Raw genomic sequence first — 70,685 nt, 5'->3', positions numbered from 1 at the left:
AGAGTGATGTCATTTTCTTGGGAGTTAATGAAGAAACTTTATGTGGTTACATATTTTAGACTTATATTATCCATGATCTCTAAGGCTGGGAATTTCATCTTCTAGAAGAAAGGATACATTTCATTTCATTCTCTTCCTGTTTTTTTTTTTTTTTTTTTTTTTTTTCGGTCTTATATGCAGGATCTGCAGAGTTCTGACCCTGAGTTTCTTGCAATACTAAGGGCCACAATTAAATGCTTGACTCCTCCTGAGAAGTGTTTTGAGAAGATTCTTTGTCTGGCAGTTAACAAACGAGGAACAGATGAAGGAGCACTCATTAGGGTTGTCACTACAAGGGCCGAGGTTGACATGAAGTTCATAAGAAAAAGGGTTTGGATAAAACATCTCACTTCAATAGTAAGTGGCTCTACTATGTATAATAAAGTGCCACGAGGATATCCCTTATATAATTAATTGATTATTGCCTTTCTAGACATCCTATTTTTAATTAGTCAACAAATTATGCAGGAATAAATGTCATGATTAATTTACTTTTCATTAGAACTTTGTATTTTGATGCTTTAGTTATACTCAAGTAGTGGATATTGTGAAGGAGTGAAACAATATTTCGTGGTTGTTAAATTTTAGTTTTAAAAGTATAGCAACCTGTTGAAGCATAGAAGAAATAGTTAGTAAATTACATTTATTTTCTTTTGTTTCTTGATTTCTAATAATATACGGTTTTCCATGCACAGAGTTGATGATATGATGTACCTGATATGGTGTTTCATGGTCCATTGTGTAATCGGAGAAAAAACTGGCAATTACTGAAATAAGATTAAATATTGTGGGGAGGGCCAAATCTGGCAACTGAATGGTAAGAATCAACTTTTTGCATAGATATTCATTTGGCCAAATCCTAATGTTGATTAATTAGCTTAGTTTGAAATAAATACACAACTAGATATTTAATTTTAGAGTTTAGAGGTTAGATATGCACGATTTTAGGGATGCATTTCACTTTATGCTCCATTTTGACTGGATTTTTCATCATTAATTCAAATACTCATTTCAATTAAATGAAAATTGTGCCTAAATATTTATTCTAGCTTTTATATCAGTTATTACAGGGTAGGCTGCCTTGGTTTGAGACCATAAGTTGATGTTCAAGAGCTTCTTATGTTTGTCTTCGTAGAAGCTTTTATAGCAAAATCTATGATACATCTTCAGGTATAAGCAATTAGTTTTCACTTTAACAGATGATCCATTATAACATGAGAGATCCATTGACTATTATTACTAGCAATATATATATAGACAGCGTATTAGTGAAAGCCTTTCATTGGTGAAGCTATTCTTTCTATATATATATATATATTACCAACACCAAATGATGTCTTTGCTGCTCTATGTATTTTAAAAATATGAAAGTTCTGGTTTCTCTTCCCTCTGCCAAAAGTAGTGCAGGACTCTGACGATGAAGCATAGGAAAAACAGAGGGGGAGGCGAATAATATATGTCTTTTACAGGGAATTCAAAATAGTTGATGAGAATGAGTAGTTGTGATATGAAAGGAGTAGAAAAAAAAAATTTATATCAGTAAACTGGGTTATATTAAATTTATATCTGATTCCCCATTTGTAATGGATGTCAAAAAGTTGTTGCAATATTGCATTCTTTATGATAGCTTTTTGTGTTAGCTCTTAAAGACTGCAACCTAACTTCAAGGATATCTTTAATTTCAAGAACCTAGCTTGTTCTTGGCTATAATTCCTTGTGAAGCATAGGTTCACATTGAGATATTGCAAATCAATATGTTGTTAATTTATCTCATTATACTTGTTTTGCTTGCAAAACTAATTGTCAATAATTTTCATCTTTATGCTTTTCCAACTTTAACCATTTTAATCATAAAGAATTACTAGACATGTGAATTAATCATATCAGCAAGTTTGTGTAGTTCTTATTTTCTTTAGCTTTCCCCTTTTGTGAAGTCCAAACATGGAATAGAATAAGTTGGTGATAAAGGCCTTTAGTTGATGGATTAAGAAGATGAGTGGTTGATATAGCTTACCACAAAGCACAAGCAATTGGCAATTTAATGAATCAAATTAGACTGGTTAGCTGTTTTTGCAGAGAAATATGTGATTACTCAATTGAGATGGCTCTTTAGGACTAAGAATTTTAAAGGTGTCATTTGGTAAGTGCTTTAACTTTCATCTTTGAAGTGATCTTATTTTTTAAGGAAGCTTAGCACACCACAAAGTTGTAATCTAGCCATGGACACTTAGATAAATGACATCTATGAAAAATCATAAAAATCCCGAATTTTGTTGTCTGAAGCCTAGGCTTCTTGTTGAGGGTCCAGATCCTCTTGTTGACTAGTCGGTAAGCTCTGAAATTGGTTCTAAAATTACAATTCAAGCAATAGTAGCTTTCTGATGGGGGAGGGGAAGACCAAATAGTCATTTTACTAATTGTATCATCTGTCACTCATCCTGTAATACTACTCTTTCAGGCTGAAAACACTATAGGCGTTGTTTTGGATAACAATTTAACTACATAATTAAGCATGTAATTCATTAAATTAAACATATAATAGTTGGAGACTGAAAATGTGTTTGTCCTAACTGACACCAGGTAATTTACTTTCCAAATAAGATGACAAGAGTCAGCTGTATCATATGTTGGAACTGTGAAATGGCCACCTCAACAATTTCAAAGGGACTTCCATTTTTTGTCATAGTGGAAGATTAGGGAACGTAATTGGATGTTTATTAAAGAACTGTATTTTTGGTTTCTTTCTAGATTAATTACCACCTCCAAAAAACGTATAAATTTTTTCAAGACTACCATATATGTCCAAGCATGCAGCAATCATACATGGAATAAATATTTAGTTTACAACTATAGCCTGGTGATGCAAACAGGCGCTTGAAACTTCTATGAAGGAAACGAAGCACACCAAGATTCATCACAGTTGGTGGTGGAGCTGTTGGAAAGACTTGCATGCTCAGATCTTATATCAGCAATAACTTCCCCACGGTTTACTTTTTCACACAAATCCAGCTTTAAAATGTAAGAATAAGAATAAACTCAGAGTCTAACTATTCTAGTAATTACATTATGATATATGTTTTCTTTCTTCAAATCCTTGTAGGATTATGTGCCCAGTGCCCACTGTGTTCGACAACTTTAGTGCTAATGTCGTGGTTAGTTGATGGTAGCACAGTTAACCTTAGACTATGGGACACTGCTGGTAAGCAATTGCTTCATGGGTGAAATCAGCTTGTACTTAGAAATTTATATTTTAGACTCAAAAATTGGTAAAAATTAGGCATCAGCAACTTGAATTAGATATATATTTTTTTGTTGGTGTTTGTTTTTTCAACCGCACAGACACACCCTTTACATATTTAGTTTTCATAGAGAATAAAATTATGTAATTTCCTCTGTAGTATGTACCTAACGAAGTTGGTGAACACAGGACAGGAGGATTATAACAGGCTAAGGCCTTTAAGTTACAAAGGTGCAGATGTTTTCTTGTTGCCTTCTCTCTCATCAGCAAACCTTGCTAGGAAAATATCTCCAACAAGGTTTTTCATCAAAACTCAATAACAATTGTTCTTAATTTCTTTGGTTAACTTATGGGTAATTTTTCAGTATCAGCCTGACACATCTATTTCTTGGCTTCTAGTGAATCCCCTCAACTGTGCCAATAGTGAATCCCTCCAGATTGGCATCACTCCCCGAAGGAATGCGTAGGCGAACGTCTTTGCAGAAGCTAATAATTGTGGATTGTCCCATCCTATTGCAAAGACGCAAGAGACACACAGGTGAGGATTGGCCCAAGATCGCTCACATTCCAGAGTTAGGCTTACGGTGTTTGACTCACCAAGAAGAAAATTTAATCACCCATGCAGCTTCGACTGATTCAGGTATATTACTCATCATTTTATATGAATCCTTCATAGAAATTAAAAGTGCCCACCTTCTACACCTTCATTTTCTTCATTTTTCTCTCTATGTATTTCTTGGTCATTAAATTTCACTGGATATATCAGAGTTTAGATTTGCACGATTTTGGGGATGCATTTTTAGTTTATGCTCCAATTTCACTGGATATCTCTTACCATTAATTCAATAATTATGTGGAAATTGTTCCTAAACATTATACTCTCTCATTGCTTCTAGCTTCTATATGTTGATAGTCTTGGTTTAAAACAATAGCTTGACGTAGATGCTTATGGCATACAACAAATTCAAGGGCTTCCCATTTTCCAGGTGGTTTGTTTTTGGCTTTGTTAGAGCTCCACCACAATCTGTGTTCATCTACAGAGATATAGGTGGGTGATTTTCACTTTTGTAGATGTCTCATTTGGAGGGTTGCTTTTCAGTTTTGCTTTCTATTTATATTCTATTTGTCTATTCAGATTGAAGTGCTTGTGTTCTTAGAACAATTTTTATTTGCATTATCATTTTTGAGCTATTGGTTCTTTTATTCATTTAATTTCAAGAACCTAGCTAGTTCTTGGATATGATTCCTTGTGAAGCATAGGTCCACATTTAAATATTGTGAATCAATACTGTGTTAATTTTTCTCATTATGCTTGTAAAACAAATTCTCAATTATTTTCATCTTATGCTTTTCCTACTGCAATAATTTTAATAATGAAGAACTACTAGACATGTGAATTGATCATTTCAGCAAGTTTGTGAAGTTCTTATTTTCTTTAGCTTTCCCTTTTGTGTGAAATCCAAATTAACATGGAAGAGAATGAATTGGTGATAAAGGCCTTTAATTAGTTCATGTAATAAGAACATGAGTGGTTGATATTAGACTGATTAATTAGCTGTTTTTGCAGGAAAATATGTGATTACTCAATTGAGCTGGCTCTTAAGACTAAAACGTTTAAAGGTGGCTCTTAAGACTAAAAAATTATTTTTTAAACGAAAGTTTTAAATTTTTTAATAAAAAAAACGAATTTTTTTAAAACATGCAATTTTTTCTCTAAACAGAAAGAAATATTAAAAAAAAAAAAAAAAAAAAAAATTGTTTTAGAAACGAAAACTTGTATTTTCTTAAACGAAAATTGTTAGTTTTTTATTTAAAACAGAAATTTTTATTTTAAAAAGTTATAAAAAAATATTTTTTATAACAAAAAAAAAAAAAAAACAGAATTTTTAAAATTTTTTTCTTGTACAATGGATTTTTTTTAAAAAAAAAAAAATTTTAAATTTGCCACCCTTTGGATTTTTTTTTTTTTTTTTTAGTTATAGGTTTTTTCAGAAGTTTTAGTATTTTTTGCTTTTATTTTACTAAGCATAGTTTTGTCATTGAGGGGAACATTGACAATTTTTGGTAGTTTGGGGGAAAATTGTCACAATTAAAAGTTTGGAGGGACATTGTCAATTAGGAGGTAGTTTGAGGAGGGTATGTGGACTTTCCCCTTAAACATATAATAGTTGGAGTTAACACACTTGAACGATTTACTCTTGTGTTTGTCCTAACTGGCGCCTGGTAAATTCACTTTCCAAATAAGATGACAAGAGCCTGCAGTGTCATATGTTGGAACTCTGAATGGCCACCTCAACAATTTCAAAGGGACTTGCATTTTTGTCATAGTGGAAAATTAAGGTAATTGGATATTCATTAAAGAACTGTATTTTTGGTTTCTTTCTAGATTCCCATCTCTAAAAAAACATGTAAATTCTTTCAAGACTATCTTGTATGTCCCAAGCATGCAGCAATCATTTAGTTCATATGTTGTCATTTAGTTGATATATATGTTGGAGTAGATATGAAGTCGACAGCTATAACCTGGTGATGCAAACAGGTTCTTGGAACTTCTGTACTAATGGAGGTAGAGAACAAAGAGACGAAGCTTTGTTAGGAGGGTGAAGGAAACGAAATGGAGTTGAAAAAAGAGATTCATCAAGATTCATCAAGTACAATTCCCGTTCTCCTTAGATTATTCTCTTCCATGTCAGGTATATATTGTTAGCTTCTGAACTTTTTTGATTCTTGATGTGGAAGCTAGAAGGGAATCAAATGCTGAACATACACGAGTAAATCTTTCTTCAAAGAAAGCTGGTTCTACAATTATGCAGCAACTAGCAAACAATTGTGTAAGTATCTCATTCCTTATGTAATTAAATTTATATTAATAAATTGGGTTAAGCAGAATAGCTTCATTTGTCTTGGATGTCAAAAATCTGTTTGTGAAGTTCTTATTTTCTTTAGCTTTCCCTTTTTGTGAAGTCCAAACATGGAAGAGAATGAGTTGGTTATAAAGGCCTTTAGTTCATGTATTAAGAACATGAGTGGTTGATATTAGACTGATTAATTAGCTGTTTTTGCAGGGAAATATGTGATTACTCAATTGATTTCTTGTAGCATTTTTGTCATATAGTGGAGAACTAAGCTAATTGGATGTTTATAAAAAATCGTCTTTTTTGTTTCTTTTCTAGATTACCACCTCAACAATTATATTTTGATATGTTTTACTTCAAATTCTTATAGGATTGTGCGCCCACTGTGTTCAACAACTGTAGTGCTAATGTCACGGTTGATGGTAGCACAGTTAACCTTGGACTATGGGACACTGCTGGTAGGTAATTGCTTCATGGGTGTTATCAGGTTGCTGCAATAATTCTGCTATAATTCTGTTTGGGGTTTTTTATTGAAAAAAAAAAAAAAAAAAAAAAAAACTGTGAGCCCTACATATCCAATATCTGATTTTCAAACAAGGAGAATGGGAGAAGGATAGGAGTATACAAAATGGCATTTCTCTTCTGCATGAGAGATTTTAGCACACTTAGAAATTTAATTATAGACTGATAAATTGGTAAAAATTAGGCATTAGCAATCTGTATTTGATTTTTTTTTTTTTTTGTGTCTTTTTTTTTTCAACCACAATCCCTTTACATGTTTAGTTTTCATAGAGAAAGAAATTATGTAATTCCCTATGTACTTAACAAAGTTGGTGAATGCAGGATAGGATAACCAGATGTTTTCTTGTTGGCCTTCTCTCTCATCAGCAAAGCCAGCTATGGAAATATCTCCAACAAGGTTTTTCATCAAAATCCAATTACATTTGTTCTTAATCTGTTTGGTTGATTTATGGGTAATTCTCCAGTATCAGTCTGATACATCTATTTCTTGGCTTTCAGACTGGAAGTTCTAGTGAATCCCCCCAACTGTGCCAATAGTGCTAATAGGAACCAAACTTGGTATGGATTAATTTGACTACTTGAAATTTATAAATATTGATATTTAACCAATACAAGCCGATTTAAATTTAACCATGTAAGTTTGGATATGATCTGCTGCAGATGTACAAGAAGACAAGCGGTATTTGATTGGTCATCTTGGTGCTACATCAATGATCTTGCAGTTGGCTGCTGTATGGAAATGAGGACTCGCAGTAGTTACCTGTCCAGATTTTAGTCATTTCAAATTCATTGAGACCAGAATTTTCAGTTTGATTTTTTTTTTTTTTTTTTTTTTTTTTAATTTTCTAAGTTTTTGTGTATGTTGTATTCCTGAAAACATCGAAGATCTAAACTTTGACTCGTTCATAATTCATGTTTGCTTTGCACTTTTGCTATATCCATTATCACGAGTTGAGTTGAAGAGGAGTCTATACTTGATATACATTTTGTGTAATTCAAATTTCACAATGAGCAAATTTTCTTGAAAGATTTATTTTCATCTCTGTAAATTTTGTAGATCTTTGCAATTTGGAGTTTGTTGTTTGCTACGAGTGAAGACCTATAAATTCAAGTATTCTAACATTCTCTATAGATTGTAAACGCATGCCATGAACAGCAAAACAATTAGATTTGAATTTAATAAATTAATTAAAGTAAAAAACGAATTACATACTATTCACCTTAGAATTGCAACTTCTTGAGCAAACTCATCCTCTAAAACATCATTCAAATGCTTGGATCTAATAAATTTATCTATCTCTAAAAATGAGAGGAATTAGCTATTTCTCAGGGGATATACATGTTTTAGAGAAAAAAAAAAAAAAAATCCCCATTCTCTGCAACTCTCCTCTCTGCTTTTATATCCGCACCTTCGACCTCCGAAACTCGTACAGTAGAATCCTCTGCCTCCCGCGCCTTCTCGTTGATGGTTTTATATAATAGTTTGATTTATTTGTAGCATAGGACAAACCGTTAACTTTAATGGTGAAGTGATAGATAGACCTATTTTAAACTTGAACAAAACTTAAAGAACTGTATTATTGAAAAATGAAAACTCAATGACTAAATTCAAATTAAATGAAAACTTAGAAGTTAAATATGATTTTTTATTTTCAAAATGTTACAATGAATATACCTCAAAATTTATGTAGCAAAGATTTTTTTTGTTTTTTTTTCTAATTGAATATAAAAAGGGTTAGAGGGAATGGAGCAAAGATTATTAGTCTTAGACTGTTATTCATAAGAGAAAGAAAATACACCCCTTAGCTATCAATGTTGGCATCTTGTTTTATCAGTGTTGTTATTTCTTGTGAGTGATAATATGATTCATCTCATTTTGGGTCAAGTCTTTATCGGTGCTTGTTATAGTGTTGCCTAATATATTACATTTTTCATTTGAATTGCAATTTGCAAAGAAGAATTTTGAGGCGACTAGGAAAATGAGCTGGCAGCAAGAGAAATCGGAGTTGGCATTTAAAATGCTCGACATACTTCAAGCATTTGCTTTAAAGCAACGCTTGGGTATATGCAAAGTGTGTAGCAATGGGCTCAAGTAGTGCTTTTGTGGCACATTGATGGCGCATTTGGCACGAAGCATCAGAGCTCAAAGCCTCAAAGTGATTTGATCATATGACCATTCAATTTAGGACGATAATTATTTAATCTATCAATCTCAAAGTTATGTGACCGTTGGTCAACAAACATGAATGCCTGCTATGTTAACAGTACTATTAATAGACTATTGCATTCCAGTTACTAAATATAGAAAAAATTTCAATTCTTTTGTTTTATTTCAAACACCTTTGGTCCTTCAAATTTGAGTCTCTATCTCTTGCTAAAATAAAAAATCTGAGTGATCGGGTTTAGTTTTGTTTGTGCAAAACGCAACTAAACTACAAAAGATTTCTATGCTCTATTGTATCTTGAATAAATATTTATAGTAACCCTTTGCATATTAATTATGGTGGTGGCAAATAATTTCTTAAAGAAACCGATATTGTAACTCACTTTAGGAGCAATTTTTATTTCTTGCTTTCTATTATTATTATAACACCTTAGGTGGCTTTTAAAATCGCTATTGTATTAAATATTCATTTTAAATTCAATGATAATATTAAAAGCTATAAAATGTGAAAATGAATGTGAAAAAGTGAGAGTGTGTTATAGGAGCTGCAGAAGAGATGAGTACTTGGAGGAAAGGAAGCATCACAATTAATTATGTTAGGAAGCATTGTTGCATGTGTATAATGGAAGTTGTTATAGTTAGTTAATGGAAGTTATTACAGTTAGTTGTGGAGTTGTGTTGGTTACTTATTGTAACTGAATTGCCTTAATTGTTAAGCCCATATAAGGCTGGTTAAGTCCAAGGAGGAAGTATCTTTTGAGAAGTGCAAAAGCATTGTAGGAGACTAGCCATCTCGAATTGGCCAATTGATTCAATAAGAAGTAGTTCTCATTTCATTCCCAAAATCTCTCATTTTCTCTCTCTTTCATTTTCTATTCTACATTCTGTTCTTCAATAACTTTCATGTTACAAGTGGCATCAGAGTCATTTGTTTTCTTTTCATGAATACTAGATCTATGTGGCAAGATTCTGATTTGGCGCAATTCTGGAAGGAGTTTAAATAGTTGCAAACCGATTTGTCAGCTCGTGAGCAACATTAAAAAATAATTCATGATGAGATGAATGCAAGACTTAATCGTAGTGAGTGGAAGTAGGATGAACAATTTGCTCAAGTAATGAAATGTTTCTAGGAGTTGAAGAAGGCACCAGAACAGAAAGATAAAATACCCAAAAATATTGATTATACAAAATACCCAAAATATTGTCGAACAAGGCATTGATACAAATCTACCTGACTGTCTGAACTCTAGACAAAACTGTGCTAGGTTGAAATCTATGAACATCTCAAGAATGAACCTCTAAGCATGATCGCAGAATTACCTTGATCGACCAATCCTGCAAGGACTACAAAGACTATGTGATCATGGAATTACCACAACCACAAAATGCAAACAAGTGAGTCAATTGATTCAATAATATAAATGAGGATTGCTGGTTTATTATAATAAGCACAAAGGGTAATGATATGAGTCGTATGCAGATCCAAAGTAGTAATTGTTTAGTTTGAGTAAAGTCTAATTTATTTTCTTTTCACTCCACTCGTTTAGAGCCAAAACTCGATTAGCAGATTATGGAGCCGACACTGCCAACATATAATGTTTAATGGTTTTATACTGGTATCCTGGTACCCCAACTGCTCTCAGCTTGTTATTTATTAGGGTCTTTGGACCTGATAGCAACAACTTGTCAGTCCGCTGGCTCGCCATAACTACTCCCCCACTTCAATCACCAGCTTTGTTGATGGATATCCTCTCAGCCATATTAATTTATTTAGACACAATATGCAATATTCTATAAATAGTTGTATCAAGTAGATAATTAATAAAGCAACAAAAATTATATTATCGAAAATCAAAATCATATCGTAGTAAATATTGTCATACTTAAAGTAGATTGCAGGTATTTTCACACTTTCTCATTCTTATATCCCAATAGGTTAAACCTTATTTATTACTCTTAATCCTAATTTACACGTTTCATTAATTGATAATCTAAGACAATTGCTCCAATAATTATAAATTACGATAGGTTAAACTCTAATTTACATTTTGTCATAATTAGGACCTTAATTTTGTATTTTATAAAGAAAACTTAATTATACTGTTACTATTTGGGGCCTTATTTAATTCGGGGTCTTAAGCAATTGCCTAATTTGCTTACACTACAAAAAAACCATTTTTTCCTGACATGAGTTTCCTGACGTGTTCCAGTGTCCGACACGTCAGGAAATTTTTCTGACGGGTCGTTTCTGACGCGTGTCGAGTGTCAGAAACGTAGGTGTCAGGAAAAAAAATTTCCTGACGTGTGACTAGGCAACACGTCAGAAAATTCTGACGTGTTACCCACTCACACGTCAGAAAATTTTTCTGACGTTGCATTTTTGCCACGTCAGAATTTTTCTGACGTGTCATTTCTGCCACGTCAGAAAATTTTCTGACGTGGTAGTTCTGACACACGTCAGAAAATTAAAAAATTAAATAAAAATTAATTAATTTTTTTTTTAATTTTTTTTTTCTGGAATTTTTAATTATTAATTAATTAAATTATTTTTTTTTTTTTTGAATTACTCTGCACGCACGGCAGCTCCCTCACGCTGCCGTACGTGCAGATCTGTGTTTCTCCAACACAGATCAATCTGCACGATCTGCACCATGGTGAGCTCTCATTTTTCTTTCTCTCTCTTCTAATTTTCTCTTCTTCTTCCTCTTCTTCTTCTGATCTTCTCCTTTTGTTTTTTTTTCTTCTGCTTCTCCTCTTCTTCTCTTATCCCTTTCTTTTTCTTTTGCAGCTTCTCCTCTTCTTCTCTTCTCCCTTTCTTTTTCTTTTTCTTTTTCTTCTTCTCTTCTTCTCTTCTTCTGATCTTCTCCCTTTCTTTTTCTTTTTCTTTTTCTTCTTCTCTTCTCCGGCCTTTTCTTTGTCTTCTCCTTCTTCGGCTTTCTTCAATCTGTGGACAGAAGGGAGATATATTGAGGGAGTGGGAAAAACAAATGAGGAGGCATGGCGCTGGGGAAAGACAAGATAAAAAACAAAAAAATTCAAAATTCAAACGCCCGCCAGGATGCTAGAGGAAATTTCTGAAAATTTCCTGACGTGCCAGGTGTTGCACGTCAGAAATTTCTGACGTGCTACACCTGGCACGTCAGGAAATCACTCTAAAAAAAATTATTTGAAAAAAAAAATATCTGCACATATATATATAATAATATATTTAAATATATTTTCTGACGTGGTGAATTACCACGTCAGAAAATGCTGCCAAAGAGATCATTGGGACTCTGGGCTCACTGGCTGCCAAAGAGATCGGACTGCTATGGGGTGTCAAAGATGAGGTTGAAAGCCTCATGAGCACCGTTTCAACTATCAAAGCTGTGCTTCTGGACGCAGAGGAGAAACATGCTGCAGGGAACCATGCTGTCAAAGATTGGCTGGGAAAGCTAGAAGATGCCATGTATGATGCTGATGACTTGCTGGATGAGGTTTCAACTGAAGCTCTGCAAAGAGAAATAATGACCCGTGATAAGAAGGCCAAAAAGGTACGCATTTTCTTTTCCGAATCAAACCAGCTTGCCTTTCGTCGTAAAATAGCCCACAAGATTAAAGCCATGACACAAAGGTTAGCTGCCATCGACGCCGAGAGGCAGAGATTCCATTTGGAGGTACGCCAGGTTGAAGAGACACGAGTTGGGAACAGGGAGAGGGATAACACTCATTCTTTGGTACGTGCGGAAACAGTTATTGGTCGAGAGGATGATAAGAAGGCTGTTATACACCTTCTGATGGACTCCAACACTGAAGAGAATGTTTTAGTCCTTCCAATTGTTGGCATTGGTGGATTGGGAAAGACTACACTCGCTCAACTTGTATTCAATGATGAGCAAATCCAAAAACACTTTGACCTCAAAATGTGGGTATGTGTCTCTGATATCTTCGATGTTAAAAATATTGTTTCAAAAATCTTAGAATCTGCAACAAAGAAGAAACCAAAAGCCGGTGAAATGGATACATTGGTATACTATCTTTCAAAAGAAATCGAAGGCAAGAAATACTTCCTCGTGTTGGATGATGTGTGGAATGAGGACCGTGCAAAATGGTCTAGCTTGATAGATGTGCTGATGGGTGGTGCACGAGGTAGTAGAATATTAGTGACTACCCGCAATGAAGTCGTGGCAAATACCATCCACTCTAAAAGCGTTGGAAGGATTATTGGGACAGTTCAATCATATTTCTTAAGAGGTTTAGACGAAGACGCATCATGGTCTTTATTTAAGGAGGAGGCGTTTGAGAATGCACAAGAGCCAGAGAGTTCAAGAATCGTCTCACTTGGAAGGGAGATCCTACAAAAGTGTTTAGGTGTCCCTCTAGCCATAAGGACAATCGGAGGTTTATTGCGCTCCCAAAAAAATCCTGAAATAGAGTGGTTGTCTTTGAAGGACAATGAACTCTCAAAAATATCTCAGAAAGAAAATGACATTTTACCAACTCTAAAGCTGAGTTATGATCATCTTCGTTCACACTTGAAGCACTGCTTTGCGTATTGTAGTTTGTTTCCAAAGGATTACAAGATTCAAAAATCAACACTCATTAAGCTTTGGATAGCACAAGGGTTTGTCTTATCAGATGAAAACCGATTCTTGGAAGATGTTGGTAATGAGTATTTTATGGATTTATTATGGAGATCATTCTTTCAAGAAGCTGAAACGGATGAGTTTGGTAATGTAATTGAATGCAAAATGCACGATCTCATGCATGATCTTGCCAAATCAGTGGCAGGATCGTTGATCACCACATTAGATGATAAGAAGAGAAACATTGATGAGAAAGCTCGTCATGTATCAGTTGCTTATGGTATAAATATTTCACGTGGAGTTCCAACTTTATTGTGTAAAGCAAGTAGGGTGCGAACATTTCTTTGCTTTGGACAGTACTTTGAGGATAATATTGATTCTGATGCAACTTTTTCAAGTTCCAAGTTCTTACGCGTGTTGGATTTGAATAAGTATTATGATTTTAGACTTGAGCTGCCTCTTGATAGGTTACAAAATTTAAGCTCTATTGGGAAGTTGAAGCATTTAAGATATCTCGATCTTTCTGAAAACACAAAGATGAAGAAGCTGCCTGATTCTATAACCAGTTTGCAAAATTTGCAAACACTAAGACTCTCCCATTGTAGGTCACTAAAAGAATTGCCAAGAGACATTACAAAATTAGTCAACCTTAGGCATCTTGAGATAAATGGATGCAGTTTGTCTTATATGCCACTTGGATTGGGACAACTGACTAATCTTCAGACGTTATCCACATTTTTTGTCCACTCGGATTCTCATTCCAGACATAGTCGTAGCAGTGGTTTACAAGAATTAAACAGATTAAATATGCTGAGAGGAGCGCTAGAGATTAGAAATCTGGGACATGAGAAAGGTGTTGCGTCAGAATGTAAGGCTGCAAGTTTAAATGAGAAACATCTTCATACTTTGCATATATGGTGGAGTGCTGAAGGAGATGTCGAGAATTCAGATGTTGTTGAGGATGAAGCGTCATTGAAAGGCTTCCAACCACACCCAAATTTGAAAAATCTTTTCTTAAAATACTATCGGGGTTCAAAGCTTCCGAGTTGGATTTTGTTGCTCAAAAATCTTGTTACATTTCGATTAGTGTCTTGTATGAAAATCCAATATCTACCATCATTCATGAGTCAACTGCCTTTCCTTAAGGAGCTTTCTCTTATGGATTTGGAGGCTATTGAGTACATATCAGACGATGGTGATAGCAATGAGTTGTCTTCTTCTTCAACGGCACCAACACCATTTTTTCCATCCCTCAAGTATATCTGGCTCGCTGAATGCCCTAATCTCAAGGGGTGGCGGAGGAGGAGGGATTCTTCCGTGGAGGTAAATAGGGATAGTCATAATTCCGTTGAAATGAGGGAGCATCATTTATTCCCTTGCTTTCCTCGTCTTTCAAAATTAGTGATCGAATCTTGTCCTATGTTGACTTCCATGCCAATGTTTCCACATCTTGAAGAAGAGTTGGTCCTAACAAAAGCTAGCTCAAAGCCACTGCAACAGACAATGATGATGAATATGGCAGCACCGCAAAGCCCAACGTCAACAGCAACAGACTCCTCTCCATCCACTCCTCTCTCAAAATTGAAGAATATAAAATTTAGTTTCATTACCGATCTAGAAACTTTGCCACTGCAAAATCTCTCTTCTCTTGAGTCTTTGACGATATATGGTTGCCAGATATTAAAGTCTCTCTCCCTATGTATACAACATCTCACTGCCCTTCAATACCTATATCTTGAGGATTGTCCTGACCTTGAGCTAGCCAACGATGAGGATGGGATGCAATGGCAGGGCCTTACGAGCCTCCTCTCCCTTTGCTTCTCAAGACTTCCAAAATTGGTGTCTCTCCCCTTGGGACTTCAACATGCTATCTCTCTACAAAAACTCATGATTTCAGATTGTGAAAGCTTGACGGCTATACCAGAGTGGATCCACAACTGCAAATCACTTCAAGTGCTTCAAATTCGTGGATGCTCCAGATTGGCATCACTCCCCGAAGGAATGCGTAGGCTAACGTCTTTGCAGAAGCTAACAATTGTGGATTGTCCCATCCTATTGCAAAGATGCAAGAGACACACAGGTGAGGATTGGCCCAAGATCGCTCACATTCCAGAGATAGACTTACAGTATCTGCCTCAGCAAGAAGAAAATTTAATCACCCATGCAGCTTCGACTGATTCAGGTATATTACTCATCATTTTTAGTTTATGCTCCAATTTCACCGGATATCTCTTACCAGTAATTCAACTAATTAAGTGGAAATTGTTCCTAAACATTATACTCTCATATTGCTTCTAACTTCTATATGTTGATCGTCTTGGTTTAAAACGATAGGTTGACGTAGATGCTTATGGCATACAACAAATTCAAGGGCTTCCCATTTTCCAGGTGGTTTATTTTTGGCTCTGTTGGAGGTCCTAACAGCACAATCTGTTTTTCATCTACAGATATAGGTGGGTGATTTTCACTTTGGTAGATGTCTCATTTGGAGGGTTTCTTTTCAGTTTTGCATTCTATCATTTTTGAGCTCTATGCTTATATCATTATATGTTTATATGCTTATATGTTTCGTTCCTCTTAGCTTTTGGTACCTCTTACAAGGAGCAAAGCGCAGATCAATGCTACTCTGAATCACTATAAAAATGAATTCTGAAATGACATCAACAAGGTGTGCAATTGTTCTCATTTTTACCTCGCATCTTGCTGTTAATTGAGTTATAGCATGCCACTTTGGCTTGCAATTGTTTGGGTCTCTCATGGGAATTTAGGGGCTTGTTGAATCAAAACAGAGTGATGTCATTTTCTTGGGAGCTAATGAAGAAACTTTGTGGTGGCATATTTTAGACTTTGTGCAACTTATATTATCCATGGTCTCTAAGGCTGGGAATTTCATCTTCTAGAAAGGCTACATTTCACTTCATTCTCTTCTCTTTTTTTTTTTTTTTTGGTTTTTTTGGTCTTATATGCAGATCTGAAGACTGACCCTGAGTTTCTTGCAATACTAAGGGCCACAGTTAAGTGCTTGACTCTTTCTGAGAAGTATTTTGAGAATGTTCTTCTTCTGGCAATTAACAAACGAGGAGCAGATGAAAGAGCACTCATTAGGGTTGTCACTACGTGGGTCGAGGTTGACATGAAGTTTATAAGAAAAAGGTTTTGGATAAAACATCTCACTTCCTCCATCCCAACAGACACAAGAGTAATTGCCTCTGTTAATAAAGTGCCATGGTAATTTACTTTCCAAATAAGATGACAAGTGTCAGCTGTATCATATGTTGGAACTGTGAAATGGCAACCTCAACAATTTCAAAGGGACATGCATTTTTGTCATAGTGGGAAATTAAGGTAACTGGATGTTTATTAAAGAACTGTATTTTTTGTTTCTTTCTAGATTTCCACCTCTAAAATAACATGTAAATTCTTTCAAGATTGCTGTATATGTCCAAGCATGCAGTAATCATACATGGAATAGATATTTAGTTGACAGCTATAGCCTGGTGACGCAAACAGGCTCTTGAAACTTCTGTGAAACGACGCACAACAAGATTCATCACAGTTGGTGGTGGAGCTGTTAAAAAGACTTGCATGCTCATATCTTATACCAGCAATTCCTTTCCCTCGGTATACTTTTTCATACAAATCCAGCTTTAATATGTACGATTAAGAATAAACTCACAGTCTAACTATTCTAGTAATTGCATTATGATATTTGTTTTCTTTCTTCAAATTCTGATAGGATATATGCCCATTGCCCGCTGTGTTCGACAACTTTACTGCTAATGTCGTGGTTGGTTGATGGTAGCACAGTTAACCTTGGACTATGGGACACTGCTGGTAAGCAATTGCTTCATGGGTGAAATCAGTTTGCTGCTATAATTCTATCTGAGAGAGCTTGTACATATATAGAAATTTATATTTTAGGCTAAAAAATTGGTAAAAATTAAGCATCTGCAACTTGAATTAGTTTTTTTTTTTTTGGTGTTTGTTTTTTTTCAACCACACAGACACAGGCACACCCTTTACATATTTAGTTTTCATAGAGAATAAAATTATGTAATTCCCTATGTAGTATGTACTTAATGAAGTTGGTGAATACAGGAGGATTATAACAGGCTGAGGGCCTTGAATTACAGAGGTGCAAATATTTTTTGTTGACCTTCTCTCTCATCAGCTATGAAAATATCTCCAATAAGGTTTTTCATCATAACCCAATTACATTTGTTCCTAGTTTCTTTGGTTAATTAATGGGTGATCCTCCAGTATCAGTTTGACACCTATTTCTTGGCTTTCAGTGAATCCCCCCAACTGTGCCAATAGTGTTTGTAGGAAACAAACTTGGTATGGATTAATTTTACTAGTTAAAATATATCAATCTTAATATTGAACAAATACAAGCCGATTTAAATTTAGCCATGTAAGTTTGGATATGATCTGTTGCAGATGTACGAGAAGACAAGCAGTATTTGATTGATCATCCTAGCACTACGTCAATGATCTTGCAGATGGCTGCTTTATGGAAATCAGGATTGTCAACCAATAGAGGATGGGGGGGGGGGGGGGGGGGGGGGGGGGAGAAATCATATGCTAGTGATATAAGGGTGATTGTTGGAACAAGTGACTTATATTCTCTCAAGCATAGAGAGTAAGGTTGTGGGTGTAATTAAGGTACGGTATGGGGTATTTTGGGATTTTCTAAAATACGTCTATACAATTAGGGTTTTCTTATAAGTATGTTATGTTGTAATCCTAAATCATTGAATATTGAAATATAGCCGCACTCTCCTGTGGATGTAGGCACATTGCCGAACCACGTAAATTTGTCTCAATTTTTTCTTACTCGCTTTTTTCGATTAAGTATTATTCATCATTATTGTGCACTGTAACAACAGTTATTGTGATACAAAATGATATTTACTACATACTTTTTTCTATGAGGACTCACAACAATTGCTTGATAAGATTTTAGTCATTCCAAATTCATTGAGACCTGAATTTACAATTTAATTTTTTTTTGTTTTTGCCATTTTCTAAGTTTTCGGGTATGTAGTATTCCTAAATAGGTTGAAGATATCTTCTTAAAATTGAGTTCATAATTCTTGCTTGTTTTGCACCTTTGCTATATCTAGGAGTGAAAATGACTAACTGCTAATCGTTAATCGCTTTGAAGGCGGTTACGGTTAGCGGTTTTAGGTTTTTTCAAAACCGTTAACCATTAACCGCCTTTATATATAGAAATCTAGAAATGATGTCGTATGTAATATAATATTATCGTATTACTATAGATACGACATTGTTTTGTTTTTTTTTAAAAAAAAAAAAAACAAAAATTAAAATTTTATAAATTTGTTCTTTGAAAAAGCGGTTAACGGTTATTATAATTACTAAGCGCTAACTGCCGGTTAACCGCTTAGGCGGTTAGCAAAGGCGGTTATGATTAGCAGTTTTAGCTAATAACCGTTAGCTGTAACCGTATTTTCACCCATAACTATATCCATTTATTATCCTGTACTATTATTTGATATAATAATCATGAGGTGAACTAAAGAGAAGTCTATACTTGATATACATTTTGAGTAATTCAAATTTCACAAAGAGCAGATTTTCTTGAAAGATTTATTTTCATCTCTGCAAAAATTCATCCCAATGTGCAGATTGTCCGAATCTCATCAACAAACAGACCATGAGACTATGCTGCTCCACAGCAGCTGAAACTGCGATTTCTATCCCCTTTCTCCACATAACCTCTACACCTAGAATGTACTATGTAGTGGTACTAACCGTAAATGAGTCAATATCATGAAATTTGCTTCAAGGAAATTATGAGGTAAAAGGTTTAGGACTTCAAATTTGCAATATAAAAAACCAAACAAACAAACAAATACGCCAAAAACCTCCTTGCCCATGGCCCATGGGCCAAGAGCAATGCTATACATCAATCACATTAATCTCCGTCCCTTCAAAGCTTATATGGTGTTGTCAGTTATAGTATTTAATGTATGAAAATTAATTTTTTAGTTTGAAAACCACACTACATAAGCTTTGGGGAGAGGGGGTGATTGGGACGATGAATATAATTACTCATTGGCCAAAGGGTCTTTTTCTGGTTTTTTAATTTCTTAAGGATAAAAGAAAATTTCCATATCCAATCTATAAGAACAATTATCCAAAAATTTAATTAACAAAATTAGAAATCCAAAGAGTGAAATTATAAAACCACAAATCACACAAGGGTGTTTTGATCTTTTCCCTTAATTTTAACTCATATATTGTTGACCTTCTTAAAATTTGAAGTTTTTACCATCTCAGTATTTATAAATTTTGTAAAATACAATAAATTAAAGAAATAAATTATTTTGAAGATCATATACCAAAATCATATACTCTGATTTATCTAATTAATTTTTCAAATATTAAAATGAAACTTTACCTCAAATATTTCTAACCAAAGATTTATTATTTATTAGTCCTAGATTGTTATATATAAAATAATTAAATAAATAAAATACTCCTCTATAGGATCACGTGACCTCCAACAAGTTCCCGTCGTTTTGTGTTGGTATACGTGTCGTTTATGCAATTATCTAATAATCTATTATTATTCATTGCAATCTGCAGAGCAGAGTGGCGACAGGGAAAATGAGCCGGCGGCAAGACCGAGCCGAGACCCTTGTGGAAGCAGCGGTTGGAGTCCTCAACACAGCGGACCCATTCGAGAAGGCGCGGCTCGGCGACTCAGTCGCTTCTCAGTGGCTCCAGGGGACCATCACTCAGCCCTACGACCCGTCCCTGGACCTCCCCGTCCCAGATCGCCCCGCAAGGCTCTCCAACGTACGTGCACTTCAACTCCCTGAAATGCTCTCTTTATATAGATAGATCCTATCAATGATAATATAATAAGATGTAATCATACTATAAGAATTTTAAAGCCCAAAAGCCACTGCCTCTTTGCTCGAATATTCCGTATATAATATGTAAAGGATTTGGTGTTTTTATTTTATATTATTGGATATTTGGGGCGACCGAAAATTTTGTTCAAACCCATTTTTCAGTCTCTATCTCCGTGTGATTTTTTGAATTCGGTGTTTGTGTGGTGATTTTGCTACTGTATGCTGATTTTGGGTGAGGGGGTGATGGTCGACTTAGGGTGGCAATTCGTATTCGTGTGACGAGTTTGGGTTGCGTCGAGAACATGTATCGGGTTCATTTCGAGTTCGCGGGTCATGTCAAAAATTTGTAAACCATTATGTCGCATAATGGGTTCGAGTCGTGTCGAAGCATGAATATAAAACTATATAGATCAACCCTAACCTTACTCATTTAATTAAATGGGTCAAACTCATTAATCCTAACTCTTTAATTTCGTGTTGGGTTCATGGGTTGTGTAAAAAATTGGCAGCTCTAATGGTCATGGTGTTTTTAGAGCATTTTTAGGTTTCAACCAAACACTTGAAAGTGTTTTTCAGACCATTTTGAAGCTTTGGTCATGGTTTTTTTTTTTTTTTTTTTTTAATTAGAAAAAAAAAAAAAAGCTTTGCAACCAAACACTGGAAAATAACCAGTTTTCCTTGAAAATGTTTTCAATTGAAACATTTTCCGACAGAAAATATTTTACACCAAAAGAAAAGAAACGGAGCCCAAGATTGAACTTTCTATCATGATGATAAGAATCACATGAAACCGTTGATAGTAGCCAGCATGGATCTTATAACAAATGCTTATGTTCATTTCGTGTTATTATCAAGCAAAGGTTCAACTAAACTTTGATAGGATTTACAAAAATGTCCACGTGTTTAACAAATTTTAAGAGAATTAAAGAGGCTGTGAAATAGATGGTATTTACAAATTTGCATAAACCCACAAAAATGTACATGATACATTTTCATTTTTATAACACATGTTGATTGATATAAATGTTAATCTGACAAGAAAATATATAAACAGTTTCATCTCATTGCACTAATCAAATAAATAGGTTTGGACTTTCACAAGAGTTCAAGAGCCTATCAATTAGTCATTATAACTAAACACAATTGTATCGACCTGCGAATAACCGAATTATGATGGACTTCACTAATTACCAACCATCTAATATTTACATCTCTTCACAACCATAGAAAAGATTTCTCACATGATCTTAATGCATCTAACTCATATGCACAGTTATAGCCTTTCATGTACATAAAATAGTCTTATATTTTCCAAGCACCTGAATTATATAAATTTTTTCAAACACAGAGTATACAAGAGAAATATCCACTTAGGGAGAGGGAAAGAACACATCTGGAAACACTACAAAATTAGCAAAGCAAGAACTATTGATAGCAACCATCCACCCATAGAGTTTTGAACAATATATCTTTTAATGTTATCACCGTGCTCTCACGGTCTTCAAAATTTTGAGAATTGCTCTCTCCAGATGCACATATATAAAAGTATCTCTCAACAAAAGAGACAGTTTGAAAGTTTGCGATTTTCTTTTTATATGATACAAAATAATATGATATTTTATCTTTTATTCTCTCATTTGTTTTCATTTAAGTGCTTGTGGAGATCTCCATCATTATTCTTCTAGGTTCCACTTCATTCTCCTAATTGTTTGTCGTATGACTTAAACTAATTTTACAATAAAATAATAGTTGGGTTCAAAGCTCCACTAAAGAAGCATCTTTCTTTCCCTAAATATTCTCAAGTATATTACTGTATGATCTATAAATGAATTGGGTGTATCTATACATTACATTAAGAGATGGTACAAATGGGTATATTTATATTCTTATTGGAACTCTTCCAAATAATTAAGAACCATGACCATTTTACACCATATGTAAGGATGTCTCTTAAAAATAATAAGTTAATTATTACCATATTAAGAAATCTGATTAATAGATAAATATTAACATTAAAATGTACTTGCATATCCCATGCCCATGTGCTACTTTATGCTAACTGTTCAATGAAACACATAAATGAGTCTTTTGTGCAGGTCAAGTTGGTGTCACCGAATCTCATGCCGAAGCTTGGAAAAGCAGGTAGCTTGCAGAGTAGGCAGGCCATTGTGCATAGTCTTGTGCACATTGAGAGCTGGGCTATTGACTTGTCTTGGGTATTATTTCTTTAACTTGTCTGTCTCCTTATTAGTTTATATTAAGGGAATTCTTTTATATAACACTTCTTTTTTGGAGTGTCCTTAAACTGTTTTTGCGATAACCCAGAAGTGTACTACTACACAAATTATGCATAGAAGAACTTTGGAGGATAAACACATGGAGAAGCATCCAAGTTTGGATTTTGATGTAACATTTTGATTTTTGAGACACCAACTTAAACAAAAATGATTAAATCTACTTTGGACCCCACAATACTAGATTAATCACTCACTTCTATTGTTATTATCCAATATGGAATCCTATAGTATCTGAAACTCTAATATATTCAAAACATAGTTTTGAAAAAACGCTTCCAAGCTCTTTTTTTCTTCTTCTCCTGCATCATATTCATTTTGTTTTTAGATTACAAAAGTGAAAGTGAGGCAACCACGCCTCAGTTATTCATATACATGTTCATGTACTTAAATCTATTCTTTTGTAGATGCATTAATTTCTTGTTGTATCTATCTCATGTGTTGTCTCTTACTTATCTGTCATGTAAATCTGTAATTTTATAGGATATAATAGCTCGCTTTGGTAAGCAAGCTGCAATGCCAAGAGATTTCTTCACCGATTTTGTTAAGGTGGCTCAGGATGAGGGCAGACACTTCACTCTCCTTGCGGAACGGCTAGAGGGGCTGGGTTCTTTTTATGGAGCATTACCAGCTCACGATGGCCTCTGGGACTCTGCTACTGCTACTTCCGCTGATCTCTTAGCACGTCTGGCAGTTGAGCATTGCGTCCATGAGGTGTTTTTTCCTTACCAACTTTCTTATTTTAAAATGAATTCATTTGGACCAACATGGTTTAAATTATTCACTACAACATATATCACCTCTGGGATATCAGCTGGTGGCCGGAGTCAAGTATATTTTTTCGTTCAGGAAGGATCTGTTTTCACAAATTTAGTTTCTAATGAACTTAGGCTATCAACATTGCTTTTCAAAGCAATGGAAATTTTGTTCACACATACATCTGTTAGTAAAAATCCATCATCCTGATTGCAGGCATTGAAGAAATGGAGCCATAGTTACAAATCATGCAACTTGGTTCTGGATTTTTGAGATGAATTGATCCAACCATTTGTGGTGATGGCTCCATTTTCTTGAACTTCTCCAAATATTTATCCTTTCATCAGACTTGTACGTAGTGTGGCTCATTTTGTTATAATGCAGCACTAGAGTACACCCTTTCTCTATGGTGTTAGTGAATAATTTTTTTTTTTTTTTATAAATAATAACAAATTTGAGTTTGAACACAGGCAAGAGGACTTGATGTGCTTCCCACAACCATTTCTCGGTTTCGCAATGGAGGCGATAATGAGACAGCAGAGTTACTAGAGAGAGTGATTTACCCAGAAGAGATTACCCATTGTGCTGCTGGGGTTAAATGGTTTAAATATCTTTGCCTAGGGGCTGAAAATCCTGCTTGGAATCAAGGCAGCTTGGCATCTCCAGGTGGGGCAGGAGAAAGTGAAAAAACGCTAGAGGAAAATGAAGTAATTCAGAAGTTTCACTCAATAGTGAGGACATACTTCAGGGGACCATTGAAGCCACCTTTCAATGAGGAAGCAAGAAAAGCTGCTGGGTTTGGCCCTCAGTGGTATGAACCACTTGCTGTCAAAGAGGTTAACCCTAGAGTGACAACAATATTTTAATTAGAGAAAAAAAAAAAAAAAAAAAAAAAAAAAAAAAATTCTGATAAAGTTTGTTTACGACTCTGGAATTGTTTCTTATATTCTCCGAGAGGCAAATGTGTTTTTCCAATTATTTTCCCCATATTATTTTAGATGAGGCTGCCCACAATGGGGTCACAGGAACCCTAAGAATCAGTTTTTGAATGCATATAGTGCCTTCGAATCTGGGTTGTTTTGATGCAATGTATAGTTTTAGGAAACGTTCTGTTTTTCTTGCTTGGATTTTTTTTTTTTTTTAAGCTTGTGTGCAGTTATGCTGCTTGTTGCAATTTCGAACTCTATTTGCTTATAATTTGAAGACCCTGCCAATGCTGCTTAGAGCACTCATAATAGCTTAGCTATCTTTCACTTTTATGTAAAATAGATAAGCAAAACACTAAAAGACCACCTACATTGAATTATGCATCTCAAATGCAAAATAGATTTTTGTTGCATTTGTGAACGTATTATTTCTTATTAATATACTGTAAGTAGCGGCACTGTTTACATGTCGATCTTATTAATATACTATTTTTCTATCCACATCTCTCTTTTTCCAAAATATTCTCCTATTATTTCTCTTCAACATCTCTTTTTCCCAAAATTTTCTCCTCCTATTTCTCTTTCCACATATCTTTTTTCCCAAAAGTTGAAAAATATGACTTTTAGAGGAAAAATACTATTCTTATAAAAAAATTTTAAAAAATAAAATTTAAATGACATAGATAAAATAAATAGATAATTGGATGTATAGTGTCTTTTAAAACTCATTAGCTAAACTAGATAAACTGGGTTTTATATATATATACCAACGTGAATGCTCTTATAGGTTGTGCTGACAAAAAAAAAAAATTCAAGTCAAACCAATCAGGCCCTAGTTCATCATCTGCTTTATTTATTTGCTTAAGCTTTTGTAACATAGAAGTGTACCTTGTATGACATCATTGACATGCAACACATTCCATATGCCTTCAGAGATGTCCATCTCCCTGGCAGTGCCTAAATGTCCTCCTCCTATTCAACTTCTCTAAAAATCAACCTTTTGATTTGTAGAACTCACATGGGTGAAGGTGTAGATTCTACAAATTCAGCAATTCTCATACTTCTTAGGAAAAGGTTCCAGTCATTTGGCCATTAACTTCTTGACCTTTCCGTACTGGTAAAGCTGCATCTGCTGTAACTGGACTATCTCAAATTTGTGGCTATAAAATGCTTTGGTTTCTAATATCTATGCAGCAAACAGGTTTACAAATTGTCAAAACGAAGATTAAGATCAAGCTTTGGCCTAATTAGGAACTAGGGACACAGGTAATACAATGAACATTTCACCAGCATCACCATCAATAACAATCAAGAAGTCATTCATTGATAAAGATGCTTATTTTCCTTGATTTTTTTATACATCATCATTCTGAAAAATGGAGTAACGAAAAAAATCAAAACCTTGTAACAGTTGTGTTTTCTTGTCCAGAAAACCTCAGTACAATTGTCTTAAACCTCATAACATTAGAAACCTGAAAATTGTGCAAAAAACTCATTGCTTATGCGCCTCAGCAATTTGGTTATCTATGGGAAAGTTGGGTTCAAAAATACCGCAAGCAAGATGGTAGAATGGAGGGGAACTCCGGGAAGAAAATTACACGCTAATGTGAAAAATTCTGACTAAATTTTGAATTACATCCTCCACCATGGTTGATCTCAGGGTATCCCAGTAGTTAATTGGGGGCTTTTCTTATGTTATTACAGAAGAAGTCTTCGGATGTCACTAAAGTTTGAATGCAAAGCTGAGAGGAATGCACCTGCAGGATAAAGTAGTGTTAACCTCATAAGCAAGTACACATATAATATGAATAGGGATGGAACTATGTTATCATGACCCTCCAGGCAGCCTTTTGACTACTTATATAGCAAATAACTTGAATGGGCGATGAACAAGACAATAGAAGACTAGAAATTTAAACAAGAAAGAAATAAATCAGAACCCTCTATATTAGTTCTGCATTTGTCTACCAACAACAATTAGAAAGTAGAGCATATTTCAAGTCTGAGCTTCACTCGTGGCCAATCACAGTAAGGAATTTAGATACTGTGCAATAAGCCTCCCCAATTTGTCATTAACCAACGGCGTCATGATACATTCAAGGATGAACATGGCCTGTCACCCAATGTAGGGGCAACTTGGCAGCCAACTCTCTGCTAAGGCCCCAGCTCATGATTGCTCAAAATTAATATGACTACAAAACCAGAAGCCTTGAGAAGAAACTGAAATAGTTACTATTGTCCACTGTGCAAAACAGTGTTTGAAAGATTAATCATTTATGAGGCAGCATCCTAGACCCGAAGAGATGTTGATTGGTCTTGAACACCATATGGAGTATGAATTCATATCAAACTTTGATGAAAAGTAGAGATTGTACCTCCAACTTTGCTATCAAAAACACGGTGATCAGCGGATAATGTTAAGTTCATTTTTGTGACAACTGCATGCCTCTCGACGCCTGGGTGAAAAATAAGCCACGTCATCTAATCTGGTATTGGAAGCATAAAATAATAGGTACAAAAAGCTAGAAATATTTTATCATCACTTCCAATTACTGGTTCAACGACTTTGTTGCCTCTACCAACAGCAAGGATACCAGCCTGAAGGAAATGAACAAATTTATATGAGAGACAATAACAACTTGCAACATCAACTAAATGTAGAGCACTACAGTGTCAATCTGCTATCCTTGTTTAAAGCCATTTTCTATTATCTGAAAATGAAAAGAGAAGATGATGGAAAAAATAGATTTGGCAGTGTACATTCCTGTCAATAATCTTCATTTAGACGGGCTGCATTCGGAAAATGGTAAAGAGATATTTGCTCCGTATTCAAAATGAAATTTCTGAGCTGAAAGCATCCCAAAATTATGTGCTCTGAAATATTTGAATTCCTGACACCGGGACTTCCTTTACCAACAAAAAAACAATTGAGCCACTCATTTTTCGAAAGTAAAAAGAACACTATCAATTTTAACACATACAATAATTTTACAAAGGATCTCTGTATTCTAGAGCTAACACCATCACTAGCAAAGTTATTGAACAAGCAAATTATACATATTATACATAAGTCATAAGTATACCTATTCATACTAATACAATAATTAAGTACCTAGAGACTTAGTTCCAATGTATGTTATAAACTTATAAGTGTATATATGTTATAAATTATAATTATACATATATGCATATGAATAATATAACTGTATAATATCAATACTTAATCATATGATGCTTATTTGGACGTAAAGCAGTCACCCATAAAGAAGCTCAGTTTGTGATGCTTGTCAACGTGGTAAAAATTGTTCGAATTCTGACTCAAAGATCATCTAGCTAGTCATTTTCCCCATAGATCGAGTTGGTTGGATGGGCTAGCCAAAGGATTTTGTAAGCCCACTGTTTTTGTAAACATCCAGAGTTGGAAGCAAAGCTTTTATTGCATAAAATATGTGCCGATACCCATACATTAAAATGTAGTACCATATATATCCCATGCCCATATTTGCTACTTTATGTTTTTGCGATAACCCAGAAGTGTATACTACTACACAAATTATGTATAGAAGAAACTTTGGAGGATAAACACATGCATGGAGAAGCATCCAAGTTTGGATTTTGATATACTATTTATTCATATACATGTTCATGGACTTAATCTAATCTATTCTCTTTAGCCTTGTAGATGCATTAATTTATTGTTATATCTATTTCATCTGATGTCTCTTATTTATCTGTCATGTAAATCTGTTTGGAAAGTAAAGATTCTACCTCCAACTTTGTCATCAAAAAGCCGGTGACAAGTAGTAAAGGCTAGCAAAATGGATGAGTGTGTCGGGTTCGGGTCGACCTGCTCCACCCTCCAATCCGATATTGTTATTGTCTCTTATATAAATTTGTTCATTTCCTGCAGGCTGGTATCCTTGCTAGCTGTTGGTAGAGGCAACAAAGTTATTCAACCAGTAATTGGAAGTGATGGTAAAATATTTCTAGCTTTCTAATTCTATGCCTAGTATTTTATACTTTTAATACTGGATTAGATTAGGTGACTTATTTTTTACCCAAGACTCGAGAGGCCCGCAGTTGTCACAAAAATGAACTTAACAAATTGACTGCCGGCTACATCCAAACTCAGTATTTTAGTTATCTCACTCTCACTATTTCATTAAAAATCTTTTTTTAATTATTTTCGAAAAGGATAGAGAATCAAGTTGATTTATTTTATTAAATTAATTTAATATTGTTGAGCTACAGTACTGCTCAACAAATTTGTTAGTCAATGTAGTAACTAGCCAATTTTTAAGCCAAAGTAGCTTAGTCGGATGGAAATTTTTTTTTTTTTTTTTTAGTATTTTTTTGTTATAAAACTAATAAAAATAACTTTTTTGTTATTTTGACTATCCCAATATATATAACACTTACCGTTATTAATAACCCAATGATCAAATGCCCTTTTTCCCTATACACCGTGCCTGATATGGATTAATATGGAAAAAAGTGAAAGTTTGGTATAAAAGAAAAAAAAAAAAAAATTGTTTGCAATAATTGTTTTATTTAAATAATATTAAAAAGTGAATAATGTTATATAAAAAGTGAAAAAATGAGAATGTTTTGATGTAATAATTCTTTATTCATTTCTTAAAAATGGAGCATGTTGCTCTAATAAAATAATATCATAGTTACACTGAAGAATTTCTTCTGAACAAACTTGATCTATGTTTTGTTTAAGAGCCGTTTTTGCTAGAGCTCATATCACAGTTCAAACAAGCCAAAGGAAGATGATGGAATTAGACTCAATCATATCTAACTATATGAGGAATAAATTATATCTACATCTTCAAATGTCACCGTCTCAATTAATTTTAGGATATGCAACATATTCCAGCAAATCAAGTCTCTGCCTATTGTTCGATCCATCAAAACTTTCTCAACTAGACAATTATTATCTCACTTTTCCATTTCCGCTACAAGGGCATTCCCAATCACAATCTCTTTCGCTTCCTCTACCGTCAGTAAAACATTTTTCCACATGTTTGATAATTCTTCTGTCATCGGTAAGTTATTTGCTTGCTCCCATAAAAGAACAACTAAAAAAAAAAAAAGAAACGGACAGACCAAAGATCTAAGACCGCTACTATGAGGATTTCGTGTAAACAAAACCTTAGAAAACAATTAGAAGGAATCGAATACAAAAATAATAGAAAAACTTCACTCCGTACATCATCGCAGAAAACAAATCTAAAGAGAAGACAAACAGTCACATTGCAGAGCCTAAGCTACACTAGGACTCACCAATGTATTTTTTAGAAAAATGAAAAAGTTGAAGAGAAAAGGGAAAAAATAAAAAATGGTTATCTTTTTTTTTCTCCCCCTCTGACTGCTAGGGCTTAATGTAATTGTTCTTGAAACTTACAAATGTTTAAGAATTATGTCAATTTTCTCTCTTAACAAAAATTAAATACTTTAACCAAACACTTTTATGGATACAAGTTGTTAGTTGAAATAGTTTTTTTTTTCTTTTCCTCTCCTAATTGATCAGATTATAAAAAATAAAAATAATAAAAAAAAATCTATAGCAGTTGGAATTCCATATGAACTGTCAATTAAATATGATCCCTAAACGACTCCGTATTAAGGTTGCAGATTTTGGAATTGGCAACTATTCAGCTGTAAAAAGAAAAGCCTTGAATGTGGGTGGGATTGGCAACTATTTCTGACATGTTTCATTATCGGACATTAAATGCACCCGTTTTTTACGCTTATAATTCAATGCACCTATTTCTATTTCTGATATAAAAAATATATATTTATTTTTTATTTTTTTACTGATAACTCATCAATACTATATAAAATATCTTGTAAACAGCTGGCATGCACTGTACGCTGTACGCTGTACGCTGTACGCATACTTATGCGTAATGGGCCAGTGTTGTCAGTGAGTAGATGGAACCGGTTTTTGGGTGGACAGAAAGATGGTTAGTGTATTTAAAAGGGAGAAAATAGTTCAAAAAAATAAAAAATCACCATCTATAATATATAAGGTCAACAATTTCAGATTCTCACTCAATACTTGGAAATATATATATATATATATATATATATATAGTTATTTTAGATTGAGCACAAATCCTACAGTTTTGAATTTTTTCATCAACATTAGAAATTAAGCCAAGATTATACATATATTTTATGTAACCATAATGTACATGTTTTAATCTACCAAAGCACATTGCCTGAGCTGGTGCGCGTGTTATGAGACGGGGGTGACTAGTTTTCTTTTTCATCACCAAATTTATTGTTAAAGTACATAAGATAACTCAAAACTAATTAATTTCTTTGTACCTAGTTAATGTGGGGCAAACTTTTTTACATACACTTCAAAGTTTTGGGTTTTCTTCCAAAATTTTGAATTGACATAAATTATATAAATCTTTGGATCAAATACACATATATAATATATTACATAGAAAATATGTTTCCTTATTATTTGAACTACCCAACAATAAAACAATTTATTTATTTATTTAATATAATCTAACAAATTCTTTTAACTTAATTTGAAGAAAAATTATGTCTTAAAATTATCAAAACGAAAAAAAAAAAAAAAATACAAGGTTTTCAAAATTGTTTTTACCTTTTTACCACACCAAAGCACTATTTTCTATTTCAAACTAAAAAAAAAAAAAATTAAAAAAAAAAAAATCCCTAAAACACATTAACGAACATACCGTTATATATATATATATATATACTCAAAAGTCAAAACCAATAGTTAAAGAGGAAAAACAAAATCATACATGTAAATTATAACTTTCAGTCTAATATTATTATTTTTCGTTATTTTGTGTTTTCCTTTTCTCATGTTATTTTATTTTTATAAAATTTCATTTAAAATTTTCTTACGATTAATGCTACGTATTCGCTCTTTCTTCCTCTGTCTCAGTGTCTCTGCCTTTCTGTTGGCCTCACCAGTCACCAACTTATCTTTATTTCGTTTGAAATGGAACGTATTCGCTCTTTCTTCCTCTATCTCTATCTTTTTGTTGGCCACACTTAACCAGCAGTTACCAGCTTATCTTTATCACCTTAGTTGGTGTGTTGTAGTCAATTAATTAATTATGCGTGTAACTATTCACTTCATTTTTTTAAAAAAAATATTCTTACTTTTATATCAAATTATTCACTTTTTTATATCACATCATTTATTTTTTATTACTATTTAAATAAAAAAATTACTACAAAACAATATTTTTCACTTTTCAATACCACTATTTCATTTTTCCATCACATTATTTTTTATTTTATTTTTTTTTACACATAAACAATGCAATGGTGAGAGTGTTGTTTAACAAACACCCCGTCGTTAACTAGCCGTCTGTTCGACATGGTAATTTTTCATCCTTAGATCTTAAAAAAATTTGACTCATTAATAACCTGTTCAACATAGGGAATTTACATTCGACTCAACAAAATTTTGACTAAATTTTAGGCTCTAAAGAAAATGAACAAATTTATATAAGAGATAATAACAACGTGCAACATCAACTAAATGTAGGGCACTACAATGTCAATTTGCTATCCTTGTTTAAAGCCATTTCCTATTATTTGAAATGGGAAAAACAAAAAAAAATAAAAATAAAGTTCAATAATATTTATTAATGCAGGCTGCATTTAGAAAATGGTAAAGAGTTGTTTGCCACGTATTACATAAAGAGCTAATATCATCTCACTAGCAAAGAAATAAGTAGAGAGTTACTCACTCTTACAAAATAAATAAATAAATATTTTATTTGTTTTTACTCATAAATCATCAACACCATATAAAATGGACAGAGTTTTTCTTTAAACTAAATTGAACAAATTTCTTTTAACCGTCTATAAAAGTGACATGTATCCTTTGATTATGTGAAAATCATGTTTTTTTAATAGTATAGACAAAGTTAGAATAAATTTTATTAAAAACTCATGTGCATCTCATATGTTATTAAAAAAAAAAAAAACATATATCATTTTTATAAATTAAGTTAAAAAAAAAAAAAAAAAAATTGTGCCGAATATGTCTCCGGCCATTCGGTAGCTAGACATATTTCACGTGAATAAGCAGAAGAAAAGCCAGAGCGTCCAAAAGAAGAGCAATAGTGTACTCATCAACAGCTTTAATTCACGTGAATAAGCAGAAGAAAAGCCCGAGCATCCAAAAGAAGAGCAATAGTGTACTCATCAACAGCTTTAATTCACGTGAATATTATGTCTCCCGCCAAAACACAACCTCAACCCCACAGAAAACAACCATTTGGTAGTGATGTAGTGTTTAGGAACGGAGCTTTATCCAACTTTTACAAGCAGAATGGAAGGCTGAAATTCTGTAGTCTTTCATCAATTATCAAAAGACAATATTATTATTTTTTTAAAACAAAGTAATAAAGGCAATAACTCAAATAAGTACTAGTTTGTAAGATCATACTATTTATTCATATACATGTTCATGTACTTAATCTAATCTATTCTCTTGTAGATGCATTAATTTATTGTTATATCTATTTTATGTGTTGTCTTTTATTTATCTGTAACATCCCCAACCCGTTAAGGCTGAGTTTGCCACTTTTCTTCTTTTACAACAAAAGTTTTTGCAAAGATCTATAAGGTCTATCAGAGTACTTGATTTTAGAGGATACGAAAAATGTATAAAACATTATTCAAGAGATTTTATTACAAGCGAAATTAGAAAACATTAAACTTTAGTTGCGGAATATCATATCATTACAATAACTTATATGAAAAGACTTTGAAAATTAATAATTATTCCCACCCCATTCCGGCCTCCTATTCCAGCATCCTTTCTACCTGAAAACAAGAAATAAAACTGAATGAGCCCAAAGGGGGCCCAGCAAGTAAAATCCACAACCATAAATAGTTTTACTCCTTGTTCTCAGTTTTGAAAATCATTTTCGCAAATAAATATAATTCTAGCCATAATAATATCTGTATGTACGGTTGCATCTCCCGTAACATATACATACTATTACATCTAGTAATAGATCATCGTTGTAAATCATCTTTATAAATCATCATCATAATGCATCATTATAAATAATCTCTGTAAATCATCATAGCATATCATCGTTGAAAATATAGTATCATTTTCTCATAATAAGGCCCATGTACACTATTACCCCTGTGCACGAGGGTTGCGGGTCCTTGTGACCATGGCACTGAACTGTGGCCACAGCCATGCCCGACCGTCAATTAATTCTTTCTTGGTGCACTCAACGGTCTAGTTGATGGAATACCACCTTCTGGCATAGCCTCCTTCAGTGGTTTCGCCTCCATCCGAGTATCGGTACCGAACTCTCATCTTATCTTATCTTGGGGCCAAAAATACTCTCCTCCATACATGTGCCCTCATTTCATAAACATTTATCTCATCTCTTGTACTTTTCTTTGTACTTCTTTTGATGCATCTTAGGGCAACATGTAGGAGGGTTTATCATCATTTTTCTTTCTTATAATCATCATCATTTCTCAACTTTCTTTTCTTAAAATGGAAACTTTTCCAAATATAAACTTGTTGTGCTTAAAAAGCCTTTAAAGAAATATAAACTTTCTAAATAATTCTTTTAGAAATCCTTCATGCATGCAACATAACTTCATAATACGTAAATAAAATAATCATTTACAATTTACTAAAGAATGAATAAATAGCATGACATGAAGTAACTTTAGAAGGGGTAGTGAATTTACTTACCTTTAGACTGAAGCTAGAAGTGGTATGAAGGAATCTAGTTGCTCCAATATGACTAACACCACTAGTATATCTTTTGAAACTAATTTCTGAAGTCCGCTATCTCTTGTGTTCTTTCTTTCTTGTAGCGCTTGGTCTCGCCCTTTCTCTCTCTGTTCTGAGTAAACACTCTTAGAAAGAAGAAAGACCGAGTAAAAAGCGGAAGAAGGAAGAATATATGCAAGAGATGGGAGAGGAGATGAGTGGTGAAAATTCTGAAGGAGAAGAGCTCTATTTATAGGAGAAAATCAAATACTATTCCACCAACCCTACACTATTCCACCAACCCTTTACTATTTCACCAACCCTATACTATTCCACCAACCCTACACTATTCCACCTTCAATTTACGATTATACCCTCATTCTTTCTTCAATTTACAATTATACCCTCATTTTACTATTTCACCAACCCTATACTATTTCACCAACCCTATACTATTCTACCTTCAATTTACGATTATACCCTCATTCTATCTTCAATTTACAATTATACCCTCATTTTACTATTTCACCAACCCTATACTATTTCACCAATTACCATTCTCTAATTACCACTCTCATAAATTTCCCAAGAATTAAAATCCTTAGCTACAATGGATATTAAAATAACATCATTATCAAAATAATCTATTTAAATAGCTTTGAAAATTCTGGGACACTACAATCTTCCCTCCTTATTAGAATTTCGTCCTCGAAATTAAAACCTATAATATTATCGTCCAATCTTCAAGTTGAGGGATTCAGATAATATTCCTTTCAATCCTTCATCAAAGCTTACTCTCTTTTATCATATTGAAATTCCATCTCCTTCTTCTATGAGTAAATCTTATTCACAGTCTAAAGTCTCAATTTCTGCAATCATTCATCAATTCACACTAAAATCTTACCTCAAAATCTTTTCCATTGTTTCTTTCCAACCTCAATAACAACGATCGAGTTATTCATTAACAGTCTACAATCAAGGTTTTAAACATCAAATTAATAAATCATGTGATCAATAGTTCATATCTCCAAACATCATAGTCCTTATTTCAAGCCTGCAATAATTCTCTCGATCTAATTTAATCAATCTTATCAAAAAGGTGTAAAAATCATCCCCGCCTATATTCTTTTTAGTATCTCAGTATTCCAAATCATGCATACGAAATTTTAATATGATGCTCTAATAATTATTAACTTCTCACCATCATAAGCCTGTAAAAGTAAATAGCACCAACATTCTACAGTTTATATTTTTCAAAAGCATTATTACATGAATATACCTCAGAAATGACATCATATTTCGATTCATTCTAAATACACAACCGTTTCTATTTTCTCATCCCAACTTTTGTGTTTATGCTACAATATCAGCGAAAATCTTTCAGTACTACATCTTTACTTGATAAATCATAACTCAATAATAGAAACTTGTAGTTATGATTTCAACTCAAACGAAATACACGATTACATCAAATGTAAGATTCTCATCCATTCTTGACTAATACATGCTGTGCTTTGCTGCGTTCTAGAGATGAAATTGATAAGCAAGCAAAGTAGGATATGGGTAAGTTTCCAAGCTGGATGTCCCAAAACACTCATGTTATAATTTCTCTCCCTTGGGTCTTGCAAGGTCAAGAAGAGAAAAGAGAGAAAGATAGTCCTGTTGCTTTCTAGAAATGAAGATTTGAAAAGCATTTCAGGACATGGCATGTATGTGAGACTTTCAAAATACCCACATCGGATGCTCTCTCTCTTCTGTCATTTACGAAGACTGAGAAGGAAAGAGAGATATTTAGCCTGAGAAGCATGATCAAGGATAATCTTGCTTCATCAGGACATGATCAACGATAATCTTGCTTCAGTGGTTTACTACTGAGAGTATAAGGAGTTGGGTTTGTGAATCAAATCGTGAGGCTGCATTTTTCTCTTGAGGACACGCTCAACTAGGAGGAAAAGTCGAGCTTTCATTGTATGGAAGGCTATTAACAGAAGATTTCAGGCGAAGGGGTATGATCAGAAGGCATGTGTTGCAATGGAGAAAGAGGTGGGAATTTATAGGAAAGATTTCTGGTAATGAACGAGCGCGTGGTGCGCGTTGGCATGACAATTCATTCAGTTGCCCACGCATGGTATTTGAAGTCGTTGATTGAACAGTGGGTTTGAAAAATGAGCTCAGTCGAATTTATGACAGGAGACAAGATCCTACTTCCACGGGATCTTTTGACAAAATTTCCATCGCGGCCCGAGGTCGCCTAACGCTTTGTTGTTTACTGTTTATTTCACCTGAAGTGAAAAATTCCTTTAAAGCCACTCGTCTGCTGCTTCCAGAAACTTCACAAAATTTCTTCAGTTCCTAACGCTTAGTCTCTTCTCAGTACTTCATCTCTCCCAATTTCTTCGTATTCTCAACTATTTTTCCTTACTCTCCTAAATATGGGAGTATCATCATCATCTGTTAACAACCTCGATTTGAATGTTGCTCCTGCAGCACAACCCATTGTTATGCCTGACGTGCAACCGGAGGTGCCTGTTGTTCCCCCTGAAGTGTCTGCTATTCATCCCGTCGTACCTGTTACACACCCTAATGAACCTGCTGCATATCCTAACGTATGGCAGCCAACTTTTGTCTTTGACAATCGTCCTATCACTATTCACGATTCTGTCATGCTCCATGATTCTACTGCTGTAGCAGTGGCCAAAGGTTTCGTAATTCCACGGGATCAAACGTTCTTAGCTGATAGGTCGGATACTGATGCTATTAATAACTCATTGGCATTCAGTATCCAAGGTGCTGCTTCAGTTTCTGACATGGCACAACGTTTGAGTGCCAGAAATGTTGAGCTGAAAGTCTCAAGAAACCAAATCGGGGTCTTACAGCGACTGCTCAAATACTACAAACGAAAACACGTGGATTTGAAGCAGGAGAATACTCAGCTGAAAAAGATGATGTTATCTTACGCAGAATACTTGGGACCAAAGATGCTAGAAATGGAGAAGAATACCGAACGTCTCCAGCGACAGCACGAAAAACTCCGGGTCGATGTTCAGGGGTGTTGCAAGTCTCTCCGCACACGCTCTAGTCAGGTACCTCATTAGAAATAAATATTCTCTTTGATAATTCAATTATATAAATATACGATTATGCTCATACTAGGTTTTCTCTGTGCAGAAATAATCTTCCTGGAGCAGCTTTGAGGAATCATCTGCTCATCATTACCACGTATCTCTTTATGCAACAAATTCCCTTCTCCTTTTTTTTTTTTTTTTTTTTTTTTTTTTTTTTTTTTATGGACACTGGTATGTAATATTATAAGGAGCTTGTTCTCCAAACATTTCTTTTCGTAATCATTCAGTGCTCATTCAATATTCATTATGAAATCATTCTGTCATTGTAATAACTTCCTTTAAACAAACAATCTGTTTAAAAAAGTTAATCACTCAATAAAACATCTAAGTATGCACCATCACATGTTTTCAACCTCTAAAATACCTTAATATCATTGAACATATATCTTATAAGAGAAATTTAGATCATGTCACTATATTATATCACTGTATCATATTGTCTTTCAACTCTTACCTTTATGCTTCAATTTACCTCAAGAATAATAATCCATTATCTTTACTTAGTAAAAGAAAATTATATCAAAAGCTTTGGCATGTAACTAAAATTTCTCATAATTTCATATCCACTAATGCCTCAAAATTTAAATATTATCCACAACCTAGGAGCATCAATTCATCCTCAAAACTTTAAGCATCACTTCAATATAATTTACCTCAATTACAGAAAACCTAGCACCTCAAATTCTAAGAATCACCTCAAAGATTTCATGAATTGTACCTTAAAGTCATCACAATCATTTGAAAATATCAAAATCCTTAAACCACAACTTTATATATCAAAATATCTTATAGATTCTAGGGTATACCTCATTTGCGTTTATCCCTGCAATACTTAGGCATTCACTTCATGCCACTACGTAATCCTTATTCATCAATCCATATATTATAACATCAATCATAGTATCATTATTGTCATCGACCAAACCTTAGCCATTACCAAAAACTCATATAAACTCTTATATCATTAATTCAGTTCAAGAATCATTTCACAACCGACATCCATAAGACCATTCATTACCAAATCACTTACACAATTTGTCTCACAACCTAAATCCATAAAACCATTTTGTCGCCAAGTTAATTTCACAAATCATCTCGCAACCTAAATCTATAAAATCATCATACGATTTTTAAATCATGATCAATAATCTTTTCTAAATCCTCGAGACACCTTAAAATATACCCTTATCAATCGATACTCTAGAAAACTGCCGCAAATCCAAATAGGCAGATACTATAGATCACAACCTATCTATAAAATAAAAATTCATCTCCGTCATTAACATGATCACAATAATAAAATCCTCCAAATTAATCACACTAGGATGATTTTTTTTTTTTTTTTTTAACAAAAAATTAACCATTAGAAAAATGCTCATGCATCATTTATTAGAGACCACACAACAATGCACACTCTACTTGGCCGGAATGTGGCTTCTCATTAACCCCCCAATTTTTTATTTTATTTTTTTTTTTTGAAAAGTCTGCCAGAACCTTATAACCTTTGCTCTGATACCAAAATTGTAACATCCCCAACCCGTTAAGGCTGAGTTTGCCACTTTTCTTCTTTTACAACAAAAGTTTTTGCAAAGATCTATAAGGTCTATCAGAGTACTTGATTTTAGAGGATACGAAAAATGTATAAAACATTATTCAAGAGATTTTATTACAAGCGAAATTAGAAAACATTAAACTTTAGTTGCGGAATATCATATCATTACAATAACTTATATGAAAAGACTTTGAAAATTAATAATTATTCCCACCCCATTCCGGCCTCCTATTCCAGCATCCTTTCTACCTGAAAACAAGAAATAAAACTGAATGAGCCCAAAGGGGGCCCAGCAAGTAAAATCCACAACCATAAATAGTTTTACTCCTTGTTCTCAGTTTTGAAAATCATTTTCGCAAATAAATATAATTCTAGCCATAATAATATCTGTATGTACGGTTGCATCTCCCGTAACATATACATACTATTACATCTAGTAATAGATCATCGTTGTAAATCATCTTTATAAATCATCATCATAATGCATCATTATAAATAATCTCTGTAAATCATCATAGCATATCATCGTTGAAAATATAGTATCATTTTCTCATAATAAGGCCCATGTACACTATTACCCCTGTGCACGAGGGTTGCGGGTCCTTGTGACCATGGCACTGAACTGTGGCCACAGCCATGCCCGACCGTCAATTAATTCTTTCTTGGTGCACTCAACGGTCTAGTTGATGGAATACCACCTTCTGGCATAGCCTCCTTCAGTGGTTTCGCCTCCATCCGAGTATCGGTACCGAACTCTCATCTTATCTTATCTTGGGGCCAAAAATACTCTCCTCCATACATGTGCCCTCATTTCATAAACATTTATCTCATCTCTTGTACTTTTCTTTGTACTTCTTTTGATGCATCTTAGGGCAACATGTAGGAGGGTTTATCATCATTTTTCTTTCTTATAATCATCATCATTTCTCAACTTTCTTTTCTTAAAATGGAAACTTTTCCAAATATAAACTTGTTGTGCTTAAAAAGCCTTTAAAGAAATATAAACTTTCTAAATAATTCTTTTAGAAATCCTTCATGCATGCAACATAACTTCATAATACGTAAATAAAATAATCATTTACAATTTACTAAAGAATGAATAAATAGCATGACATGAAGTAACTTTAGAAGGGGTAGTGAATTTACTTACCTTTAGACTGAAGCTAGAAGTGGTATGAAGGAATCTAGTTGCTCCAATATGACTAACACCACTAGTATATCTTTTGAAACTAATTTCTGAAGTCCGCTATCTCTTGTGTTCTTTCTTTCTTGTAGCGCTTGGTCTCGCCCTTTCTCTCTCTGTTCTGAGTAAACACTCTTAGAAAGAAGAAAGACCGAGTAAAAAGCGGAAGAAGGAAGAATATATGCAAGAGATGGGAGAGGAGATGAGTGGTGAAAATTCTGAAGGAGAAGAGCTCTATTTATAGGAGAAAATCAAATACTATTCCACCAACCCTACACTATTCCACCAACCCTTTACTATTTCACCAACCCTATACTATTCCACCAACCCTACACTATTCCACCTTCAATTTACGATTATACCCTCATTTTTTCTTCAATTTACAATTATATCCTCATTTTACTATTTCACCAACCCTATACTATTTCACCAACCCTATACTATTTCACCAACCCTATACTATTCTACCTTCAATTTACGATTATACCCTCATTCTATCTTCAATTTACAATTATACCCTCATTTTACTATTTCACCAACCCTATACTATTTCACCAATTACCATTCTCTAATTACCACTCTCATAAATTTCCCAAGAATTAAAATCCTTAGCTACAATGGATATTAAAATAACATCATTATCAAAATAATCTATTTAAATAGCTTTGAAAATTCTGGGACACTACATTATCTGTCATGTAAATCTGTTGGAAAATAAAGATTCTACCTCCAACTTTGTCGTTAAAAAGACGGTGATAAATGGCAAGTGTAGTCAAAACGGGTTAACGTGTCGGGTTCAGGTGCATTTGCCTGACCCTCCAATCCGTTATTGTTGTTGCACAATAAAAATGTTTATTCTTTATTCATTTCATAAAAATAGAGTATGTTGCTTTAACAAAACAATATTATAGTTACAATGAAGAATTTCTTCCGACCAAACTCGATCTATGTTTTGTTTAACAACCATTTTTGCTAGAGCCCACATCACGGGTCAAACAAGTCAAAGGAAGATGATGGAATTAGACCCAATCATATCTAACTACATGAGAAACAAGTTCATATGTAACTCTTCAAATGTCACAATCCCAATCAATTTTTAGATCCTCAGCATATTCTAGCAAATCACGTCTCTGCCCACTGTCTAATCCATTAGAACTTTCTGAACTAGACAGTAATTTCCTCATTTTTCCATCTCCACTACAAGTGCATTCACAATCGCAATCACTTTCACTTCCTTTACCATTAGTGAAAAATTCTTCCGTCATCGGTAAGTTATTTGCTTCCAAAAAAAACCAAAGAGAAAAAGAAAGACATATCAAAGATTTAAGACCGCTACTATGAGAGTTTCGTATAAACAAAACCTTAGAAAACAACTACAAGAAATCGAAAACCAAAATAATAGAAAAACTGCACCCCATAGATCGTTGCAGAAAATAAATATCGAGAGAAGACAAACAATAACCACTGTAGAGCCTAGGCATCACAAGATTCACCATTTTAAGGATCTAATGAACTGGAGAGGAGCGGGTCCTTTAAAGTGGGAGGACAAAATTGTCCATAAATATATGAAATGACAATTTTGTCCTTTCACTTTAAGGACCCGGCTCCTTTCCAATTTATTTGAACCGACTTGGAAATTTATATTATAGATTGATAAATTAATTGGTAAAAATTAAGCATTAGGAAGTTGAATTAGATTTTTTTTTTTTTGGTGTTTTTGTTTTCAGCCCCACACACCCTTTACATGTTTAGTTTTCATAGAAAACAAAATTATGTAATTCCCTATGTTGGTGAATACAAAGCAGGAGGATTATAAGAGATGTTTTCTTGTTGGCCTTTTCTGTCATCAGCAAAGCCAGCTATGTAAATATCTCCAACAAGGTTTTTCATCGAAACCCAATAACATTTGGTCTTAATTTGTTTGGTTAATAAATGGGCAATTCTCTAGTATTAGTCTGACACATCTATTTCTTGGCTTAAAGTGAATCCTTCCAACTATGACAATAGTGCTTGTAGGAATTAAGATTTTATATTTAGATTGCTTATATATATATAATTGTAATTACTTGAGATTATAAAGAAAAACAATAATTCTATTAAGATCCAATCAATTTCTAAATGAGCTCATACCGCAATAGATTTAACAAATATGCTAGTAGATCTTTGCTTAAGAAAAACAAATTTTGATTACCATCCGGTCATAAATTTGAAGCGTATATTTACAAAAAAAGACATTGTCAACCAATTATGAGGACTTGTCGAAGATAATTGAATAAAGTAACGTTACCTTTACATATTTTAAACAATAAATAAATTTTATTGAATTATTTTATTTCTTTCGTTAGTTATTTTTTTAATATTTTAGTTCAACTTTAATTTTTTTTTCATTCATTAAAAAAAAATTTGACCCCCATAAAGTATAACTTTGGCTCCGCCTCTGGTTTTAGTTTAAAAGTGATTAATGTGATATAAAGTAAATAGAAGTTATAAATATATTTTATATAAAAAGTGAAAAAAAAAATATTTTGTAATGAGTTTTTTACTTAAATTATAATAAAATATAATAAAAAGTAATTGATACAATATAAAAAATAAGAATTCTTAATTTTTTTTTTTTTTAAAAAAAAAATGAGACTTTTATGCAAGATCAATATTAGCATGCTCATCAAATTGTACTCACCAAAATAGCAAAAGTACACTTCTTTTTATTTTAACTACCTACTTTTTAAAGCTCATTGTTTCAACTATTAGCTTTCATTATTTTATTTAAATGTTATTTTTTCAAAATATTTCTTTATTTTTTTAACTTTTTTTTTTCTTCAAAGAATAGAAAACGAGAGAGAAAAGTTATATTATTTTTTATTCATTGAGTGAGTGAATAGTACTTACCGTTCATTCACTAAATCAAAATCAATATTTAGATGAAGGTGTTGAAGACTATTTTTTTGTGATTTTTAGTGATTTAGAGCACTAACGGCAACTCTCCTTTGATTTTTTTTAAGTTTAGAGAATAAAATTACTTTTTGTTTCTCTATACAAATATACTTTACAATAACTTTTCTTACTTTTCCTTATACTATTAAAATATTATTTATTTACAAAATACAAGTTACATACCTATTTCCAAATTTTTACAAAATTCCAATAAAATTTATAATAAAAATAAAAAAGATGAAAGAGAATAGAAGAAATATAAATATTTATATTAAAATAATATATAAAAATGTTCTTTTAATTCCCTACACATTAAACGTGACTTTAGCATTCACAATATTTAGAAAGCAATAGAAAAACTGATGCACCAAATTTTTTGTGATTTTTTTTTAAATTTTTCCATATATAGAAAAAGTAATGAAAGAAAAAAAAAAAAAAATAGTCTGACGGCCGATAGGAATGCTCTAGGTCTATTGCTAAACACATCCTCAAGGCAAATATAACTTTAAAATTAGAGAACAGTTTATATAGGGAGTATGAACAAAATGTTAGTTTTGTATAACATTTTGTATAACCAATAAGAAGTTGATACTTAAGTCAAACTTACCAAACTTAAATTTTTAAAAAAAGTTTAACTACACCAAATTATATCACATATAGAATAAAAAATTAATTGTTTATAAATTATTTTTTTAAAAAAAAAAAACAGAATTAAAGGGGTGGTTAGCTGGCTACACCTAGGCCGGCCACACCCAAAGTGGGGGAGGGTGGCCAGCCAGTAATCCCTTCAATTTTGTTTTTTTTTTTTTTTTTTTTAAATTAATTTTTTATTTTATCTAAAGTATAATCTGATGTAGTTAAATTTTTATTTTAAGTATAAGTCTAAAAAATTAACTGATGTATTAATTTTTTATTCGTGGCAAAAAAAAAAAAGTCACTTTTGTACAAAATGTGCAACGCTCTCAGCTAATTCGATAAAAAAAAAAAAAAAAATTGTCCTAAATTTACTGCGGCTGGTGTGAAAGGCATCAAAGATTCAAAAGTAGAAAAAGCTAATTTTGAAAAAAAGGCAAGAAAAGACAAGCACAAGTGGGCTGACAAAAGCATTCATTAGCATCAAAGGAAATAATGACCCCTGTGAATTGTCTCTTTCCAACAGCTTTATTCACGTGAACCCATGTGAATAGCTATGTTTGGTAAAGAAAAGTCCCGTAGCTGGAACGGTACTGTTTCAGTTACAGTGCGGAACTGACATTTGGCCAGCTTTTTTATTTATTTTTTTTTTTTTTTTTAAGCAAAATGCTTAAAAAAAAAAAAAAAAAAAAAAGAAGAAGAAGAAAACAGAGGGGAAAGATGGGGTGGTTCCAGCTACCCCTTGGCCAAAATGGGGTGGCTGGACCACCCCATTTTTGGCCAAGGGGGTGGCTGGAGCCACCCCCTGGCCGATCTGGGGGTGGTCGAACCACCCCCGTGGCCAAGGGGGTGGTTCGGCCACCCCCTTGGTCCAAAAAAAAAAAAAAAAAAAAAAAAAAGGATCGGTGCATTTGGGGGTGGTCCGGGGCTGGGGGTGGTTTCGGCCACCCCATACCGGCCGTATGGGGTGGCCGAAACCACCCCCGGCCCCTTGGGGGTGGTCTGGCCACCCCCAAATGCACCGATCCTTTTTTTTTTTTTTTTTTTTGGGCCAAGGGGGTGGCCGGACCACCCCCTTGCCCACGTGGGTGGTTCGACCACCCCCAGATTGGCCAGAGCCACCCCCTTGGCCAAAAATGGGGTGGTCCGGCCACCCCATTTTGGCCAAGGGGTGGCTGGAACCACCCCATCTTTCCCCTTTGTTTTTTTTTTTTTTTTTTTTTTAATATTTTGCTTTTAAAAAAAAAAAAAAAAAGATGAAAAAGCTGGTCAAATGTCAGTCCCGCACTGTAGCTGGAACAGTGCCGTTCCAGCTACAGTGCAGGGCTTTCCTTTGCCAATAGCCAATATGTCTCCCACCAGAAAAAAATCTCAACCCCTGAAAGGGACTGCGACTCTCTACGGTTCAAATGGAGAGGAGCCAAATACTGGTATTAAAGTAGAGTTTAGGAGCTCAGCCTACTTTTGTATTCTGTATCCCTTTTTGTTCTAGGAAAAAACAATAATTTCTAGATTAGTCATATTGCATTTTTACACAAAATGATTAAATAAATAAATAAACTTACCCCTACATAGATTAAATGCATTTTAAAATTTTAGATGCATTTGTGTATAGTGTCATGCTACATGTACTATGCATAGTTTACATATCTATATAATTTAGTTTTTACTATTTCTTTCACTTTATCTCTTTCTTTAATATTTTCTTCTTTTTGTTTCTTATTTGTCTCTGACGATTTTTGTGTCTCCCGTCTTTCTCACCTCTTTGAAGTAATGATTTTTGTCATTGATTAATATGTAGATACACATCATTGCACAGTATATATTGAGAGTTTAATAGGTTAGAAAAATATATAACTATTTTTTAAAAAAGATCGTTTAGAAAAAATACCGTTGAAAGAATACAATCATTAGAAAAGAAATAAATAAAAAATAAAATGAGTAAAAAAATAAAATTTTAAATGATATAAAAAATAATAGATAATCAGATGTATAATGAGTTAATAAATGGGTCGGACCCCCCGACACGACACGACACGGCACGGGAATTCTCACGGGTCACCCGACACGACCCGTGGGACCAGTTTAAAATAATGGGTCGTACCGGATCAACACAACCCATTTACTTAAAAGAGTGATTTTTTTTTTTTTAAAAAAAAAAAATAATAATAATAATAGTTTTAAGTATGAAGAAGAAGAAATACACTTAAAAATCAATATGAAAAGAGATGGATTAAGAAGAAAAGGGAAAAGAAGAGTAGATTACAGGGCTTGGGGAGCTTAGGCTCCAAATCAGCTCGAACCTTCCTTTCTGCAGTAATGGGTGCCTTCTCAGCCACCGTTGCCATGGCTTCCTTTGATGCTTGATCTGTTATGTCGGCGGCAAGAGAGAGAGCGGCAGTGGAGAAAGTGAGAAACAAAGGAAAAATGGAGTGGTGAGAGGCCGAGAGGTCTGGTCCGTGAGCGATGAGCGTGAGGACTGAGGACTAGGACTAGGCGTGGCGTGAGCGGTGGCCGATGAGAGGCCGAGAGGTCTGGTCCGTCTGGATCTGCCAATCTGGAGAGTGGAGTGGAGGAGACTGCAAGTTTGCAACACGGGTCTGGATCGTCTGATGCGTTTTTCACTTTTTTCGGTTTTTCCTTTAGGTTAAAACAAATTTTTTTTTAAAAATAATAATAATAATAAACGGGTCTGGCGGGTCACCCGTGGGTGACCCGTGACACGACCCGTCAGACCCTAATAAACAGATCAATCTGTTTATGTCCCAAACCCGTTTAATGAAAACCCAAATTCACTAATTTCGTGTCGAGTTGTCGGGTCGTGTCAAAATTGACAGCCCTAATTGGCTAATTTACATAGGAATCACTATTCACATAAAAAAATTCTTACCATTACAAGCTTCTATTCCTCACAAAAAAATAAATAAATAAATAAATAAAAAAGGGCCCAGCTCGGCGAGGAGTAATTACAATTTACAAGCTAGGATTTGTAACATCCCCAGCCCGTTAAGGCTGAGTTTGCCACTTTTCTTCTTTTACAACAAAAGTTCTTGCAAAGATCTATAAGGTCTATCAGAGTACTTGATTTTATAGGATACGAAAAATGTATAAAACATTATTCAAGAGATTTTATTACAAGCGAAATTAGAAAACATTAAACTTTAGTTGCGGAATATCATATCGTTACAATAACTTATATGAAAAGACTTTGAAAATTAATAATTATTCCCACCCCATTCCGGCCTCCTATTCCAGCATCCTTTCTACCTGAAAACAAGAAATAAAACTGAATGAGCCCAAAGGGGGCCCAGCAAGTAAAATCCATAACCATAAATAGTTTTACTCCTTGTTCTCAGTTTTGAAAATCGTTTTCGCAAATAAATATAATTCTAGCCATAATAATATCTGTATGTACGGTTGCATCTCCCGTAACATATACATACTATTACATCTAGTAATAGATCATCGTTGTAAATCATCTTTATAAATCATCATCATAATGCATCATTATAAATAATCTTTATAAATCATCTCTGTAAATCATCATAGCATATCATCGTTGAAAATATAGTATCATTTTCTCATAATAAGGCCCATGTACACTATTACCCCTGTGCACGAGGGTTGCGGGTCCTTGTGACCATGGCACTGAACTGTGGCCTCAGCCATGCCCGACCGTCAATTAACTCTTTTTCTTGGTGCACTCAACGGTCTGTTGATGGAATACCACCTTCTGGCATAGCCTCCTTCAGTGGTTTCGCCTCCATCCGAGTATCGGTACCGAACTCTCATCTTATCTTATCTTGGGGCCAAAAAATACTCTCCTCCATACATGTGCCCTCATTTCATAAACATTTATCTCATCTCTTGTACTTTTCTTTGTACTTCTTTTGATGCATCTTAGGACAACATGTAGGAGGGTTTATCATCATTTTTCTTTCTTATAATCATCATCATTTCTCAACTTTCTTTTCTTAAAATAGAAACTTTTCCAAATATAAACTTGTTGTGCTTAGAAAGCATTTAAACAAATAGAAACTTTCTAGATAATTCTTTTAGAAATCCTTCATGCATGCAACATAACTTCATAAGACGTAAATAAAATAATCACTTACAATTTGATACAAGAATATATAAATAGCATGACATGAAGTAACTTTAGAAGGGGTAGTGAATTTACTTACCTCTAGACTGAAGCTAAAAGTGGTATGAAGGAATCCAGTTGCTCCAATATGACTAACACCACTAGTATATCTTTTGAAACTAATTTCTAAAGTCCGCTATCTCTTGTGTTCTTTCTTTCTTGTAGCGCTTGGTCTCGCCCTTTCTCTCTCTGTTTTGAGTAAATACTCTTAGAAAGAAGAAAGACCGAGTAAAAAGCGGAAGAAGGAAGAATATATGCAAGAGATGGGAGAGGAGATGAGTTGTGAAAATTGTGAAGGAGAAGAGCTCTATTTATAGGAGAAAATCAAACACTATTCTACCTTCAATTTACAATTATACCCTCATTTTACTATTTCACCTACCACCTACTATTCCACCTACCACTTACTATTCTACCTACCACTTACTATTTCACCTACCACCTACTATTCCACCTACCACTTACTATTCTACCTACCACTTACTATTTCACCTACCACTTACTATTCCACCTACCACTTACTATTCTACCTACCAATTTCCAATTACCATTCATACAATATCATAAATTTCTCAAGAATTAACATCATTGCCTAATATGAATATAATCATAGCATCAAATTAATATCTCTAAAATAAGACTTTCAAAATCTGAGGTGCTACATATTTACTATCCTATTATTTCACCAATTACCATTCTCTAATTACCACTCTCATAAATTTCCCAAGAATTAAAATCCTTAGCTACAATGGATATTAAAATAACATCAGAATAATCTATTTAAATAGCTTTGAAAATTCTGGGGCACTACAGGATTGTTTGAAGGTTCAGAGTTGGTGCAGAAGAAAAGTGGGTTGGTGAAGGAAAAAGACAAAGTTGCATCGTTGTCGAGCCACCCACCCACCTTCGTGTTGAGCCGGCAAGAGGTATTAAGAGACAGTGCAGAATAAGAAAAGAGTCTTTTATACACGTGAACAGTATACACGTGAACAGTATTTCTTTGTTGTAAATGTGTTGGTGATCTCTTATAACGAGTTAGAGTTAGTTGTTAGTAGTTAGAAGACTTGTTAAACTTATAAATACTTCTTCGTGTATCTCAAAACTCTAGTAGCAGCATCTAAGTGAGATTGTCTAGGTTTATCCATAAACTGACTTAGGATTTGCACTGAGTATGCTATATCTGGTCTGGTGATGGTGAGATACAAAAGTCTTCCAACTAACCTCCTATAAGAAGTAAAATCTGATAAAAGAATACCCTCATCTTTTGACAACTTCAAATTCTGCTCAATTGGAAAACTGACAGGCTTGGAAGCAAGTAGTCCTGAATCTTCAAGAATCTCTAATGCATATTTTCGTTGACATACAGAAATACCAGCAATGGATCTAGCAATTTCTAGTCCTAAAAAGTATTTCAAAGGTCCTAAATCCTTCAACTTAAACCTATCATTCAAGAGAATGATAAAATCTGCAACTGCCTTAGGATCATTGCTGGCTATGGCAACATCATCAACATAGATTAAAAGAGCAATGTAAGAGGAACCTTGGAGCCTTGTAAACAGAGAGTAATCTGCCTTTGACTGAGTAAAACCAAGGTCTATTAATGTGGTAGAAAATTTGGAGAACCATTGTCGGGAAGCCTGCTTCAAACCGTACAAGGATTTTATTAATCTGCATACCTTATTCTCCCCCTTGCTGCCAAAACCAGGAGGCATAGCCATATAGACTTCTTCATCTAGGTCTCCATGTAGAAACACATTATTCACATCCAATTGATGCAAAAACCATCCTTTAGTTGCTGCAAGAGCTAAAAAACACCTCACCGTTGTCATCTTGGCTACAGGAGAAAAAGTTTCATGATAGTCCATCCCTTTTTACCTCTATTACTGCTATAGTTTCAACACATGTAAAGTTATCAAATGGATCTATAGCTTCTGTCACACACATAGGCATTGTCAAACTTTCAGACAATCTTACATTGACTGAAGTTTTGTGTGTTCCATCTTTTACCTTCAATCTCATTTTAGCTAGCAAACTTATTAAAAATCTAAGATGTTGTCTCATCTTCTTTGCTGGATATTGTTTTATACAGAATCTGTACCATTGGATATTGTTTTGCTGGATATTGTTTTATACAGATATTGTTTGCCGGATATTGTTTTATTCAAAAAAAAAAAAAAAAACAAGTGGAAAACAGAGACTGAATCAACTCATTGATATATTAAACTCAATCTGTTTTGAGATACACGAAGAAGTATTTATAAGTTTAACAAGTCTTCTAACTACTAACAACTAACTCTAACCGGTTATAACAGATCACCAACACATTTACAACAAAGAAATACTGTTCAAATGTATACTATTCACGTGTATAAAAGACTCTTGTCTTATTCTGCACTGTCTCTTAATAAGAGGGACCAGCGGATTTCCACTGAAGTCAGAAGAGTTTGTTGGTAGGCTTTTAAGAAGAAAAGAACTGGTTGGTTTTGACCAAAAAATATAAGCACCCTTTTGTTGACGAACCCCCATTAAATAGATGATAGGACAGGGCCAAAGCAGAAACTACTTCTTTCTTGTGTTGCAGCTGGGAAGAAATTAGTGCCATAGGCCATAGCTTATATCCCATATTGAAAGCTAGAAAGAAAATAGGCTTCTACTGATCATGGAGAACCAAACCCAGAGAAAACCCAGAATTCTGTGCCTCCATGGCTTCAGAACAAGCGGTGAAATTCTCAAGAAATTGGCAGGAAGATTGCCCCAAACCGTGCTCGAAAAGCTGGACCTTGTCTTCCTCGACGCCCCGTTTCCTGCTGAAGGAAAGTCCGATGTGGAAGGAATTTACGATCCTCCCTACTATGAGTGGTTCCAAGCCAACGAGGTTTTACATCTTTCCCGTATACTATTGTTTCTTCTTTTTCGCAGTGAAAACAGAGTACGTTTTAGTAACTTACAAAGGTTGTTTTGTTTTAGGATTATACCGAGTATACAAATTTTGAAGAATGTCTTGCATACATGGAAGATTACATGTTAAAGCATGGTCCTTTTGACGGTGTACTGGGCTTCTCCATGGTGCGATTCCTGATAACAAATTTCTTACCTTTCACTATGATTTTACCATCTCTAATTTGTTTATTGTTGTTAAACTGATAAATGGATTTCAGGGAGGAATGTTAGCAGCTTTATTGCCGGGAATGCAAGAAGAGGTAGAAGAAACTTTTATGTTCAATTTCTTTAAGGCATCCTTTTGGTAGCATTTTCTTATGTTTTTATTAATGTTTTCTACCAATTAAGTCTTTGTGATGAGGAGTAGGAGAATTAATAAGGGTAACTAAAGTGAAACAATGGTGTGTGAATTGTAGGGTGTGGCTCTTACTAAGGTACCGAAGATAAAGTTTCTGATAATAATATCAGGGGCTAAGTTTGGAGGATCCAAGTATGGGGCGCCTAAGCTGGCTGCTAACGCTCTTTCATCTCCCATCAAGTGCCCATCTCTCCACTTCATAGGTAATTTGAAGTTTCATAATGCCCTCTGCATATTTTATTATATACACCTTTGCTGCTGCAAGAACTCCATGATTTTATCTCCTAATTCTCTGCCAAAGATTTTTGAGAATATTGGCCAATGGGGAACAGGAAAAAAAAAAAACCCAATTTGGGATATTACCTATTGGCCATAACAATGAGGGATAATGAAGTGTAGCTGGTGAGCATATGCAAATGAGCCTTAATTAATCTTTCCCAATTATATGTGGGTTTAGATAATTCATCCACGAAATATCTCATTTTTTGTTATTTGTCTCTTGTACTGTAGGGGAGAAAGACTTCAATAAGGAAGATGGGACTGTTCTACTGGAATCATTCGTGGACCCTGTTGTAATTCATCACACCAAGGGTCACACTATTCCTAAACTTGGTTAGTAGTATTACTCAATTTCTGCCACATGCATACCCTCCACATTTTGATTTTGCCTAATATGTAAGGATGCCGGGTTACTTCATCTAATAGATTCTCCAAATCTCACTTAGGCTCAATTTACTTCGACGTAAAATAGTTTTCAGAAAATGATTGTTGTATTTTACGGTGTTTACTTCGACGTAAAATAGTGGTCAACAGAAAATATTTTCCGTTTGACGGAAAATTCTTCTTTAATTTTCGGGAAATGGTTTACGGTTTTGAAAACCGTAAACCATTTTCCAACTATGAGCATCTTATTCTTAAATCGATGGACCTTGCCAAGACCCACTCAGAACCTCGTCGGGACTTGATCGGGACCCGCCCGGGACTTGCACGGGACCCGCCCGGGACCTGACTGGAACTTGACCAGGGCCCGCCCGGGACTTGCCCGAGACTTGACTAGACCTGTCGAAGACCCGCCTAGGACTTGCCCGGTCGGGTTCCGGTCAAGTCCCGAGCAGGTCCCAGGCAGGTCCCGGTCAAGTCTCGGTTAGGTACTGGGCGGGTTCCGGGCAAGTCCCGGTCAGGTCCCGGTCAAGTCCCGGTTAGGTATCGGGCGGGTCCCGGGCAAGTCCCGGTCAGGTCCCACCGGTGTCCCGGTTAAGTTCCGGTGGAGTCCCGGGCAAGTCCCTGCGGGGTCTTGAACAAATCCCGTGCAAGTCTAGGTGGAGACCTTATATGAAAAAAAAAATATAAAAAAAGATATTAAAAAAAAAATATAAAAAAAGATATTAAAAAAAAATTATTTTCTATGTGCAAGTAAACACCGTAAAATGCTTTCGACGGAAAATATTTTCAGGAAAAATGACTTTCCTAAAAATATTTTACGAAAGAAATCATTTTACGTTGAAGTAAACGGAGCTTTAGTTTGATAGGTGTTTGGATTAGCCTAAGCCGACAGAGCCCAAGCTATCTGAACACTTATCAGAGCAGGTGAAGCTCGGACAAGCTCTCACACGAGACTACCCATTGCAATGCAGTAAGGCAGCCTCATTGCCCGCTCTCTAAATCCTTCAATATAATGACCTGTGGATATGATTTCAAGAATGAAAAATGAAGATCTAATACTAGATTTGTTTTTTTGTGCAGATGATAAGGCCGAGGAAACATTGCTCAAGTTCATTGAGAAGATTCAAGCGGTGCCGGGACACGAAGAATAGATCTGCTTAGCTGGGAAGGCTGCTTTATTGCCTAGGATTCTCATGAAGCATATTCGTATTCTTCTTCTTAAAATTGTATAATACTTTGTGCCGTCAATGGTCAACAATGGTTAACTCTAATAAACAAAGATATTCGTTACTTGTTAGCTTTACATTTGAGTTGCAGAGGATCTCTGTTTTTTCTCTTGATATCAAATTCTCGCAATTCTATTTAGTTGCCTTCTTCCGTTCTTTGTACATAGAATGAAAAAGGTTGTATAGACTCCTTGACGCAACACAACAGAAGAACAACATAAATGAATTACATCTCAAAAAGAGAAAACACACTCTTAATAAATTTAGTTAAGTTAAAAGATAATATATATAAAAAAGATAAAAGATAAAGAAGAAAACGAAGGATAAAATATTAAAGATTCCCAATACAACTCTTCTACGGACTTCGTGAAAGACCCCGGTTGTCGCTAGCGTTAATCAGCTTCATGTAGAACGCTATAACCATTAATAGACTTCAACCCATAGATGATTTCAATCATCAACGTTCAGAGGAATTCAACCCAATGTACACCAAATGCTCAAAGGACTTCACTCAAAAGACAACTTCAACCACAATCGTAACCGAAACAATCACAGAAAAAAAAAAAAAAAAAAAACTAACGACCATGTGGCAGATAATCGTAACTATTGATCATGTGATGTCTTCTGAGTTGGTCAAATTTCTGCATCACTCCCTGTTCTTCCTTATACTCATGACTCCAAATAGACTAATTGATATGACATGATTAGACCTAAATCTACTTAATTAAACTTTTGAGACCAAATTGTAAAAGGATATTAAAACTCGAAGTGACAATTGACTGGTAGGTAATGTGTTATGGTGGGTTCTAATTTGGAGTATGGGCATAAGATTGGGCCAGCCTAGCATGAAATAAATTTAAAAGCTTAACCTTTTGTATTTCATCAATTCTTGAGCAGCTTTTGATGTATTGATTAGGAAGGTGAACATGGACAGTGAAGCGTATCGGATTGTTTTAACTTTTAATATTGGTGGAGCACAACGTAAAGTTTTAAGCGATAATTTGGCCACCCCCTGGCGAGCCATTGGGGGTAGCTTGAGCCACCCCTATCTTGCAAAAAGGGGGTGGCCGAACCACCCCCAAGAGCCTTGGGGGTGGCTCGGCCACCCCCTTTGGGGCAAGGGGTGGCTTCAGCCCTAGACTAGCCGGTTGGGGGTGGCTCCATGGCCTTTGGGGGTGGATCGGCCACCCTCAAGGGCCAAACCCATTTTATCATGGCCTTTGGGGGTGGATCGGCCACCCCCAAGGGCCAAACCCATTTTATCTTAAAATGGGTTTGGCCCTTAGAGGTGGCCGATCATCGCTTGGCCTTTGGGGTGGCTTCGGCCACCCCCATGAGCCGGTTGGGGGTGGTCGAAGCCACCCCCAACCGGCCGTCGCCACCTCCATGTCACAATATGTGGTGGCTGGCCACCCCTTGTGGCCAACATGGGGTGGCCAGCCACCCTTTTTTTCGTTTATATTTGTTTTTAAATTTTTATTATTTTATTATTTATTTATTTTTAAAAGTAAAATAATAAATTAATATTATTTTTTTAATGAGTCACGTGGCGGGTTGATGGCCTTAGGATTTCTCTTTAGAAATTATAGCCATCAACTGAATCCTTTCCGGTCCATTTTGAACTGAAGAGGATCCTTGTCCCAATATGTCCTCCTCGTTTAAAGCAGCTGGTCAAGGTTTAATGCTTTTTTAAAGTAGCAGGTGTGCTGTCAATTTTCAAATCAAGGATTCGTTTGTTTTATTGAATGTGGCGTAGGCTTATCTATATGTTGTGATCTACGCCATCAAAATCATTTCTTCACTCTACCCTTCAACTACTTCCATCAACAGCGCTGTGTTTCACTTTTGAGCATTCCTTCACTCACATTCAAGAAATGGCAGAACGACTTCTCTTAGGCACTGTTGATCGAATCATTGAGAGTTTGGGCTATCGGACTGCTCTGGGGTGTCGAAGATGAGCTTCTAAGGCTGATGAACACCGTTTCAACAATCAAAGCTGTGCTTCTGGATGCTGAGCATAAACAGGCTAACAACCCTATACTTAGAATTTGGCTCGAAACGCTAGATGATTCCTTTTATGATGCGGATGACTTGCTGGATGCTATTTCCACTGATGCTCTACAAAGGGAAATATTGACCCGTGATAAGAAGGCAAAAAAGGTACGCATTTTCTTTTCCAAATCAAACCAACTTGTCTCTCGTCTTAAAGTGGCCCATAAGATTAAGGCCAAGATTAAGGCCATCAGAAAGAGGTTAGATGAAATCTACTACGAAGGGCAGAGGTTCAACTTGGATGTACGCAAGGATGAAGAGACACGAGTCAGTAACAGTTGGAGGGATAGTGACGTTATTTCGTTTGTACATCCGACAACAGTTATTGGTCGAGAGGATGATAAGAAGGCTGTTATAGACCTTCTGATGAACTCCAACGTTGAAGACAATGTTTTAATCCTTCCAATTGTTGGCATCGGTGTATTGGGAAAGACTATACTCGCTAAATTCGTATACAATGATCACCAAATCATTGAACATTTTGAGCTCAGAATGTGGGTGTATGTCTCTTATTCCTTCCATGTTACAAATATTGTTAAAGTAATCTTAGAATCTGCCACATACACGATACAACCGGCTGTTGAAATGAATACACTGGTAGGTCAACTTAAGGAAATAATCGGTGGAAAGAAATACTTCCTCGTGTTGGATGATGTGTGGAATGAGGATCATGAAAAATGGTCTGAATTGAAAGAAGTGCTGATGGGTGGTGCAAGGGGCAGTAGAATATTAGTGACTACCCGCAGTGAAATCGTTGCAAGGACCATCCGCCAGGAAAGCGTTGCAGGGATTATTGGGACTGTTAAATCATATTCCTTGAAAGGTTTAGATGAAGATGCGTCATGGTATTTATTTAAGCAAAGGGCATTTAAGATAGGACAAGAGCTGGAGAATTCAATCATTGTCAGACTTGGGAAGGAGATCGTACAAAAGTGTTTAGGTGTCCCTCTGGTCATAAGTACAATTGCAGGTTTACTGTACTCCATAAATTCAGAAAAAGAGTTGTTGTTTGTGAAGAAAAATGGACTCTCAAGAATATCTCAGAATAAAAATGACATCTTACCAACTTTGAAGCTAAGTTATGATCATCTCCCTTCACATTTAAAGCACTGCTTTGCTTATTGTAGTTTGTTTCTGAAGGATTACATGATTGATAAATCAACACCGATTAAGCTTTGGATAGCACAAGGGTTTGTCAAGCTATCAGATCAAAACCGATGCTTGGAAGATGTTGGTGATGAGTATTTTATGGATTTACTATGGAGATCATTCTTTCAAGAACCTGTAATGGATGAGTTTGGTAACATAATTGGATGCAGAATACATAGCCTCATGCATGATCTTGCCATATCAGTGGCAGGATCGTCGTTCATCACCACAATAGATGATAATTATAGAATCATTGATGCAAAAACTCGTCATGTATCATTTGGTTGTGATAGAAATATTTCATCTATGCTCCAACTTTATTGGATAAAGCAAGTAGGGTTCGGACATTTTTTCAACTCGATGGTGATTGCATTGGGGCAGAGATTGATTATGGCACAATTTTTTCAAGTTTCAATTCCCTGCACGTGTTGGTTCTGCATACAAGCGATGTTGAGTCTGTGCCAATCTCTATTGGGAAGTTGAAGCGTTTAACCTATCTTGATCTTTCTAGACACTACAATATCAATAAGCTGCCTGATTCTATAACTATGTTACCAAATTTGCAAACATTAAGACTCTCCAACTGTGGGTCGCTCAAAGAATTGCCGAGAGACATTAAAAAACTAATCAATCTCAGGAATCTTGAGATCGATGAATGTTATGGTTTGACTTATATGCCACGTGGATTGGGGCAACTGACTAATCTTCAGAACTTATCAAGATTTGTGGTCAACTCCAGCCAGAGTGATAGCGGTGGGTTAGATGAACTAAGGAGACTAAATAACCTGAGAGGAAAGTTAGTGATTGAAAATCTGGAACATAATGGGAAAAGTGTTGCGGTAGAATATGAGGCTGCAAATCTAAAGGAGAAACATCGTCTTGATGCTTTGCATTTATGGTGGAGTAGTCAAGGAGATGTCATTGATTCGGGCGTTGCTAATGTTGAAGCGGAAGGCTTGCGACCACACACAAATCTGAAATATCTTCGTTTAGGGAAGTATCGGGGTTCAAGGCTTCCGAGTTGGTTTTTGTCACTCGAAAGTCTTGTTAGATTTGAATTATATTGGTGTAAGGAATGCCAATATTTGCCACAATTGAGTCAGCTGCCTTCTCTCAAGTATCTTCTTCTTATAGGTTTGGATGCTATGGAGTACATATCAGATGGTGGTGCTAGCGATGAGAAAATACCGTTTCTCCCATTCCTAAAAGAAATCAGTCTCTCAGGTTGCCGTAATCTCAAGGGGTGGTGGAAAATGGATTCATCTATGGAGGTCAATAGTGATAGTCATAATTCTGCTGAAATAACGGAGCATCGTTTACTCCTTTCATTTCCTCATCTTTCAACATTATCCATCTCATTTTGCCCCAAGTTGACTTCCATGCCAATGTTTCCACATCTTGAAGAAAAGTTGATCCTGTCCAATGCTAGCTCGAAGCCACTGCAACAGACTATGATGATGAATATGGCAGCACTGCAAAGCCCAACGTCAACAGCAACAACCTCCTCTTCATCCATTCCTCTCTCGAAATTGAAGTATATGGAACTGAATTCCATTGCAGATCTAGAAGCTCTGCCAGAGGAGTGGTTGCAGAACCTCACTTCTCTCGAGTTTTTGAAGATAGGAAGCTGCAGTAGATTAAAGTCTCTCCCCTCGGAGCGTCAACATGCTACCACTCTACAAAAGATCGAGATTTCAGATTGTGTAAGCTTGACGGCTATACCAGAGTGGATCCGTAACTGCAACACTTAAGGGATGCGTAGGCCAACGTCTTTGCAGAGGCTAATAATTGTGGATTGTCCCATCTTATTGCAAAGATGGAAAAGAGACGGATGAGGATGGCCCAAGATTGTTCACATTCCAAAGTTAGACTTACCGTAGCTGCCTTAATAGAGAGAAAATTCAAGCACCCATGCATGTTCGACTGATTCAGGTATGGTACTCGTCATTTTATCTTAATCCTTCACAGAACTTGAAGTGCCCACCTTTTTCACCTTCATTTTCTTCATTTTTCTCTCTCAGTATTTCTTAGTTGTTAAATTTTAGATGTAGAAGCGGCACAACCAGTTGACGGCACAAAGAAACAGAGGACAGAGATTCAGATCATTTTCAAAATCTGGGGCACTGCATACGTGATTGTTCACATATTAGGAGTAATAGTTAGTAAATTAATTTCTTTTTTAAATTTCGTTTCTTCATTTCGAATGATAATTAGTTTTGAATAAATAGAGTTGATGAGGTGATGCGTTATGGGTGTTTCTTTGTCATTGTGTTAACAGAGTGAAAATTGCCACTTGATGAAACTTGAGCAAATATTGTCTTGGAAATCCAATCTGGCAACAGCACTGCAGGAACTACCTTTCCGCACAGGTAATCTTTTGGTTCAATTCTTTGTTACATATAAGCTTCCAACATGTCAATTTATCTAAAAATAATCAATTAAAAGATATGGCACTTGAATAATTCCACTCTAAATATCAATGCCTATTGTTGGTTAATTAGCTTAGTTTGAAATAAAAGAACAGTGATACATGATGCAGCTGAAAAGCTCTGTAGAGCCTTCTTGCTTGGAACTTCTCATCCACTTTCACCCACTTACAACCCAGTGAGTAAGTCAAAGCATTAAAGGGAACATTTTCCACCTAAATTTGCTTAGCCAAGTGATGACACACAGAATATCATCTTCAGAAAAGATATTGACAGGTATATAGGGAGGACCGAACGCTGCTTTTTCAATGTTTATCACGTATGAATTGTCTTTAAAATATTGGTACCAGTGCCTAAAACAATAGAACCGTAGTGTTATCAATAAAACCAATCCGTCATGTTGATTGCATAGCATCTTTTTTGTGAATCTCATCTAGTTGTTTAGCATATACCTACTGGCCTACTGCAGATCTATAGGTATATATAAGTGCTAGAAGAGCCATCCTCGCTACTAAGGTTGTATGAGGCTTAGCCCTTTAGAGATTACATTTGCATGATTTTAGGGATGATTTTCAGTATATGCTCCGATTTGACTGAATATCTCTCACCATTAATTCAACAATTAAGTGGAAATTATATTGATTTTCTTGTTCTTTTTGCCCTTACTATCTATGTGGCTTCTCTTGTATACTTGGACATGGGGTGCCCTACATTTTTTATGATATCTCGATTTCTTATTAAAAAATAAATAAAATAAAATAAAAAACTAATTAAGTGGAAATTGTTCCTAAACATTATACTATCATTTTTCTTCTAACTTCTATATCTTGATCACCTTCGTTTAAGACGATAGGTTGATGTTAACTCTTATAGCAGGCTTCCTATATTCCAGGTGGTTTCTTTTTGGCTATGTTGGAGCTCCTAACAGCACAATCTATTTTTCATCTACTGATATAGGTGAGTGATTTTCACTTTAGCAGATGTCTCATTTGGAGGGGTTCCTTTCATTTTTGTGTTCTATGTAAAGTCTAACTGTCTATTTGGATCGAACTGCTTGTGTTCTTAGAATGATTTTATTTGCATTATCATTTATGCGCTATTGTTTCTTTTATTCATTTGGGTTTCTGAATTCAGAGGGAAATTGCTATGAAAGCATAATGGGGTACAGGAATTATGGTGGATTTGTGCAATATGCTTGGATAAAACATCTCACTTCCTCAATCCTTACAGAGACAAAGTATTACTGATTAGCCCACTTAATAGGAGTCTGGAGAGATGCTAGAGGCAAACATGTGAGAATTAGCCAAAGGTTGCTCACATCCTATATTAGAGCGTGAATATTAGTCAAATCCTACATAGTCAATCAAATGTCAATGTTACTTATAATAAAGTGCCACGGGAATACCCCTTAGTTGACTAGTTCCTTTCTAAACAGCTTATTATTAATAAGTCAACAATTAAGCGGGATTAAATGCCATGAATTTACTTTTCAATAGAACTTTGTGTATTTTGATTAGTAAGTTATAAATAGGTTAACAGCTTATTTATTATTCTCTTTCAATATTTCGTGGTTAAATTTCCAGTTGTAAAAACAGCAGACCCAGTTGAAGCATAGAAGAAACATTGGATGGACATTCTAAGCTTACTCAAAATCCAGGGCAATTTGGGTAAAAAGTTAACAACTTGTTTTCTTCTCTCCTATTCATAAAATTTTTAAATGATTCTTCAACAATTAGGAGAAACAGTAAGTAATTTACTTTTTTTTTTTTTTGGTTTCTTCATTTCTAATAATATGCGGTTTTGCATAAACAGAGTTGATGAGATGATGTACCTGGGCGTTTCATTTTCCATTGTGTAAGCGGAGAAAAAACTGGCTCTTAGCGATGTCGGATTAAGTATTGAAGGGAGGGTCAATTCTGGTTGTAATAACTAACTTGTTGCATAGGTATTCATTTGGTTCAATTCTCTGTTACACTGACACATAAGCTTCCCACATGTCATTTTTGTCTTCAAATAGTCAATTAAAAGATCTGGCACTTGAATGATTCCATTCTAAATATCAAAATTCCTAATTTATTTAATTAGTTTAGTTTGAAATAAAAACACAATGAGATATTATATTTGTTCACCCTTTAGATTTAGATGTGCACGATTTTAGGGGTGCATTTCACTCTATGCTGCAGGTTGACTGGACTTGTCGTCATTACTTACCAAAAAAATTAATTTAAATAATAATTTCAATTAAATGGAATTTATGCCAAAAATTTATAGTAGGATTATATTTCTTCTAACTTCTATATCAGTTGTTATAGGCTTGGTTGCAGCTTAGTGACCATAAGTTGATGTTCAAGAGTTTCCTATTTTTCAGGTGGTTTATTTTTGGCCTTTGAGAAGCTCTTGCATCCCAATATGTTATATATTTTCAGATACAAGTGATTGATTTTCACTTTAGCAGATGTTCCATTGTACTGATTACTGTGTACAATAACGCTAGAGATCACTGACTATTGTTACTAGCAATAGCAATATAGACAACGTATTAATGAAAGCCTTTCTTTGGTGAAGCTATTCTTTCTATAGATATTAGCAACAATAAATGATGCCTTTACTGCTCTATATATTTTAAGAATATGAAATTTGTGGTTTACACTTCTCCCAGTGGATATTACTTCTAGGGACAATGATGTTATTTCCTTTTCATATATTTAATGGTAATTTTATTCCTTTCGAGGTAATATGGTAGTTGTTTCCACAATTTTGTATAGTTGATTTAGCTATAGGATTACAACATTGTAGTTATTGCCGTTTGAAGAGAGATTTGCATTGTGTTTTGAGGATAAAAGGATAAATAAAAAAGAGCAAGTGGTTTTTGGCAGGGAAGTTTGGATAAACACTATAGCCTAGAGATTTAGTTTAGACACGTATCATTTCAAAGTTGTTATTCAATATTCACTTTATGCTATACTTTATGCAAAGAAAATTTAAGAATTGAAATTTTAAATTTTAACCATCTTTAAACTTGATATTGAAGAAAGCAGAAATCCTTGAACTCTCACTTTAAATATGTACATTTTCTATAAACCAAAACAAGAAGAAACATAAGATTGGGAAGTTTGTTTATAATTTTCTTTTCTCAGCTATGAAAAGCATGATATATTGGTGGGAGTGGGTCAAGACTGGCATAAGACTACTAGAATCCCATCACTAGAGTTGGTTTGAAAAGGACTCAACACTCTATTGTTTATACAGCACAATACATATCATTAATTGGATTAAGAAGGACTCAACACTCCATTGTTACATACATGACATCTTTTCGTAACTCTTTGTAATCAAATACCAGCCTAGTTCTCTTTAGATTATTCTCTTTCATTTCAGGTATTGTTAGCTTCTCTACTCTTTTGATTCTTTATGTGGAAGCTAGATGGGAATCAATTGTTGGAACATACAAGAGTATGTCTTTCGTCAAAGAAAGTTGGTTCTACAATTATGCAGCAACTACCAAACATTTGTGTAAGTATCTAATTCCTTACGTAATTAAGTTTATATTAATAAATTGGGTTAAGCTAGCAGAATAGCTTCATTTTGTTTTATTTCATCCTTATGATAGCTTTTGTGTTAGCAATTAAAGACTACTACCTAACTTCAAGGATATCTTCAATTTCAAGAACCTAGCTAGTTCTTGGCTATGATTCCTTGTGAAGCATAGGTTCACGTTGAAATATTGTGAATCAATATTTTGTTAATTTTTTTTCATTGTGCTTGTTTTGCTTGTAAAACAAATTGTCAGTTATTTTCATCTTTATGCTTTTCCAACTGCAATAATTTTAATAATAAAGAATTACTAGACATGTGAATTGATCATTTCAGCAAGTTTGTGAAGTTCTTATTTTCCTTCGTTTTCCCTTTTTGTGAAGTCCAAACATGGAAGAGAATGAGTTGGTGATAAAGTCCTTTAGTTCATGTAATAAGAACATGTGTGGTTGATATTAGACTGATAATTAGCTGTTGTTGCAGGGAAATATGTGATTACTCAATTTTAAATATGTGAGGTGGCTCTACTTATCAAAAATATGTGAGGTGGCTCTTAAGACAAAATTTTGAAGGTGGCATTTGGTAAATACTTTAACTACAAAACAAAACAAAAGTGTGCTATTGCATAATTTGGTTCCTCTCCAGCGCAAATGAACCGGAGAGAATCCTAGGCTGCCATTGCATTCATCTTTGAAGTGATTCGTTAAATTAAACATATAAGATGTTTAAAGCACTTACCAAATAAGATGACACTCTTGTGTTTGTCCTAACTGATGCCAGGTAATTCACTTTCCAAATAAGATGACAAGAGCCAGCAGTATCATCTGTTGGAACTGTGAAATGGCCACCTCAACAATTTCAAAGGGACTTGCATTTTTTGTCATAGTGGAGAATTCAGGTAATTGGATGTTTATTAAAAAAACTGTCTTTTGTCTCTTTCTAGATTACCACCTCAACAATTAAATCTTGATCTGTTTTACTTCATATTCTTATAGGAATGTGTGCCCACTGCGACCAACAACTTTAGTGCTATCGTGGTTGATGGTAGCACAATTAACCTTGGACTATGGGACACTGCTGGTAAGTAATTGCTTCATGGGTATCATCAGATTGCTGCTATATTCTGTCTGGAGTTACTGCTATTTAGTATACTCTTATCCTTCTCCTCCTATAAATTCCATGTCCAATTTTCAAAAAAAGGAGAATAGAAGGATAGGAGTATACAAAATGACATTTCTCTTCTGTATGAGAGAGTTTATCACACTTGGAAATTTATATTATAGATTGATAAATTGGTAAAAATTAGGCATCAGCAACTTGAATTACAATTTTTTTTTGGTTGCTGTGTTTTTTTTTTCAACCACACACCCTTTACATATTTAGTTTTCATAGAGAATAAAATTATATGTGTCCTATGTACTTAACGAAGTTGGTGAATACAGGACAGGAGGATTATAACAGATGTTTTCTTGTTGGCCTTTTCTCTCATCAGCAAAGCCAGCTATGAAAATATCCCCAACAAGGTTTTTCATCATAACCCAATAACATTTGTTCTTAATTTGTTTGGTTAATTTATGGATAATCCTCCAGTATCAGTCTGACACATCTATTTTTTGGCTTCCAGTGAATTCCCCCAATTGTGCCTATAGTGCTTGTAGGAACCAAACTAGTTATGGAATAATTTTACAACTTGAAATATATCAATCTTGATATTTAACCAATACAAGCTGATTTAAATTTAACCATGCAAGTTTGGATATGATCTGCTGCAGATGTACAGGAAGACAAGCAGTATTTGATTGATCATGCTGGCGCTACATCAATGATCTTGCAGTTGGCTGCTGTATGGAAATCAGGATTGTCAACCAAAAGAGCGAGGGAAAATTCATATGCTAGTGTGGATTGAGATACAAAATCATATTTACTGCAGATTTTCTTCCATGAAGACTCACAGCAGTTGCCTGAGTCATTCCCAGAGACCTGAATTTTCATTTTGATATATATATATATATATATATATATATATATATATATATTTTGGTTATCGTTTTCTAAGTTTTCGGGTATGTAGTATTCCCGAATATGTCGAAGATATCTTCTTAAATTTGAGTTCATAATTCTTGCTTTGAAGAGGAGTCTATACTTGATATACATTTTGTGTAATTCAAATTTCACAATGACAGATTTTCTTGAAAGATTTATTTTCATCTCTGCAAAAATTCATCACAATGAGCAGATTGTCCGAATCCCATCAACAAACAGAAACAGACCATTCTATCCCCTATCGCTGCCTAACCTCTGCACCTAGAATGTAGTGGTAATAACTATAAATGAGTCTGTCTTTAAAATTTGCTTCAAGGAAATTATGAGGTGAAAGGGTAAGAACTTCAAATTTGCAATCTAAAAAAACTAACAAACAAATACATAACCACGGAGGCGAAAAGCCTACTTGTCCGTCGGCCAAGAGTAATGCTATACATTTCAACGCCTATATGGGGTGAGTCGTTATAGTCATTTCAAAGCCTATATGGGGTGAGTCGTTATAGTATTTAGTGCATAAAGATTAATTTTTTAGTTGGAGAATCACACTCCATAAACTTTGAGAGAGGGGTGATTAATAGAATTACTCATTGACATGGCCAAAGGATCTTTTTCTTTCTGGTTTTTTCATTTCTTAGTATTTTCATATCCATTCTATAAGAACAATTATTCAAAAATGGATGGAAGAACTTATTTGATATTGTTTTCAAAGATTAAAAATTTAATTGACAAAATTAGAAATCCAAAGAGTGAAATTATGAAACCTCAAATCACACAAGGTTATTTTGATCTTTTCCCTTAATTTTAACTCATATATTTGTTTAACTTCTTAAAATTTAAAGTTTTTACAATCTCAGTATTTATAAATTGTGTAAAATACAATAAATTAAAGAAATAAACTATTTTGAAGCTCATATACCAAAATCATAAACTCAGATTTATCTAATTAAGTTTTTAAATATTAAAATGAAACTTTACATCAAATATCTCTAACCAAAGATTTATTATTTATTAGTCCTATATTGTTATATATAAAAATAAATAATTAAATAAAATACTCCTCTATAGGATCACGTGACCTCCAACAAGTTCCCGTCGTTTCGTGTTGGAACACGTGTTGTTTATGCAATTATCTAATAATCTATTATTATTCATTGCAATCTGCAAAGCGTAGTGGCGACAGGGAAAATGAGCCGGCGGCAAGACCGAGCCGAGACCCTTGTGGAAGCAGCCGTTGGAGTCCTCAACACAGCGGACCCATTCGAGAAGGCGCGGCTCGGCGATTCGGTCGCTTCTCAGTGGCTCCAGGGGACCATCACTCAGCCCTACGACCCGTCCCTGGACCTCCCCGTCCCAGATCGCCCCGCAAGGCTCTCCAACGTACGTGCACTTCAACTCCCTGAAATGCTCTCTTTATATAGATAGATCCTATCAATGATAATATAATAAGATGTAGTCATATTATAAGAATTTTAAAGCCCAAAAGCCACTGCCTCTTTGCTCGAATATTCCGTATATAATATGTAAAGGATTTGGTGTTTTTATTTTATATTATTGGATATTTGGGGCGACCGAAAATTTTGTTTAAACCCATTTTTCAGTCTCTATCTCCGTGTGATTTTTTGAATTCGGTGTTTGTGTGGTGATTTTGCTACTGTATGCTGATTTTGGGTGAGGGGTGATGGTTGACTTAGGGTGGCAATTCGTATTCATGTGACGAGTTTGGGTTGCGTCGAGAATATGTATCAGATTCGTTTCGAGTTCACGGATCATGTTGACATTTGTAAACCATTATGTCGCATAATGGGTTCGAGTCGTTTCGGAGTATGAATACAAGATTATATAGGTCAACTTTAACCCGACTCATTTAATTAAATGGGTCAAACTCATTAATCCTAACTCTTTAATTTCGTGTTGGGTTTGTGGGTTGTGTAAAAAATTAGCAGCTCTAATGGTCATGGTGTTTTTAGAGCATTTTTTAGGTTTCAACCAAACACTTGAAAGTGTTTTTCAGACCATTTAGCTTTGGTCATGGCTTTTTTTTTTTCTTTTTTTTTTAATTAGAAAAAAAGAAAAGAAAAGAGCTTTGCAACCAAACACCGGAAAATAACCAGTTTTCCTTGAAAATGTTTTCAATTGAAACATTTTCCAACAGAAAATATTTTACACCAAAAAGAAAAGAAACGGAGCCCAAGATTGAACTTTCTATCATGATGATAAGAATCACATGAAACCGTTGATAGTAGCCAGCGTGATTCTTATAACAAATGCTTATGCTCATTTCATGTTAGTATCAAGCAAAGGTTCAACTAAACTTTGATAGGATTTACAAAAATGTCCACGTGTTTAACAAATTTTAAGAGAATTAAAGAGGCTGTGAGATAGATGGTATTTACAAATTTGCATAAACCCACAAAAATGTGCGTGATACATTTTCATTTTTATAACACATGTTGATTGATATAAATGTTAATCTGACAAGAAAATATATAAACAGTTTCATCTCATTGCACTAATCAAATAAATAGGTTTGGACTTTCACAAGAGTTCAATAGCCTATCAATTAGTCATTATAACTAAACACAATTGTATCGACCTGCGAATAACCGAATTATGATGGACTTCACTAATTACCAACCGTCTAATATTTACATCTCTTCACAAACATAGAAAAGATTTCTCATGTGATCTTAATGCATCTAACTCATATGCACAGTTATAGCCTTTCATGTACATAAAATAGTCTTATATTTTCCAAGCACCTGAATTATATAAATTTTTTCATACAAAGAGTATACAAGAGAAATATCCACTTAGGGAGAGGGAAAGAACACATCCGGAAACACTACAAAATTAGCAAAGCAAGAACTATTGATAGCAGCCATCCACCCATAGAGTTTTGAACAATATGTCTTTTAATGTTATCACCGTTCTCTCACAATCTTCAAAATTTTGAGAATTGCTCTCTCCAGATGCACATATATAAAAGTATCTCTCAACAAAAGAGATAGAATTTGAACGTTTGCGATTTTCTTTTTATATGATATAAAATAATATGATATTTTATCCTTTATTCTCTTATTTGTTTTCATTTAAGTGCTTGTGGAGATCTCCATCATTATTCTTCTATGTTCCACTTCATTCTCCTAATTGTTTGTCGTATGACTTAAACTAATTTTACAATAAAATAATAGTTGGGTTCAAAGCTCCACTAAAGAAGCATCTTTCTTTCCCGAAATATTCTCAAGTATATTACTGTATGATCTATAAATGACTTGGTGTATCTATACATTACATTGAGAGATGGTACAAATGGGTATGTTTATATTCTTATTGGACCTCTTCCAAATAATTAAGAACCACGACCATTTTACACCATATGTAAGGATGTCTCTTAAAAATAATAAGTTAATTATTACCATATTAAGAAATCTGATTAATAGATAAATATTAACATTAAAATGTAGTTGCATATCCCATGCCCATGCGCTACTTTATGCTAACTGTTCAATGAAACACATAAATGAGTCTTTTGTGCAGGTCAAGTTGGTGTCACCGAGTCTCATGCCGAAGCTTGGAAAAGCAGGTAGCTTGCAGAGTAGGCAGGCCATTGTGCATAGTCTTGTGCACATTGAGAGCTGGGCTATTGACTTGTCTTGGGTATTATTTCTTTAACTTGTCTGTCTCCTTATGAGTTTATATTAAGGGAATTCTTTTATATAACACTTCTTTTTTGGAGTGTCCTTAAACTGTTTTTGCGATAACCCAGAAGTGTACTACTACCAAATTATGCATAGAAGAACTTTGGAGGATAAACACATGGAGAAGCATCCAAGTTTGGATTTTGATGTAACATTTTGATTTTTGAGACGCGAACTTAAAACAAAAATGATTAAATCTACTTTGGACCCAACAATACTAGATTAATCACTCACTTCTATTGTTATTATCCAATGTGGAATCCTATAGTATCTGAAACTCTAATATATTCAAAACATAGTTTTGAAAATACGCTTCCAAACTCTTTTTTTCTTCTTCTCCTGCATCATATTCATTTTGTTTTTACATTACAAAAGTGAAAGTGAGGCAACCACGCCTCAGTTATTCATATACATGTTCATCTACTTAAATCTATTCTTTTGTAGATGCATTAATTTCTTGTTGTATCTATCTCATGTGTTGTCTCTTACTTATCTGTCATGTAAATCTGTAATTTTATAGGATATAATAGCTCGCTTTGGTAAGCAAGCTGCAATGCCAAGAGATTTCTTCACCGATTTTGTTAAGGTGGCTCAGGATGAGGGCAGACACTTCACTCTCCTTGCGGAACGGCTAGAGGGGCTGGGTTCTTTTTATGGAGCATTACCAGCTCACGATGGCCTCTGGGACTCTGCTACTGCTACTTCCACTGATCTCTTAGCACGTCTGGCAGTTGAGCATTGCGTCCATGAGGTGTTTTTTCCTTACCAACTTTCTTATTTTAAAATGAATTCATTTGGACCAACATGGTTTAAATTATTCACTACAACATATATCACCTCTGGGATATTAGAGCATTCCCAGCAGACTCCCTATAAGGGGGTCTGTTCCCTATGTCTAGGGAATATGTCCAAAAAATCACAAAAAACGTCTTACAGCAGATTCCCTATATGGTTCCTTAAACCATCAGCTGCTACAGTTGAACCCAATGTTTTGGGTTCAACTGTAGCAATCCATATGATTATTATATTGATAAAACTGATGCTCTCTCTCCTCTCTCCTCTCTTCGTTTTCCCCTTCTTTCCCCAGCATTTTCTTTTCTTCTTCTCCGTTCAAGCAAACGCAGAAGGAGAAGAGAGGCCTTCCCTGACCCACTTTGCAAGCTTAATCTCAAAAGACCTCTGATTTTGTCAAATCATTTCCAATGGCCAGCAACAACATCAAAGAAGGTGGAGGATTTCTTGAGGTTTCAGAGGAGAAGAGAAGGAATGAACATGGTGAATCAGAGGAGAAATTGCAAATCGCAAATCAGAGACTGAAACCATCAAATTTTACTGCTTCAATTTCGGTCTGAGAGACGATCTGAACCCCATCCTTGTTCACGATCAGATTTCCATCCATAAACGTACCGCTCCGAGTCCTCAAACTTGACGCAAATCGGAGAAGAAATCGCAGATCGGAGAAGAATTCGGAGAAGAAATCGTAGACGCAAATCGAAGAAGAAATAGAAGCCACAACTTGAACCATTTGAGAAGAAAATGGCAAAATCACAGAGAAGAAGAAATGGGTACTGTCGGAAGAAAGAAGAAGAAAATATGAGGGAGAGAGAGAAAGTATAAATTATAGGAATAAAATATAAAAAAAGTAAAATAAAAAATAATATTTTAATGGTATAGGGAAGCAATTAAGGAAGCTATTGGAGTGTAAATTGACATAGGGAAGCAAAAAGTAGTTTGGATCCTTAAATTTAGGGAATATGACCGGGTAGCTGCTGGGAATGCTCTTAGCTGGTGGCCGCAGTCAAGTATATTTTTTCATTCAGGAAGGATCTGTTTTCACAAATTTAGTTTCTAATGAACTTAGGCTATCAACATTGCCATTCAAAGCAGATGGAAATTGATTTTTTTTTTTTGTTTACACATACATCTGCTAGTAAAAATCCATCGTCCTGATTGCAGGCATTGAAGAAATGGAGCCATAGTTACAAATCATGCAACTTGGTTCTGGATTTTTGAGATGAATTGATCCTACCATTTGTGGTGATGGCTCCATTTTCTTGAACTTCTCCAAATATTTATCCTTTCATCAGACTTGTATGTAGTGTTGGCTCATTTAGTTATAATGCAACACTAGAGTACACCCTTTCTCTATGGTGTTAGTGAATAATTTTTTTTTTATAAATAATAACAAATTTGAGTTTGAACACAGGCAAGAGGACTTGATGTGCTTCCCACAACCATTTCTCGGTTTCGCAATGGAGGCGATAATGAGACAGCAGAGTTACTAGAGAGAGTGATTTACCCAGAAGAGATTACCCATTGTGCTGCTGGGGTTAAATGGTTTAAATATCTTTGCCTAGGGGCTGAAAATCCTGCTTGGAATCAAGGCAGCTTGGCATCTCCAGGTGGGGCAGGAGAAAGTGAAAAAACGCTAGAGGAAGATGAAGTAATTCAGAAGTTTCACTCAATAGTGAGGACATACTTCAGGGGACCATTGAAGCCACCTTTCAATGAGGAAGCAAGAAAAGCTGCTGGTTTTGGCCCGCAGTGGTATGAACCACTTGCTGTCAAAGAGGTTAACCCTAGAGTGGCAACAATATTTTAATTAGAAAAAAAAAATTCTGATAAAGTTTGTTTACGACTCTGGAATTGTTTCTTATATTCTCCAAGAGGCAAATGTGTTTTTCCATTTTTTTTCCCCATATTATTTTAGATGAGGCTGCAAACAATGGGGTCACAGGAACCCTAAGAATCACTTTTTGAATGCATATAGTGCTTTCGAATCTGGGTTGTTTTGATGCAATATATAGTTTTAGGAAACGTTCTGTTTTTCTTGCTTGGATTTTTTTTTTAGTTTGTGTGCAGTTATGCTGCTTGTTGCAATTTTGAACTCTATTTGCTTATAATTTGAAGACCCTCCCAATGCTGCTTAGAGCACTCACAATGGCTTAGCTTCTTTTTTACTTTTATATGTAAAATAGATAAGCAAAATACTAAAAAACCTTCTACATTAAATTAT

The 70,685-nt window shown here is 34.7% G+C and overlaps 6 protein-coding genes and 4 long non-coding RNA genes across 14 annotated transcripts in view; 9 read left to right on the top strand and 1 right to left on the bottom strand.

The window, feature by feature from the left end:
* LOC148587347 (uncharacterized) overlaps nt 1-3,812 on the top strand; it is a 24,572-nt gene extending 20,760 nt beyond the window's left edge. Inside the window, exons 2-3 of the long non-coding RNA XR_015911466.1 lie at nt 3,467-3,575; nt 3,677-3,812. This is a non-coding gene — a long non-coding RNA (uncharacterized LOC148587347). The remainder of the gene's footprint in view (nt 1-3,466; nt 3,576-3,676) is intronic.
* Nucleotides 3,813-6,981: 3,169 nt separating this feature from the next.
* Nucleotides 6,982-7,493, top strand: LOC132178500 (uncharacterized). The gene is made up of 3 exons (XR_015911462.1): nt 6,982-7,051; nt 7,153-7,212; nt 7,315-7,493. It is a non-coding gene; the product is annotated as an uncharacterized LOC132178500 (long non-coding RNA).
* Nucleotides 7,494-12,101: 4,608 nt separating this feature from the next.
* On the top strand, nt 12,102-16,077 carry LOC148587346 (putative disease resistance protein RGA1). The gene is made up of 3 exons (XM_088513424.1): nt 12,102-15,565; nt 15,718-15,836; nt 15,965-16,077. Exons 1-2 carry the CDS (start codon nt 12,160-12,162, stop codon nt 15,720-15,722), a joined length of 3,411 nt encoding a protein of 1,136 aa, XP_088369550.1. The 5' UTR covers nt 12,102-12,159; the 3' UTR covers nt 15,723-15,836; nt 15,965-16,077.
* A 280-nt stretch (nt 16,078-16,357) lies between these two features.
* LOC148587345 (uncharacterized) lies at nt 16,358-17,926 on the top strand. Of its 2 annotated transcripts, none has more exons than XR_015911464.1 (6): nt 16,358-16,728; nt 16,894-17,004; nt 17,120-17,217; nt 17,482-17,576; nt 17,676-17,721; nt 17,824-17,926. It is a non-coding gene; the product is annotated as an uncharacterized LOC148587345 (long non-coding RNA). The 2 variants fall into 2 exon arrangements; XR_015911463.1 differs by having other exon boundaries at nt 16,812-17,004.
* A 2,005-nt stretch (nt 17,927-19,931) lies between these two features.
* On the top strand, nt 19,932-24,390 carry LOC132178435 (uncharacterized). Of its 2 annotated transcripts, XR_015911461.1 has the most exons (5): nt 19,932-20,211; nt 22,367-22,486; nt 23,048-23,278; nt 23,537-23,671; nt 23,791-23,883. XR_015911461.1 is itself a non-coding variant. In XM_059590882.2 (4 exons), exons 1-4 carry the CDS (start codon nt 20,020-20,022, stop codon nt 24,184-24,186), a joined length of 939 nt encoding a protein of 312 aa, XP_059446865.2. In that variant the 5' UTR covers nt 19,959-20,019; the 3' UTR covers nt 24,187-24,390. The 2 variants fall into 2 exon arrangements, 1 of the variants encoding a protein (XP_059446865.2); XM_059590882.2 differs by lacking the exon at nt 23,537-23,671 and having other exon boundaries at nt 19,959-20,211; nt 23,791-24,390.
* Nucleotides 24,391-25,832: 1,442 nt separating this feature from the next.
* Nucleotides 25,833-26,689, bottom strand: LOC148587344 (uncharacterized). Its single transcript, XR_015911467.1, has 2 exons — nt 26,622-26,689; nt 25,833-26,003 (listed from the first exon to the last, which is right to left on the bottom strand). It is a non-coding gene; the product is annotated as an uncharacterized LOC148587344 (long non-coding RNA).
* Nucleotides 26,690-35,914: 9,225 nt separating this feature from the next.
* Nucleotides 35,915-37,239, top strand: LOC148587343 (uncharacterized). Its single transcript, XM_088513426.1, has 2 exons — nt 35,915-37,092; nt 37,178-37,239. The coding sequence occupies exons 1-2, from the start codon at nt 36,442-36,444 to the stop codon at nt 37,181-37,183; spliced, it is 657 nt and encodes a 218-aa protein (XP_088369552.1). The 5' UTR covers nt 35,915-36,441; the 3' UTR covers nt 37,184-37,239.
* Nucleotides 37,240-50,017: 12,778 nt separating this feature from the next.
* LOC132178451 (uncharacterized) lies at nt 50,018-52,844 on the top strand. The gene is made up of 6 exons (XM_059590891.2): nt 50,018-50,455; nt 50,548-50,646; nt 50,739-50,780; nt 50,937-51,081; nt 51,389-51,490; nt 52,622-52,844. The coding sequence occupies exons 1-6, from the start codon at nt 50,240-50,242 to the stop codon at nt 52,690-52,692; spliced, it is 675 nt and encodes a 224-aa protein (XP_059446874.1). The 5' UTR covers nt 50,018-50,239; the 3' UTR covers nt 52,693-52,844.
* Nucleotides 52,845-54,554: 1,710 nt separating this feature from the next.
* On the top strand, nt 54,555-64,129 carry LOC132178284 (putative disease resistance protein RGA1). The gene is given in 14 exon segments (XM_059590735.2): nt 54,555-54,694; nt 54,696-56,272; nt 56,275-57,900; nt 58,014-58,120; nt 58,247-58,337; nt 58,508-58,670; nt 59,248-59,351; nt 59,978-60,061; nt 60,207-61,907; nt 62,412-62,510; nt 62,709-62,826; nt 62,924-63,008; nt 63,371-63,451; nt 63,701-64,129. Coding segments are annotated over 3 exon segments (3,204 nt in total). The 5' UTR covers nt 54,555-54,641; the 3' UTR covers nt 57,849-57,900; nt 58,014-58,120; nt 58,247-58,337; nt 58,508-58,670; nt 59,248-59,351; nt 59,978-60,061; nt 60,207-61,907; nt 62,412-62,510; nt 62,709-62,826; nt 62,924-63,008; nt 63,371-63,451; nt 63,701-64,129.
* A 990-nt stretch (nt 64,130-65,119) lies between these two features.
* Nucleotides 65,120-70,451, top strand: LOC132167452 (3-oxoacyl-acyl-carrier synthase-like protein (Protein of unknown function DUF455)). 3 transcript variants are annotated; one of them, XR_015911604.1, is made up of 5 exons: nt 65,120-65,348; nt 67,509-67,628; nt 68,190-68,420; nt 69,626-69,760; nt 69,876-69,968. XR_015911604.1 is itself a non-coding variant. In XM_088514017.1 (5 exons), the coding sequence occupies exons 1-4, from the start codon at nt 65,157-65,159 to the stop codon at nt 69,680-69,682; spliced, it is 600 nt and encodes a 199-aa protein (XP_088370143.1). In that variant the 5' UTR covers nt 65,120-65,156; the 3' UTR covers nt 69,683-69,706; nt 69,876-69,965. The 3 variants fall into 3 exon arrangements, 2 of the variants coding, with proteins under 2 accessions (XP_088370143.1, XP_059434419.1); XM_088514017.1 differs by having other exon boundaries at nt 69,626-69,706; nt 69,876-69,965; XM_059578436.2 differs by lacking the exon at nt 69,626-69,760 and having other exon boundaries at nt 65,121-65,348; nt 69,876-70,451.
* The last annotated feature ends 234 nt before the right edge of the window (nt 70,452-70,685 follow it).

This window comes from Corylus avellana, chromosome 2 (assembly GCF_965113065.1).
Source record: "Corylus avellana chromosome 2, dhCorAvel1.hap1.2, whole genome shotgun sequence".
Taxonomy (NCBI): domain Eukaryota; kingdom Viridiplantae; phylum Streptophyta; class Magnoliopsida; order Fagales; family Betulaceae; genus Corylus; species Corylus avellana.
Note: the sequence above shows the minus strand (reverse complement) of the source record. Positions and strands in the feature narration are given on the sequence as shown.

Excerpts from the sequence above, each read along its gene's own strand:
- LOC148587346 (XM_088513424.1), top strand. The coding sequence starts at position 12,160 with ATGAGCACCGTTTCAACTATCAAAGCTGTGCTTCTGGACGCAGAGGAG.
- LOC132178451 (XM_059590891.2), top strand. The coding sequence starts at position 50,240 with ATGGAGAACCAAACCCAGAGAAAACCCAGAATTCTGTGCCTCCATGGC. Across the intron at positions 50,781-50,936 it reads TGCCGGGAATGCAAGAAGAG|GGTGTGGCTCTTACTAAGGT; the intron begins GTAGAAGAAACT and ends TGTGAATTGTAG. Across the intron at positions 51,491-52,621 it reads TCACACTATTCCTAAACTTG|ATGATAAGGCCGAGGAAACA; the intron begins GTTAGTAGTATT and ends TTTTTTGTGCAG.
- LOC148587343 (XM_088513426.1), top strand. The coding sequence starts at position 36,442 with ATGGGAGTATCATCATCATCTGTTAACAACCTCGATTTGAATGTTGCT.
- LOC132167452 (XM_059578436.2), top strand. The coding sequence starts at position 65,157 with ATGAGCCGGCGGCAAGACCGAGCCGAGACCCTTGTGGAAGCAGCCGTT. Across the intron at positions 67,629-68,189 it reads GGGCTATTGACTTGTCTTGG|GATATAATAGCTCGCTTTGG; the intron begins GTATTATTTCTT and ends GTAATTTTATAG. Across the intron at positions 68,421-69,875 it reads TTGAGCATTGCGTCCATGAG|GCAAGAGGACTTGATGTGCT; the intron begins GTGTTTTTTCCT and ends GTTTGAACACAG.
- LOC132178435 (XM_059590882.2), top strand. The coding sequence starts at position 20,020 with ATGAGCCGGCGGCAAGACCGAGCCGAGACCCTTGTGGAAGCAGCGGTT. Across the intron at positions 20,212-22,366 it reads GCCCCGCAAGGCTCTCCAAC|GTCAAGTTGGTGTCACCGAA; the intron begins GTACGTGCACTT and ends TCTTTTGTGCAG. Across the intron at positions 23,279-23,790 it reads TTGAGCATTGCGTCCATGAG|GCAAGAGGACTTGATGTGCT; the intron begins GTGTTTTTTCCT and ends GTTTGAACACAG.